Here is a 60948-nt window from a genome sequence, read left to right as displayed (position 1 = left end):
GCTACTTTAAAATGTTGGAAGCCCTCAATGGTAATGTTAATGTCAAAATTGATTTTATCCATCTAGAGTCCTCTATCTAACTCCATGAGATGAGACTGAACCAATAGCCAGGAATAGACCAGCAAACGCTGGCCCCTAATTGCAATGAGGTGTACCTGGAGACAAATAGATACACCTGGGTTAATTAATTAAGACATGTCACATAACATAAATACCAGGTGTATTGGGTCTACTTAGCATCAGTTGCATTTTCTCTGTTACTACCACTCCTGTACCCGGCATCATGCGCATGTTCAGACTGACGGTGATCACATGTGCGTATACAAAATCTGTATCTGATGCAGATTAGAATTTAAATATATATGACCAAATGTTTGTATTTGAGAGTAATGGAATTATGTGTCATGTATGACTTGCGGGACATTACATTTATATTGTTCAAAACAAAGTTGTCTAACAAACTGCCACATTGCATGCATGGAATAAGAGACCAAATTCTGAACTTGATGACTACAGTACACTTAGTATAACTCAAATGCTGGAGTATAGAGTCAAATGCTAAATTCTAGCTTCATGGTCCAAGTGCATATGATGTGGAATGTTGCTGTGTGATGTTGTTTCAGTGCTGGATGCAGCTTGCTGTACACTAACAGATGGAGGTACTGTATGTAGTGATGATGATGATACTACTTAACCAAGCTAATGTGAGTGGTGTGTAATTCCTGTTTATTTGTCCTGGCAGCAATCACCATCACGTGTTAACCTGTTAGGGCTAGGGGGCAGTATTTGCACGGCTGGATAAAAAAATGTACCTGATTTAATCTGGTTACTAATCCTACCCAGTAACTAGAATATGCATATACTTATTATATATGGATAGAAAACACCCTAAAGTTTCTAAAACTGTTTGAATGGTGTCTGTGAGTATAACAGAACTCATTTGGAAGGCAAAACCCTGAGACAGATTCTGACAGGAAGTGGATATCTGATGTGTTGTATTACCTTTAAACCTATGCCATTGAAAAACACAGGGGCTGAGGAATATTTTGGCACTTCCTATTGCTTCCACTAGATGTCACCAGCCTTTACAATGTGTTTTGAGTCTTCTGGAGGGAGATCTGACCGAACAAGAGCCATGGAACGATGATGGCCCATTAGACACCTGGCGCGCGAGTTCATGTTGGGTACCCTCGTTCCAATACGTTATAAAAGAGAATGCATTCGTCCACCTTGAATATTATTCATGTTCTGGTTAAAAAAGGCCCTAATGATTTATGCTATACAACGTTTGACATGTTTGAACGAACGTAAATATATTTTTTCCCCTCGTTCATGAAGTGAAGTCCGGCGTGCTTAGATCGTGCTAACAAGACGGAGATTTTTGGACATAAATGATGAGCTTTTTTGAACAAAACTACATTCGTTATGGACCTGTGATACCTGGAAGTGACATCTGATGAAGACAATCAAAGGTAATGGTTTATTTACATAGTGTTTTCGATTTTAGATCTCCCCAACATGGCGGCTAGTCTGTATCGCAACGCGTATTTTTCTGGGCGCAGTGCTCAGATTATTGCAAAGTGTGATTTCCCAGTAAGGTTATTTTTAAATCTGGCAAGTTGATTGCGTTCAAGAGATGTAAATCTATAATTCTTTAAATGACAATATAATATTTTACCAATGTTTTCTAATTTTAATTATTTAATTTGTGGTGCTGACTTGAATGCCGGTTATTGGAGGGAAACGATTTCCTGAACATCAACGCCACAGTAAAACGCTGTTTTTGGATATAAATATGAACTTGATAGAACTAAAAACGCTTGCGTCCCACCTAGCCCATAGAGGTTAAGGCTCTGATGCTTTACTGCAATGTGGTAAGCTAGTCACCGACCACCTATGATATTTTCTACTGTAGATTAGCGTCACTGGCCCACACCAGTCTTCGCTCTCCTTCGTCCCTCACCTTTCTCCTTTTCTTGATGTTTTCCCCCCATCTACCTCAGATGGAGGTCAGATTCAAATCAAGCGTGCCAACTATGGTCGTCGTAAACACGATGTGTGTTCCAATGGGCGCCCTTATAACCAACTCACCGACACCAACTACCTCAGCCAATCCTCCACCAGCAAGATGGCAGGAAGGTACTAGAACCTGTGGTGTTTACCTGTAGGAACTCCTGGCTGTAGTGGTAACAACCACCAGCAAGATGGTAAAAAGATACTAGAACCTGAAGTGTTTACCTGTGGGAACTCATGACCTCTACCTGTCTTTGACACAAACAGGTGCGGTGGGAAGAGCCAGTGTGTTGTCCCGGCATCCAATTTAGTTTTTGGAGACCCCTGTGTTGGGACTTACAAGTACCTGGACACCAAATACTCCTGTGTCCAACAGCACGAAACAAGTCAGTCTCTGAATGTGTGCTAATAATAGTTAGTGGTGGGCACCAATAGCCATAATTTAATTCAATGTAATATCGGTATGACTGTGGCATGTTGGGATATTGTTTAATACTCCTAGCCATTTTACTCTTTTGTAAAAGAGTGCACTCTGCTGATTGCTAGAAAAGGAATAGAATGGGTTGGTTCCCCTAGGGTACCAGCTTGCTAACTTTGTTTTAATAAATGCTGCCTTATGGCCACAACATGTTTCATACATGCATTTGTTTCTCCAAGTGTATACCACCCTCACCTGCTAACGAACACTAGCTGGCACACAAGCTGTGGTTACGGAACAATGTAGCCGGCAACAACTTTAGTTATCGTAGCCTGTAGGGAGGTCGGAGACCAGGCAGTGTGGTGCCAAGACGGACAAAGGAACTGATCGTGGACTACAGGAAACGGAGGGCCAAGCCCCTCCCTACCAGGAGGCTAAAAATATTTATCAGCCCTCCGATCCTCAATTCTACAGCTGCACCATTGAGAACTATTTGACTGGCTGCATCACCACTAGGTATGGCATCTGTCCGCAAGGTGCTACAGAGTAGTGCGTACATCACTGAGGCCGCGCTCCCTGCCATCAGGACCTCGACACGACGTGTGTCAGAAGGCCCTACATTGTCAATGCCTCAAGCCACCCAAGTCATACTGTCCTGTTGCTCCATGACAAATTGTACGGCTGCACCAAGTCTGGAACCAACAGGACCCTGAACGGCTTCTACTTCCCCCCCCAAGCCATAAAACTGCTGAGTGACTACCCCTGACTATCTGCATTGACTTTTTTTTAATTTTTTTTTGAAATTACTTTTTTGACATCTGCTGCTGCTGTTCCTTGTTATATGTACATATCGAGCTCAAGTAGCCAGCAAGATCATTGAAGGAAAGTGGCTGAAGCTTACTTGATGCTTGTGCACACTTAATCTGGTTTAAGACTGAATATGTATCAGTGAACGGTAACTAGCTAGCGCGACTCCCACAGATTTGTAGGGTATACAGCTAATATGGCACAGCATAGAAATACAGATTTGGTGTAGCGGGTCGACTTTATTTTTCACCAGTCTAGGTCTAGCCTGTTTGCTTAATGTTAGCCATTTGAGTCCTGCTCATAAGGAAGTGGAACTACAAGGTAACGGTGGAAGATGACGCGCTTAACTTTTTATACTTTAGTACATGCCGACAAGTTTAAGATGACTTAAAAAATTCACCTGAAATCAACATTCCCTGTTAGTGCCCATCCCTAACACTTCACCAGGCTAATGTGTCTTAATTTGTCTGGCCAGTGTGGTGTAACTCCTGTGTTGTCCTTGCAGCATCATATGTGAAGGCTCTGATTCCCAACTACTATGTGGTAAGCTGGTTAGCACTCCCGTACGGTATAATCATGTGGTGAAGTATATTAGTCACTAGCCCACACAAACACCAAGATTTGGCCATCCTTTTCTTCTTTCTCTTAGATCGGGGTGAGATCCATATTCAGCGTGCCAACTATGGTCGTCGTCAACACGATGTGTGTTCCATTAGGCACCCACAGGAACAACTCAAAAACACCAACTGCCTCAGCCAATCTAGCACCAGCACAATGGCAGAAAGGTAGTGAAACCTTTAGTGTGCATTTACCTGTAGGCACTCATTGGCTGTGGTGTTAACCTCTACCTGTTGACACACAGGTGTGACGGAGAGCGCCAGTGTATCGTCAAGGTATCCAACTCCGTGTTCGGCGACCCCTGTGTTGGAACTTATAAGTACTTGGATGTGGCTTACACCTGTGACTGAATGTGAGTTTTATATATGTGCATGCACACATGACTGGGAACTAGAATGCTGACGGTTTGTCTTGCAGAATATCTTCCTGTGGAACCTGAAGATGTACAAGGCTTCTGGGATATCTTCATCAGGTTGTGCTGTTTTCCTCCAACTGCCAAATCAACTTCAATGACCATTGTAAACCTGTCTATTTTGTGTGGAAGTGTTTCTGAACTGTGGTTGGTCTGAATTAAATGAAGTGTCAGAGACAAGACTGGTTGCCTCTTGTATATTACTAAATGTCACACCAATATTTCTGAACATGTGTCCTTTATTCTCGCCTTTCACCGGACTCATTTGTACCTGGCGCTAATGTGCCTTTGTCTTACTGTCTGTATTCTGTGCCCACCGTTAGGCAGTTGTTAAATGCTCTGGATGGTCAAACTATATTTAAATCAATTGTACCTGCCTCTCAAATCACTGACAAGTAGTACTTATGACATCAGCAGGCTTACTTGACCTAATCTGTATGCATCAACAGCTAATCTGGTGACAAAGCAGACCTGGACAGGTTATACAATGTGTAGACCCTACAAATGTACATCAGTAAGTGATTGGCTCAGATCATGAACCAAATGTTACTGTAACGTGTAAATTAATCTAGAGGCTGTTTCTTCTCTTAAACATACTTGCAGGGAAGCTGCCCAACTACATCACATTAGTCATCTATCAGCCTCTGATCCAGAGACACACACACACGCAAACAGGGTCAACGCCCTGCTAAAGGGCACATCGACAGATCTCCACAATGTCAAAAACGTAGTCCAACACAGTTCCAAGAGCAGCCCTTCAACCATCAGATTCCAGCCAGAGAATAAATAGAATTCCATTCCCTGCACCACAAACAAAACAACCATAAAAACATCCAGGACAATATAACAGCAAGGCCAATGTTTGAGTGCATGTATGGCACCATGTCCATCTTGGTGCATTTGAATGAGTGTATGCATTTGTACAAACACCTGCATGGCATCAGCCTCAACTATATCAACACAGCCCCTCAGTGTCAATGTATTTACCTTTTATATATAATTTAGATCTGTCATTCTATCCTTTGCCCAGCAACTCCTCCCACTTTGTCTCCAATTCCACATCACAGTCCTCAGCTTCCCTTAGCCCATCCCGCCTGTCTCTGCTGGCAACCCTTCGGATTTCTATGCAGCATATCTTTCAACGATACAGTTTATCTAATTGAATAGACTCTAGACTGAGTTAAACTTTTACTATGAGCGTTGGTAATTGACTGACAAGATCTCAAGTATTTCTAGGGTCCATTTTAGATCTATGCTATGCATTTTCAGCCATTCCTGACAGGCTGCTTGAAGACAATATCAAAATAAAAGGTCAATTCTGTATCCTCACAAAATCTGCAGAACTTTGATGATTGTATGCCCCAAATATTCAGCATTTTGTTGGCAAGAAATCTATAAAATTTTTGCTGAAAAGCACAAGTCTTGAATCAACTCGTACACCCCGTACCATGGAATCGGTAAATCAAAAATTTCTTCCCAACAATTTTGCAGTCTGTATGGCATAGATGTCAACATCCTGGTCCTCAAATGAAACTGGTATACATTCCTATTTATGCTATTTTTTTTCCTCTGCAAGTTTTGGTCCTTTATATTGGACAGACAGACCAGTTCCCTACCTCCTCCTGCTGCCACCTGTCTCCATTGTTGGGGTAATGTAATCAACTGGTTATAATCTTGGATTGAGCAGACCTTTCCATATAATTCTGATAACTCCATGAAAGACAATTCTACCATTCCAATTGACAATATCATTTAAAAACAAATAGCCTTTTCAAACTTTTTTTCCCATAAATATTGGTCTTTTATAAACCGTCACATTTGAGTAGTGCCATAATATTTGTAATATTTGTTCTATCCTTTCAGGGGGATGAAATTTAAATTGTAGCCAGTTCTGCAATGCTTGTTTGAAAAAGAGAAATACTTTGAAAAAAGTATCATTTGAAATTAATCAAAATGAGACATGGAAATCTGTACACAGGCCAAAAAGTCTATTTTAGACAATGGATTAGCTTTTTTTAGTAATCTACTTGAGGAACATTTAGGGTTCAAGTAGAACTTTTGAATAAGTGAAGCTTTTAGAGAGAAGTTTAGTGCTTTTATATTTAATAATCTCAACACACCCAATTCATATTCATTATATAGCGAGCTAGGCCTGCATACCACCCTGCATCTTACTGCTGCTTTGCTTCTTAAGGAGATGTTTATCTTTCAAAGGGTGTAAAATAGTTGTATGTTTGAAAAATTTGAATTTTGACATTTATTTGGATTCAAATTTGCCGCTCTTGAAATGCACCTGCTGTTGATGGAGTGCACCACGGGTGGGACGCCTGCGTCCCACCTAGCCCATAGAGGTTAAGCTAAGCAGGATTGGTCCTGGTCAGTCCCTGGATGGGAGAACAGATGCTTCTCAAAGTGGTGTTGGAGGGCCAGTAGGAGGCACCCTTCTGTCTTGTCTAAAAAATATCCCATTGACCCAGGGCAGTAGGGTGCCGTCTTTTGGATGGGACGTTAAATGGGTGTCCTGACTCTCTGTGATCACTAACGATCCCATGGCACTGATCGCAAGAGTAGGGGTGTTAACCCCAGTGTCCTGGCTAAATTCCCAAATTGTCCTTCTTACCATCATGGCCACCTAATCATCGCTGGTGTACAATTAGCTACTTCATCTCCCCTCCTCTCCCCTGTAACTATTCCCCAGGTTGTTGCTGTAAATGAGAATGTGTTCTCAGTCAACTTACCTGGTTAAATAAAATAAACACATTCATAAATATAGATAGGCACACTGTATCTTGTCTGGTTTAGCGTCCCAAATTAAGATAAATATTTTTTGCTCATATGAATTGAAAAACAAATCATCAGGAGTATGCAGCGCCATATGAAAGTAAGTAAACTGTGATATGACTAAGGAGTTAATCAGGGCAAATTTTCTATAAATAGACAGGAATTGACCTCTCCATGGTTGCAGGATCTTGTCTGTTTTCTATTGAAATTAATTTTGTAGGGCTCATGTAATATTTTTTTATATGAATACCAAGTATGTCTACTTCACCATCAGACAATTTTAAAGATAAACTGCATATTAATGTAAAAGTTGTATTTTTTAAAGATCCAATACCTAACATTGTACACAGGTTTTAGTCCAGAGAGTCCAGAAAACATATCTAGATCTTCAATGAGACATTGCAGGGATCTAGCTTGCGGACTTAATAAAAAACTTGAGTCATCGGCATACATGGACACCTTTGTTTTTAAACCTTGGATTTCTAATCCTCTAATGTTATTTGATCTGATTTTAGTAGCTAGCATTTCGATGGCCATAATGAATAGATATGGTGACAGCGGACACCCTTGTTTAAGTCCTCTTGACGATTCAAAACTCTCTGAAAAGTAGCCGCTATTTACTATTTTACACCTATACAGTACTTTTACCCATTTTAAAAGAGAATCACCAAAATTGTAAAAATCCAGGCATTTTATGAACAAATTTGTAGTCCGTAATTTCCTGTAGACCCTGCCACATACGTCTCGTGTCTTGGCCGTTGAATTGCAACTCCATTTTCTCCCTATACCGACATTCTGCTTGTTTGATTGCCTTGCGGAGGGAATAACTACACTGTTTATATTCAGCTATATTCCCCGACCTCTTTCCATGGTTGAATGCGGTGGTTCACGCATTCAGTTTTGCACGAGTTTTGCGATATATAAGTCAGGTGAACAAAAGGACTTGAGTTACTGTATGTTGATATTGTTACACCATGAGTCATTAATCATGAGGCATAAACCCCTACCCTTCCACTTACCAGAGAGATGTTTGATTCTGTCGGGCGCGACGCATGAAGAAACCCGATGGTTGTATGGACTTTGATAACATATGTCATGATCTGAGCCAATCACTTAATGATCAGGGTTTGTAGGGTCTACACATTGTAATGTCTTAACGGTCCAGGTCTGCTTTGTGTACACATTAGGTCAAGTAAGCCTGCTGATGTCATAAGTACTACTGGTCAGTGATTTGAGAGGCAAATACAATTGATTTAAAAATAGTTTGCCCGTCCAGAGCACAATGAATATTTTACAACTGCCTAAAGGTGGGCACAGAACATAGACAGCAAGACAAAGGCACGTTAGCGCCAGGTACAAATGAGTCCGGTGAAAGGCAAGAATAAAGGACACATGTTCAGAAATATTGGTGTGACATTTAGTAACATACAAGAGGCAACCAGTCTCGTCTTTGACACTTCGTTTAATTCAGACCAACCACAGTTCAGAAATGCTTCCACACAAAATACACAGGTTCACAATGGTCATTGAAGTTGATTTGGCAGAAAACAGCACAACCTGATGAAGATATCCCAGAAGCCTTGTACATCTTCATGTTCCACAGGAAGATATTCTGCAAGACAAAACGTCAGCACCAGCATTCTAGTTCCCAGTCATGCGTGCATGCACATATATAAAACTCACATTTAGTCACAGGTGTAAGCCACATCCAAGTACTTATAAGTTCCAACACAGGGGTCGCCGAACACGTAGTTGGATACCTTGACGATACACTGGCGCTCTCCGTCACACCTGTGTCAACAGGTAGAGGTTAACACCACAGCCAATGAGTGCCTACAGGTAAATGCACACTGAAGGTTTCAGTACCTTTCTGCCATTGTGCTGGTGGTGGATTGGTTGATGCAGTTGGTGTTTTTGAGTTGTTTGCGTGGGCGCCCAATGGAACACACATCGTGTTGACGACGACCATAGTTGGCACGCAGAATATGGATCTCACCCCGATCTGAGGAAGAGAAAGAAGAAAAGGATGGCCAAATCTGGGTGTTTGTGTGGGCTAGTGACTAATATATATCACCACATGATTATACCGTACGGGAGTGCTAACCAGCTTACCACATAGTAGTTGGGAATCAGAGCCTTCACATATGATGCTGCTTACTGCAAGGACAACACAGGAGTTACACCACACTGGCCAGACAAATTAAGACATACATTAGCCTGGTGAAGTGTTAGGGATGGGAACTAACAGGGAATGTTGATTTCAGGCTCATTTGTTTAAAGTCATTATAAAATGTGTTGGCGTGAACTAAAGTATAAACAGTTTGACACGTCATCTTCCACCGTTCCCTTGTAGTTCCACTTCCTTATGAGCAGTCCTCAAAATGCTAACATTTTAAGTAAACTGGCTGGCTAGATCTAAGCTGGTGAAAAATTAAGTCGACCCACTACACCACATCTGTATTTCTATGCCGTATACACTACAAATCTGTGGGAGTAGCGCTAGGTAGTTACCATTCAGTCTTAAAACCAGATTAAGTACGCACAAGCAAGCTTCAGCCACTTTCCTGCAATGTTCTTGCTTGCTAATTGAGCTAGATATGTACATATAACAAGGAACAGCATATGTCAAAAAAGTATTTGCAAAAAAAAAGCTATGCAGATAGTCAGGGGTAGTCATTCAGCAGTTATGGCTTGGGGGAAGTAGAAGCCGTTCAGGGTCCTGTTGGTTACTGACTTGGTGCAGCCGTACCATTTGTCATGGAGTAACAGGACAGTATGACTTGGGTGGCTTGAGGCATTGACAATGTAGGGCCTTCCGACACACGTGGTGTCGAGGTCCTGATGGCAGGGAGCGCGGCCTCAGTAATGTACTGGGCCGTACGCACTACTCTCTAGCACCTTGCGGACAGATGCCATACCTAGTGGTGATGCAGCCAGTCAAAAAGCGCTCAATGGTGCAGCTGTAGAATTGAGGATCGGAGGGCTGATAAATATTTTTAGCCTCCTGGTAGGGAGGGGCTTGGCCCTCCATTACCTGTAGTCCACAGTCAGTTCCTTTGTCCATCTTGGCACCACACTGCCAGGTCTCCGACCTCCCTACAGGCTACGCTAACTAAAGTTGTTGCCGGATACATTGCTCCATAAGCACAGCTTGTGTTAGTTAGCAGGTGAGGGTGGTTTACACTTGGAGAAACAAATGCATGTATGAAACACGTTGTGGCCATAAGCAGCATTTAATAAAACAAAATTAACAAGCTGGTACCATAGGGGAACCAACCCATTCTATTCCTTTTCTAGCTATCAGCAGAGTGCACGCTTTTACAAAAGAGTCAAATGGGTAGGAGTATTAAACAATATCCCAACATGCCACAGTCATACCGATAGTACATTGAATTAAATTATGGCTATTGGTGCCCACCACTAACTATTACTAGCACACATTCAGAGACTTACTTGTTTCGGGCTGTTGGACACAGGAGTATTTGGTGTCCAGGTACTTGTAAGTCCCAACACAGGGGTCCCCAAAAACCAAATTGGATGCCGGGACAACACACTGGCTCTTTCCATCGCACCTGGGTGTTTCAAAGACAGGTAGAGGTCATGAGTTCCCACAGGTAAACACTACAGGTTCTTGCTGCTGGTGGTTGTTAACACCACAGCCAAGGAGTTCCTACAGGTAAACACCACAGGTTCTAGTACCTTTCTGCCATCTTGCTGGTGGTGGATTGGCTGAGGCAGTTGGTGTCGGTGAGTTGGTTATCGGGGCGCCCAATGGAACACACATCGTGTTTACGACGACCATAGTTGGCACGCTTGATTTGAATCTTACCTCCATCTGAGGGAAGAGAGACAAAGAAAAGGAGAAAGGTGAGGGACGAAGGAGAGCGAAGACTGTGTGGGCCAGTGACGCTAATCTACAGTAGAAAATATCATAGGTGGTCGGTGACTAGCTTACCACATTGCAGTAAAGCATCAGAGCCTTCACACGTGATGCTGATTGCTGCCAGGACAAATAAACAGGAATTACACACCACTCACATTAGCTTGGTTAAGTAGTATCATCATCATTACTACATACAGTACCTCCATCTGTTAGTGTACAGCAAGCTGCAGCCAGCACTGAAACAACACACAGCTAATTCAGCAACATTCCACATCATATGCACTTGGACCATGAAGCTAGAATTTAGCATTTGACTATACTCCAGCATTTGAGTTATACTAAGTGTACTGTAGTCATCAAGTTCAGAATTGTCTCTTATTCCATGCATGCAATGTGACAGTTTGTTAGACAACTTTGTTTTGAACAATAGAAATGTAATGTCCCGCAAGTCATATGATATGTACTTCCATTACTCTCAAATACAAACATTTGGTCATATATATTTATATTCTAATCTGCATCAGATACAGATTTTGTATACTCACATGTGACCACCGTCAGTCTGAACATGCGCATGATGCCGGGTACAGGAGTGGCAGTAACAGAGAAAATGCAACTGATGCTAAGTAGACCCAATACACCTGGTATTTATGTTATGTGACATGTCTTAATTAACCCAGGTGTATCTATTTGTCTCCAGGTACACCTCATTGCAATTAGGGGCCAGCGTTTGCTGGTCTATTCCTGGCTATTGGTTCAGTCTCATCTCATGGAGTTAGATAGAGGACTCTAGATGGATAAAATACATTTTGCATTAACATTGCCATTGAGGTCTTCCAACATTTTAAAGTAGCCATCTAGGTGGGGCTTCTTCGTTAAGGAAGAATCACACGGGCCACGTTCAGTCGCAAAATCTTCAAGCATTGCAGATTTCCATTTAATGAATAGAGACAACGTATTTCCTTATTCTACTTGTCAAAGAGACATATTTGTTCAACATAGCATATGTTTCTTTCTGAAACTTCCAAAACGTTTCGTCCTGCTGAACGCTTCCATTATTCCTTCCGTGTCATCAAGATGGATCAGACAATTAATTATACTCTTGAGCAAACATTGCATAACTGTAGGTGGCAGTAAATTGCCAGCTTTGCCTTCAAATAGTACCTTTTCAAACAACACACTCTGTGGTGGTGTGCAGCCTTTTAGATTGTTTGCCAACTCATAGAAATTATAGAAGAAAATTGACTACTTTAATAAAATGAATATTGCCTCCAATTTGAATTCATTTTTTATTTTATTTGAATGGAGCTGTCCGTACACTCACAGACACCATAATGGGCACATATAAAGATGACATACTGTATCTATAATTCTCTATGGTCAGATCCCCATTATGTGTAGTTCCGGTGGCTGAGTGTGTGTCCTCTTCCTCTCTGGTGAAACCCAACTGTCGCTCCTCAGGGCTGCTGGACAGGTGCCTTGTCCATCACTGGGCAGGGTATTGCACATATCAGGCTCCGGAAAGGCCGGTCCGAGTGATTTTGTGCATTCATACTTTCTCAGTTGCCATTCCTGTAAGGGGAGACCGTTGCGCATTAAGTTAGTTTGGTGACCATAGAACCCACAGTACCCCAGTACAGGTACACTACTGTCAACATTATTAAAGTGACCCTTGTTGAATAACTATGTACACACGGCAGCAGTCTCTATGGTACAGGGTAGTGTACTGGGTGGTATCAGCTCAGGACCCTGCTTTTAACAGTACTAAGTTTGGCAGGGTACTGGGCGGAGGCCGGCTAACAGTCCGATGGCCTGGAGATAGAAGTTTCTATCTCCAGTTTCTCAGTCTCTTGGTCACAGCTTTGATGCACCTGTACTGTCACTGTCCATGGTACTGTACTGTCTATGGTAGCGGGGTGAACAGGCCATGGTTCGGGTTGCTGAGGTCCTTGATGATCTTCTTGCCCTTCCGGTGACACCTGGTGCTATAGAGGTCCTGGAAGGCAGGCAGTTTCCTCCGGTGTTGTTTTGGGCTGACCACCCCTGGGGAGCCCTGCTGTTGCAATGGCCGTGCCAGTCGGTGATACAGCCCTACAGGATGCACTAAATTTTGCCACATTTCTTCAGCCTCCTGATGTTGATGGGGCACTGTTGCGCCTTCACCACACTGTCTCTGTGAATGGACCATTTCAGATTGACAGTGCGGTTGTGAGGCCTGTTGGATATACTGCCAAATTCTCTATGTTGGGGGCGGCTAATGGTAGAGAAATGAACATTCCATTTTCTAGCAACAGCTCTGGTGGACGTTCCTGCAGTCAGCCTGCCAATTGCATGCCTCTTCAAAACTTGAGACATCAGTGGCATTGTGTTTTGTTTGACAAAACTGCACATTTTAGAGTGGCCTTTCATTGTCCCCAGCACAAGGTGCACTTGTGTAATGGTCATGCTGTTTAATCAGCTTGTTTAATCAGAATCCTGATTGTCCCCAGAGATCCAAGTTTCAGTCAATACCAGAATGTCTGGATCCGTCTGAAAAGGCCAGATCTGGATGTAATACACTAAGGAAGTAAGTAAGCTTCTATTGTTCAGATACATCAACCCAAATCCTTTACAATTTTTAAAGTTACCTGAATCTCCAACTCAAACAAGCTACGCTCAATAAGCTGATGCAGGCCTTGTCTGATGGTTGATATTGATATAGTTGGTATGGCTATAAGATTGCATAGAACTGCACCATTTACTATCTCCCTATTAGACTTAGGCTACAGCCAATGGCAATATGAGGAACATTCAGAGTAACCAACGATGGAATGTTATAGATATACAAGGGCTTTGGTTGATTCTATGAGATTTGAAAACCAAGGGTGTATTCAAGTTTATGGAATTCACATTTGAACTAAAAGCAATGGGGGAAATCATACAGCAGTATCATTAAAATGGATACAATGGTCAATGGAAAACAGCTCAAATTTGTTTAAGGGAATGTTAGCTCTCATTTCAGAGTTTGATGCGACTGGGTTGGCTTTTATTAGCCGTTGATTTCTAAACTTCCCATTACATGCTTGGGTAGGAATATAAGCCTCGAGGTTCAGATAGCTTCTATATAGAACCCTAAAGAGCCATTTTTCTCTGAGTGTAGATCACTTTCGTTCCCAGTTCTGATTCTGTTCCTCTAAAAATGTAATTATTTTATTGTTTTCTGTCCTGTTCCCTGAACCGTTTCCAACCCCTGCTTTGGACTAGGGCCCCCATCTCCAGGGTGTCTATGGAAGTAGAAGCTGAATACCTCATGTCATCTCTGAGCCTGAGTAGAGATTGGATGTGGGTTTTTTGTTTTTAACAGAAGAAATAGGATGTTTTTTGTTTAGTGTTTTATTTTTGTGTGTGTTGTTGCTAGTTTGTGTGGATTTTTTTCCCCCAAACCACACAATGTTTCTGTTTCGTAACATCTTTTTTATATTCATCCCACACAGAATGTGGTGGCAATACACCTTTTTGGGGTGTAGTCTACCAATAAACCAAGAAGAAGAAGAAGAAGAAGAAGAAGAAGTCTACAGATCCCCCATGATGTGAATATGAGACTGGTTACATTTTTCCAGTCCCATCTTTCAGCTTTTTACCATAACAGAAGGATCTTGACCTAATATGGCTAAATGATAGTACAAAATGATGCTTCCTATTCCACTAAATTGTTTAAATCATATCTTACTCCCATTACACAAGTTGGTCTTGACCTTGACACAATCAGGGCATCTTGTTATGAATGCATTTAGGAGGACTCTGATATTACATCCCAATAACAATAACAAAAGCACACACATTTGTTCTTGTTTTTACATACATGAGGACATTTTTCTTATGCCATTTTATTACAGTTTGATGCCACTTAACGAACACCACAATCAAAGGGGGGTTCTGACACGTTTTGCTTTCATAATGTAATCAAGCCGTGAGCCCTTCGTAATACAATGCTAATTTCCTTGTGTTTCATTCTCATCCTGTCTATCCTGCACATTTGCTTGTTCAAGTTGTAATTTTTGTAGAATCACTTCATATGAAACAAATTTCTTTGAAGAAATGATTGTGGTAGTGTTGTTAATTTACACACGACATCGACGGTCTAATGGATGTAAAAAGGACAATATGGAGACCATCAACAGGCACAGAGGAAAACAGAATAACATTGTATTCACCGCTGACTGTGATTTGATGGAAGTCCTGAACATTTTCTACACGAACACACCTACTTATCTGTCCTGTGCTGCTAGTGTGCTAGGTGAGGTGGGTTGTTGTAATGTGTTGGGACATTTCTTTTTTTAGTCTTCCCCTCAGTTTGCTCAGCAGGGAAACAAACAATATGGTCGTGCTCACTGCACATCCCTTTCAATTCCATTAACCCGCACAACCCAGGAGCTCTCTGCTACCTAAAGGTGTCAAGGACAGGAGTAATGCGATCAAGGCTAGAGCTCAACCCTAAATCAGGCATTTTCTTTCAACAGACGAACAGAACGACCATTCAAGATTGCATTCTCTCTCTCTCTCTCTCTCTCTCTCTCTCTCTCTCTCTCTCTCTCTCGCTCTCTCTCTCTCTCTCTGTCCATGTGCTAATATGTCCGAACTCAGAAAACAATTTGCTTCCCAAAAATAACATGTTCGCTGTGGTAGAACTTTATTTGATTGGATATTTTCGGCATTTACAAGGTAATGAAGGTGTCATCAAAGCAAAGGGTGGCTACTTTGAAGAATCAAAATATATTTTGATTTGTTTATAGGTTTTTAGTTACAACTTGATTTCATATGTGTTATTTCAAAGTGTTGATTTCTTCACTATTATTCTACAATGTAGAAAATAGTAAAAATTAAGAAAAACCCTTGAATGAGTAGGTGTGTCCAAACGTTTGACTCACTGTATATAAATGGCCTCATTGCCAAAATCCCAAATTATCACTCAAAGGCGCTTGCAGACAGTAAACTCAATTGAACAGCAAGAAAATCTGCCTACCGTGCGTAGGGACCAGCAGTCCTGGTTGTTGTCCATTGTTTGATTGCTTGATAAGATTAACTGCTCATTGGTCAACCGTGTGAGGCGGCCACACAAGATTTCAGCGAATTTAACCTAGTTAAATAAAATATAGTTGTTGAATTTGACATCAAACATCCTTTAAAGCATCTTTCAATTAAAATAAGAGGTCCCATTTTCTATGCTCTTCAATGTTAAATACTAATATTATCTTGATTGTGAAGTAAAACCTTCACCTTTTAACTTTCCAAAAGTTAAATCATACAGATGTAGAGCATTGCAGTCGTTTTGGCGGTGTCGGAGGTGGAACTGCTTAAGAGCTGTCATATCCAAAAGCGGCTCCTGGCATTATATCTAAAGGCGCTTACAGACAGGTAAGAAGTGAAGGTGTCATAGACTTCAATGGGAGTAGCACTCGCAAGCAGTTTTGCAAGCGGCGCGGTTCAAAATATTATTATTTAAAAAAATATATATATTTAACCTTTATTTAAATAGGCAAATCAGTTAAGAACAAGTTCTTATTTACAATGACGGCCTACCCCAGCCAAACCCTAACACAGACGACGCTGAGCAAATTGTGCGCCACCCGATTCGACTCCCAATCACGGTCGGTTGTGATACAGCCTGGAATCGAACCAGGGTCTGTAGTGATGCCTCTAGCACAGAGATGCAGTGCCTTTGACCACTGCACCACTCGGGAGCCTTTATACACATACATTTCTTCATTATTCTAATGAAATCTTAATTTTAAAAGGTGTATTTTGACCTTTTAAATGCCAAAGCCAAGCAAGAAATAACATTTTTAGAGATAACAAAAAAGTAAAACATTTTAATTTCTTAATATAAAACTAGCCTTTGAAAGAAAAATATGAATTATTTCTAAACTGTAGAAGTTGAAATGAAACAGAAACAAGCTATGACAACAACAACAACAACAAAAGATTAGTTATATTGTGCTAGTTCTTATGCAAAACTGGGTTGAATGGAAATGACTTGTGTCTGAACCCGGCACCTCTGTGAAACAGCATATTTGTGGACAACAGCAGTTCCAATATTTCGGACCACGACACTTTGATCTGATGTATCCCCATGCTCTGAATGCAAAGTAGGCCCCGGCATGTCTGTCAAGTGGAGCACAGATTCCCTGTTGGCTAGCTTGGCTAGTGCAGTGCAGAAAAACATGCAGCAATCCCGGAGAGAAAAATATACAGACAAATCCACTCATACTGTTTTATTAGAAGACATTGAAAGTTACATAGGCCTATGTCTCTGTCAGATAATATACTTCCAGCCTGTACATGAAATGTGTATAGATTTATGCATCAGACAAATTTAGCTAAAATAAATGGTGTAGTTAAGAGTGTTGTGTGTTTGTATAAAACACGAACACCCACAGTGTTCTCAATGTCATACCATCATGAAGTGGTAATATGATTATCTGGCAGTGTCACTCACCTGTATCCTCTTCTCACATCCCAACAGTACGCTAACATGGGACTCTCTCTTGTGGTTCTCCATATATCTGTGATTTTACGGCTGTTTCTCACTCCCGTCTGCCTTTCTTACAGTAAATGTTCAATTATGACCAGCTGTGGTGAGTGAACTGTGTTAGAGAGCGAGAGAGAGTGACACACACTTATCCTCCAGGATAAAGCATGTATACACTCTATTGGGGATATAACTGAGAGATAAAAGGTTCAGTGAGAGGGCTGTCCTGAGGCATGGTCTGTCAACCTGATATCTATATAGTGTGGTCTGTCAACCTGACATCTGCACAGTGATATGGTCTGTCAACCTGATATCTGCACAGTGATATGGTATGTCAGCCTGATATCTACAGTAGTATGGTATGTCAACCTGATATCTACAGTAGTATGGTATGTCAACCTGATATCTACAGTGAAATGGTCTGTCAACCTGATATCTACACAGTGATATGTTCTGTCAACCTGATATATACAGTAGTGTTGTCTGTCAACCTGATATCTACAGTAGTAAGCCTTTGGGTTGAAAAAGATGTCCCAAAGTAAGTAAGATTCTCAGTTCTTTCCTTTGCATGTTACATACAGATCAACTTCAGCAGCTGTAAAGCTTACAGAATTGATTTATTTAACATTATCTAACAAAGTAAGTTCACTGAGAACATATTCTCTTTAACAGCAACGATCTGGGGAAGGGTTATGGGGGGGAAGAGAGGGGATCAATGAGCCAATTGGAAGCATAAGAATAGAAGAATGTCGTATACATCATGACAGGACCATTTTCCAAAAGTCAGGGGTACTCTTCTCTCTGCTTTAGCCTAAAGGGACCCTTAAGCCCAATGACAGCAAGTGGAAACACTACCTGCAAAGGGTGCAGTCCTTGGGATGAGATGTTCAACCAAGGTCCTGACCTTCAGTGGTCAGTATATTTCACATTTTAGTCATATAGCAGACACTCTTATCCAGAGTGACTTACAGTTATTGCATTCATCTTAAGATGACCACATAGCACAGTCATAGTAAGTACATTTTTCCTCAATAAAGCAGCTATCAGCAAAGTCAGAGCTAGTTAGGTGGAAAAAGTAAAGTGTGAGTGTTAGTTCACTAAAGGTTAAAATGTGTTTTTATTTGGAGGGGGTGAATATTTAAGATACAATATGACAAGGTATTGTTTCAGATGTTTTTCAGAAGATGGGCAGGAACTCTGCTGTTCTGGTTTCAGAGGGCAGCTGATTCCACCAATGGGGTGCCAGGACAGAGAAGAGCTTGGACAGTAGACATCACATGGCACGTAGCAAAAGGAATGGTATTAACCCATTGGCTTCGCCAGTAGGGTCAAATGGCTATTTGAACGAGGCTTAAATCAGTGAAAAAGAGGGTGTGCTGTTAGACCACGTATCAAACTCCACGGAGGGCTGAGTGTTTGTGGGTTTTTGATCCTCCTTTGTACTTGGTTGATGAATTAAGGTCACTGATTAGTAAAGAACTCCTCTCACCTGGTTGTGTAGGTCTTCATTGAAAGGAAAAACCAAAAACCCGCAGACACTAGGCCCTCCATGGAATTAGTTTGACACCCCCTGTGTTAGACCTTAAACAAGGTCAGTTTCTGTCAGTGGCTAGATTACAATTTTTCCACAGTGGTTTCAGAGGTTGCAGGATACTGCAAACCTTGGATATGGAAATATTGGCTGCTGAAATTGAAAGGGTTTTGTGACAAGCAGAGGGCAGGCTGCATGAGACTTATCTAGCCCTGCTGTAGAACTTGGGATTCCATTACATTATACAGGCAGAAACTTTCTACTGTTCACCAGCAGTTTGGTTTGGCTCTTTGGAGCCAGCGTTGCCTGGGTCGTGTTCATAAGCATGCAACGGAAAACAGTTATTAGTGTTTCTTATTGCACAAGTCCCTCCCCTTTTTCAGTCTGTTTTCTTCTGTTTGATGCCTAGTGAATACTACCCTAGTATCCTCAATTATGGATAGACAAGTGTTCCCTTTCCTGTTGCATTTCCTTTGGTTCTGTTAATCGACACTAGCGTAACAGGTTGTATGATAAGCATACTGTAGAGATTTAGATGCAAATGTATGTTTAGCTTTAGGGGAAAACGTACAGTTCCGAATATAACTGCTGTTCCCTGAAGGAGGGAACGAGGTATTACATACTATGGGAGTCAATGACCAATCACCAGAAGAAAACTGAAGATGTGCAGTAGATTTGTGATTTGTCGCTTGCACGTCAATATCAGACTGGGCATTTCTAATTAAACATCACAACAATGACAACAATAGTACAATATATAATAAATTAAAGTACCTGATGATAGACACAAGGAAGAATATTAGATCAAATCAGGATTGGAGACAGGATTGTGTAGTGGCACTGCTCTGGGGAGGGTACCAATACATGTCTGCAGCATTGAAGGTCCCCAAGAACACAGTGGCCTCCATCTTTCTTAAATGGAAGAAGTTTGGAACCCTTCATTTGAAAAAATGTCTAAAAACCTATGTTTGCTTTGTCATTATGGGGTATTGTGTGTTGATTGATGATGAAAAAAACAATTTAATTAATTTTGGAATAAGGCTGTAATGTAACAAAATGTGGAAAAAGTCCAGGGGTCTGAATACTTTCTGAATGCACTGTACTTTTGAGTCTGAAATGCCAGACCTCATACAAGGAACTGCATGTCCAAAACAACAGAACATCTGTCATGACTTGGTAAAGCGAACATGAACGCTGCATAGCATCAATCAAAGTCGATGAACCATGGCATCCCAAGGCTCAAACCCACAGGGAACTGTAGTAACCCGGATAATTGCTCAATGTGCACGCTGCCTAACATCCACTCATGGACCCAGCCATAAGAACACTATGAGCCAGACTGGGCACAGTTACATCCAAGCGATAAAATCTCACAAAAGTATGTGGGAACCCCAACTCGTTGCACCAATTGTCAGGCCCCTGAACGACGCCCAAGAAGCCGCCACACCTCTAGTAAGCATGCACACCACTAGGCCACCCCTGGCCTTTGCTGCCAGGGAGATTAGCGAAATAGACAAAAAGAAAATGGTCACAAATGCCGATATCCTTGTTCCTATCCATATAAAGCACTGCAACCTCCATTGTTCGCTGGAAGCAAACGGTGGAGGCGAGAAAGGGAACAGCTTGAAAAACCAGGGACCTGTAAGACATAGGCATAATCTTTGGAGCATATGCTGCATTAGGACGTAACATTACTTTGGAGTCACCAGGCACAAACTCCAATCAGGAAGGGTGTACTGATAGCATGTGGAGATCCCCAACATGCTTGGCCGATTCTAAGGCCAGTTTTGTAGGAAAGGACCTTCAGGCCCACAGACTCCAATGGTTTCAAAAGGAGGCTCACACAGAGCGTCCAGGACCAAAGCCAGGTCCCAGGTTGGTACCATAGGCTTAGAGACTAGTCTGAGCCGATGCACGCCTGTCAGGAACCGCACCACCAGAGACCACAGGGTAAAGACGTCAATCCCTACATTACATGCTGAGATGGCTGCATATAAACCGTAAATGTGGAAAAAGAAAGGCCCCGCTAAAAAAATATCTTGCAAAGAAATCCACATTTTCATTAAAGAGCTCTGAAAATGAGAAATACCTTTAACCTGTTAGGGCTAGGGGGTAGTATTGACACGGCTGGATAAAAAACATACCCGATTTAATCTGGTTACCACTCCTACCCAGTAACTAGAATATGCATATACTTATTACATATGGATAGAAAACACCCTACATTTTCTAAAACTGTTTGAATGGTGTCTGTGAGTATAACAGAACTCAAATGGCAGGTCAAAACCTGAGAGATTCCTTTACAGGAAGTGGCCTGTCTGACCATTTCTTGAACTTCTTTTCCATCTCTATTATTTACTAAGGATCTCTGCTCTAACGTGACACTTCCCACGTCGTCCATAGGCGCTCAGAGCCCGGGAAAAAACCGAATGTCGTCATTCCAGCCCCAGGCTGAAACACATTATCGCCTTTCTCAAGTGGCCGATCAAGGGACACTGGGCTTATGCGCGTGACCCCGACCGCCCCCGCCTTTGGGATTTTTTCCTCTGTTTGCCGAAAAGGAGATTCCCTGTCGGAATATTAACGCTTTTCTACGAGAAAAATGTCGTAAAAATTGATTTTAAACAGCGGTTGACATGCTTCGAAGTACGGTAATGGAATATTTAGAATTTTATTGTCACGAATTGCGCCATGCGCGCGACACTTCTTTACTATTTCGGATAGTGTCTGGAACGCACGACCAAAACGCCGCTATTCGGATATAACGATGGATTATTTTGGACCAAACCAACATTTGTTATTGAAGTAGCAGTCGTGGGTGTGCATTCTGACGAAGACAACAAAAGGTAATCAAACTTTTATAATAGTAAATATGATTATGGTGAGTGCTAAACTTGCCGGGTGTCTAAATAGCGAGCCCGTGATGCCTGGGCTATGTACTTAGAATATTGCAAAATGTGCTTTCACCAAAAAGCTATTTTAAAATCGGACATATCGAGTGCATAGAGGAGGTCTGTATCTATAATTCTTAAAATAATTGTTATGCTTTTTGTGAACGTTTATCGTGAGTAATTTAGTAAAATGTTAGCGAATTCCCCGGAAGTTTGCGGGGGGTATGCTAGTTCTGAACGTCACATGCTAATGTAAAAAGCTGGTTTTTGATATAAATATGAACTTGATTGAACAAAACATGCATGTATTGTATAACATAATGTCCTACGGTTGTCATCTGATGAAGATCATCAAAGGTGAGTGCTGCATTTAGCTGTCTTCTGGGTTTTGGTGACATTATATGCTGGCTTGAAAAATGGGTGTCTGATTATTTCTGGCTTGGTACTCTGCTGACATAATCTAATGTTTTGCTTTCGTTGTAAAGCCTTTTTGAAATCGGACAGTGTGGTTGGATTAACAAGAGTCTTGTCTTTAAATGGCTGTAAAATAGTCATATGTTTGAGAAATTGAAGTAATAGGATTTTTAAGGTTTTGAAAATCGCGCCACAGGCTGGCAGTGGCTGTTACGTAGGTGGGACGCAAGCGTCCCACCTAGCCCATAGAGGTTAACCTGACACCAACCCTCAAACACACTGCACTTATATGTATGCAACCTTCTCGGAGACAGTGCACGTGCCGACCGTATAGTCGTAATTACGATTGTAGGTAAACCCCTAGCAATCCAATTCAACCTTTCAGGGGCCAAACCCACAGATCCCATATCTGCGGTCGTGGGTGCCAAACTCTCCCGTGTGCCTGCGACAATAGATCCCGATGACACGGAACCCTCCACCAGTCCTCGACCAACATGCAAATGATCTCCGGGAATCAGGGTTGTCTTGGCCAACGGGGAGCCACCAGAATCAACAACAGACCCTCCTGACGGACCCTCTCCACAGTGTCCTGAAACAGGTCCCTTGGAGGAAATGCTTAGTGCAGGGATCGAGGCCACTGATATGCCAAAGCATCCATTCTCAACAAATTGCCTAAATCCCTCATTGAGAATAACAGATGACAATGTGTGATTTCTCGCAATGCGTGAAGATCTACGTCGGCCTTGCCGAACCGGTCCCATATCTGGGCAACCACATCGGGGTGCAGTCTCCACTCTGTAGAGATAGGACCCTTCTTGGAAAGTAGATATGCACCAACGTTAAGAGATTCTGGAAGATATGTTGCCTTGAGCAACAGGAAATGCGAACTGCTCCTTACAAGCAGACAACAGGCCAGGTTAAGGAGAGAGATAGACTGTGTCCCCCCCTACCTGTTGATGTACGCCAACACCGTCCTGTTGTCGGACCTTACCAACACATGCTTGCCCTCCAACATTGAAAGGAATTGCCTCAGTGTTAGCAAAATAGTCAGTGGCTCTAGGTAATTGATATGCAGTGCCCTTTTGCGCTGTTGCCCCAATCCCTCTTATCCGAGTGGCCACACACAGAACTCCCAATCTCGGTAAGGATGCGTCTGTCGCGATCACCCTGCGAAACACTACCCGACAAATGAATAATCCCTGCAACAATAGTCACTGGTTCCTCGAAGGAGTCAACGCCCTGAGGCATGACAGGGATACCTTGAGCCGTGATGAGATGTGTCCAGACGCTAAGCAATCACCCAGCGCTGAAACAGATGCATCAACAGAAGTCCCAGAGGTACAACAGCTATCGTAGAGGCCATCAGACCCAATAACTGCAGGCACAAGCTAAAAAGCACAGAGTGCCCTAGCTGAAATCGTGCCAGACAGAGCCGGAATTCGACCCACCTCTATTGGGACAAAAACACATGATTCAGAACCAAGTCCAGAATGAGACCCAGAGACTTTTCTTGTTATTCACTAGGAACCCCAGAGACTGAATGTGGGAAACCAGCGTGGGAGTGTGGAGATCCACCTGTTCCCTCGACTCCGCTATGACCGGCAATCATCCAGATAGGCCAATACTCTGATCCTACTGCATTGGAGTCAAAGAAACGTTGAATGGCGATAGGGAGAGTATGAAAGGAAGGACCACACCGTCAAAATGAAACTTTCTGAAACTTTCTGTGGGGAGGATGTATAGCGACATTAAAATACGCATCCTTCAGATCTATGGCGTGAACTAATCGCTAGGACACACCGACTGCAATAGCCAGCAAAGTGTGAGCATTTTAAACTTCCAAACTTTGAGGTGCAAGTCAAGGATCTGACACAACGTTCCAGCGCTAATGGGAACTAAGAAGTATTGGCTGTACCAACCACTCTGTACTTCTGAAAAGGGGACCACCCTCTGCTTTTCAAGGAGAGAGGAAATAAGACAGGAGCTAGGACCTTGGAACCATTGATGTAATGACACAACGAAAAGGAGGAGGACACATAACGACCTGCAGACCGTACCGCCTCGTCACCGTCCCCATCACCCATAGTGAAACTGTGCATGCCCGCCACTGGACAGAGCATGTTGCCAGTCTCCCACACATTATCTCCTGAAGGGGCAGAGAGCCACCCTGAGGACTTAGATGATTCAGTTTTTTTTTGTCATGCTTGTTTTCATATCCACCACTCTTGACAACCCTATGTCTGAATGTGGGGAATGAACTGTGTTTGTTATACCGCACTCTCGATACCTGTGAACACAGAGGAACCTTGGGTAGAAACAATGTGCTTTTCATTCTGGAACTTGGGTACTTCAGCAACCAGTAACTTGAGACCATTGACTGAGCCACTTGGGAGCAGAGTTGCCACAGTAAATGCTTGGAGATGAGGGTGTCGAGAACACGCCCCCTCCCGAGGCCTCAAGCTAAGGTCGTGAGGTCTGCTTTGTCCTCAAGCTAAGGTTGTGAGGTCTGCTTTGCTGGCTATTCATCCCGCTATCCTTCGGCCGAGCATGGCGCCTGTGCCAAGACGTTCGTAGCTGCCCAGAATCACAAAGACGGTCAAAAACCGACCTCAAAGCTGCCCCCTTGCCCATGGCAACCGCCTCTGGCCTGGACCCTTTCCTTCATGCCTCAGCAACTGCTGAGCCTCCCCCACAAAGGATTTTCATGGGAAAAGGACGTGTAGAGCTGCGTCCTGTTTTTGTTTCTCCTCAAAACGGGCCTGTAAGTACTCCAAAGCTTAGCCAAACAACCTTTTTGGCGAAACTGGCCAATCTAAATACATTGGCTTGTCCCTCTCAGGAATCCGGGACATCGTCAACCAGAGGTGGCGCTGAGCCACAGCCAGGATAGTTCAGTGGAACAGACGCATCATAAAAATCAGCCGTCACATGGATTTGGTGGAGATTATCTGAAACCGGTTTCCCCGCCTCCAAGGTCCTATTCAGCTCCTGCAGCAAATATATATATAATACATCTGCAGCGTTGTGACCACATTAAATGATCGTGCAGCGACACCCTCAGCACGGTACACTGTGTCCAGTTGATCCTCCAAGAACCGGCATTGTTTACTTGGTAGCACAGTGCTAAGATTAGACTCATTTGTAACCTCTGGAGATAAGTAACTCGCCAGCTTTCCATTCACCAGTGTTGTGCAAACGAGCCCCTCTACCTCCATACTCTAAACATAAATGAATATCGCCAGTCTGAGGTGAATACCAGGGACAGGAGGTAAACACCTTCCCCCAAACCTGGAGGAACTGCGGGGCAAAAGACGGCCAATCAACAACCAGGGGATACGACACAGCTCCACCAACATACAGTGCCTTGTAAAAGTATTCATCACCCTTGGCGTTTTTCCTATTTTGTTGCATTACAACCTGTAATTTAAATAGATTTTATTTGGATTTAATGTAACGGACATACACAAAATAGTCCAAATTGGTGAAGTGAAATGAAAAAAATAACTTGTTTAAAAAATTAAACAAAAAAAAACCATAAAAGTGGTGCGTGCATATTTAAGCCCCTAAATAAGATCTGGTTACGTTATCCTACTTTATGCTACGTTATGCTACCCAATGCCACGTTATATTATGTTACATTATGCTACAGTATGCTACGTTACATTATGTTATGCTACGTTACGGTATGTTATGTTACGTTATGCTACGCTATGCTACGCTATGCTACGTAATGCTATGCTATGCTATGCTACGTTATGCTACATTACATTACACTATGCTACGTTATGTTATGTTACGCTATGCTACGTTACAGTGCCTTGCAAAAGTATTCATCCCCCTTTTCCTATTTTGTTGCATTACAACCTATAATTTAAATGGATTTTTATTTGGATTTCATTTAATGGACATACACAAAATAGTCCAAATTGGTGAAGTGAAATGAACAAAATGACTTGTTTAAAAAAAAAAAAATTACGGAAAAGTGGTGCGTGCATATGTATTCACCCCTTTGCTATGAAAATAAGATCTGGTGCAACCAACATTGAACATCCCACAGAGCACCATTAAATCCATTATTAAAAAATGGACAGAATATGGCACCACAACAAATCTGCCAAGAGAGGACCGCCCACCAAAACTCACGGACCTGGCAAGGACCTGGCAAATGAATCAGAGAGGCAACAAAGAGACCAATGATAATCCTGAAGGAGCTGCAAAGCTCCACACCAGAGATTGAAGTATTTGTCCATAGGTCCACTTTAAGCCATACACTCCACAGAGCTGGACTTTACAGAAGAGTGGCCAGAAAAAAGCCATTGCTTAAGGAAAAAAATAAGTGTTTGCCAGAAGGCACGTGGGAGACTCCCCAAACATATGGAAGTTTTCTCTGGTCAGATGAGACTAAAATTGAGCTTTTTGGCCATCAAGGGAAACATTATGTTTGGCACAAACCCAACACCTCTTATCACCTCTTATCACCCAGAGAATACCATCCCCACAGTGAAGCAGGGACTGGGAAACTGGTCAGAATTGAAGGAAACACAGGGAAATTCTTGAGGGAAACCTGTTTCAGTCTTCCAGAGATTTGAGACTGGGACGGAGGTTCACCTTCACGCAGGACAATGACCCTAAGGATACTGCTAAAGCAACACTCGAGCGGTTTAAGGGGAAACATTTAAATGTCTTGGAATGGCCTAGTCAAAGCCCAGACCTCAATCCAACTGAGAATCTGTGGTATGATTTAAAATTGCTGTACACCAGCGGAACCCTTCCAACATGAAGGTGCTGGAGCAGTTTTGCCTTGAAGAATGGGAAAAAATCCCAGTGGCTAGATGTGCCAAGCTTATAGAGACATACTACAAGAGACGTGCAGCTGTAATGGCTGCAAAAGGTGGCTCTACAAAGTATTGACTTTGGGGGGTGAATAGTTATGCACTCTCAAGTTTTCTGTTTTTTGACTTGTTTCTTGTTTGCTTCACAATAAAAATATTTTGCATCTTCAATGTGTTGTGTTATTCAAATGATACAAACCCCCCCAAAAAATCTAATTTAATTCCAGGTTGTAAGGCAACAAAATAGGAAAAATGCCAAGGGGGTGAATACTTTCGCAAGCCACTGTACATAACGGACACATATTACATTACTTATATTCCACACAACTAGTTATCTTCATGTATTCTCTATGGGTATGAGAAACAACTTATGTTCCCATAGATGTTGTAGCTAGCTGTGCCTGCCAGCAGCCAACCCCTCCTGTTGTTAGACAGTATGTCAACGTCAACCACGTGGGAAGAAGCACAGAGCAGGAAGCAGGAAGGAGGAGATGAGCCAGTAAAACACTCTATTAAACCCAGGAAATATATACTCTGTCTGTGTCCCAAATGGCAGTCTACTCCTTATGTAGTGAGCTACTTTTGACCAGGGCCCAAAAGGAATAGGCGGCCATTTGGGATGTACTCTCAGAGTGGATTTTTACTTCGGAGTGGATTCCTGCTGACACAGTGGGTTAAAAGCTTGGTCAGAAATGGAGGTGTCTGATGAAATCCCACCAGTGAATAGATGTGCAGATTAGCAGCAGACTAGGCTCCAACCCGCAAAGATGAAGGTTTGATTTATGGATTTTTATATCAAAGCAGATGAAAACAGTGGTTCAAAGACGTTAATGATAAACAAAAACCAATATTATCCAATCATCTTCCTATTGTTATTTGATTTTTTTTAAATCTGTTAAAGTTGAAGCCAGTATAGCAGTTCAAGTCAGATCAACATTACGGATCTGCTGGTTATGTGCTTTACAAATTATATTATTGTAATGAAAGTTCTGTACTTTCTTTGCATTATGAGAGGTGTTTTTAGGTCTCAATAAGGACTGCAATAAGGACGACCTGGAACGTGTCTATTCAGACCTGGCTAGGTGGGACTGGTAAATAGTGCAATGTCAGCCAAACCATTAATGGTTCTAAACCACTAATAATCCACAGTATACCACATATTGTTACAATCCACTTTTCTAGAATTTATTCAAACCTATCCAAACAGACATTTTTATACTTTAGTTTAGGGAGTGCTGAAGAGGACATTTTCTTTGTTTGTTTTTTTGTTTTTTCTCTGCCTTTCTTCTTCCTTCAGAAGTAGCTGACTGTGTGTGTGGGTTGTGAAGATAAATTGTTTGCTACATGTTCCTTTAAATCAAAGGCGAATGGAAGGCAGTGCTTTAATGGCAGTGCTTTAATCATATTTCACGCCGACCTCACTTATCTTGGTGGCCTGTTGCTTAAGACCTGTCACTGCTGCTATATCTGCCCTGATGCTACAGGCCCTCTCTCCAAAACACACATTCACACTCCAATGTTTGGTCCAAACGTGAAGAGCAGAACCGAGCTAAGGCACCCTTCATATTTAAAGTATTTTGAAATACCTATTATTGCTATGATCTAATTTAAAAACCCTTGCTTTAATATTTCGGCATTAGCCATTTCGGATTCTTTCGAAACTGCCATAGTAATATTTACGCAGTGCCTTTATTTACAATATTAATCTCGGGTCCACTTCTAATTCTGAAAAGATAAAGCATACTACCTGTGAGCGGGGGGTCACCCTGGAAGTACTGTAGGCTTTTATACGTTACCCGTGACCAGTCTGTGAGTTAATTTGACCATTGGAAAAATTGTTCCTGCATAAATACTGCAATGTGGGTTTGATTGAAATGAGCCCTTGGACTCGGATGGTGTTAACCTTGCTTTGAACAGAAACCATGTTGTGTGTTTTTCCATTTCTACCTGCCTCCCCTCTGGGCGATCCATCATAGATGTGATAGATGTGTTGTAGGTTACATTGTACTCTTGATGTGTGGTACATGCTGACAGGACTGTAAAAAGCTGATAGAGTGAAGTATTTTCATCTTTCCAATTCACATTTTAAGCGGCACAGCACTGAGGATGGAGTTGTTGGCTGGCTTCAAATTAGGGAGGCATGTAATGTATAGTTGATGGTTGAACTTTGCAGTGTGCTGACTTCAACAGTGCTGGGAAAAGTATACGATTTATCTCAGTTTGAAGTTTGGGAGAGCAGATGTTTTTTTTTGCAAAATAGAAACTATGGTGTTTAGAATCGCAAGAATGCCAGTGGCAATTCGTAGAAAGTTTAGATAAGAAAGTGAAGTTGAAAAATGTTATTTTAGGTGGAACAAAGTCCCCCCCCCAAAACCCCCCCCCCCGAAACTAAATCAAACAACCTCTCTATTAAAAAAGTCTTCACATGTAAAATCCTTAAGTTCCAAGAACTTTTCTACCACAGCCACAATAAAGTCTAGTTTCTTAGACCTCTTTGAGACTTGTGCCACTAAGTTTATAACTGTGACAATAAACGCCACATAATCAACCATTTTAACAAACAGGGTATCTTTTGACTGGCAGAAAACATTTACTACAGGCTGTGGTGCGTCCGCTACCATATCTTCACTTGACACACTTGTTTTCTCAATTAGTTTGATCGTCTCCGCATAGGAGCTTCCATTGACCGCTCTAACTTTTGCCACCTCAATCTCCTTCACCCTTACAGGGCACTCCAGGAACTCAGGATCATGATCCCAACCACAATTGCAAACACCGTTGTCCTTCTACACACAGTTTGTCAATATACTTTGTCCTTCTGCACACATTTGAAACACGGCCAAATCCTTTACAATTCTTTAACAGCAATGGTTTGGGGACGAAAGCTCTTAAAGCTTATCTTACATAACCAATCTTCACATGCATTGGTGTTTGCTCTTCATCAAAAAACAACAGGACCGACGGACTTTCTTAATTTCCTCCATTCACCCAGCGGGTCAGACATCGGGCACCAGCTACACCAGGAATTCTCCTCAGGTATTCAACCTGAACATCTGTCGTCACAAACTTTCTCACTCATAATTATTCACAATTCATTCAGGATTATCTGTAATCAAGGTAGCATCCACATTAATGTAGTGTTTAGAAACATATTCTATTCTTATTTACAATAAAAGGGACTTCAAAATGGCACGATACAATATTTAACATTCATTTCTACTGTGCACAAAATAATCTAAAACACAATCAAATCAAACAGCAAATACATTCAACAAATGTGAAGAGGTACAAGCTTGATGTGGTCATTGCGTGCTATGAATATGGGACCAAATCCTTATCTTTTTACTTCTTTAATGCATATACAAGTGAATTTGTCCCAATATTTTTATTATGTACAAAAGTGCTGTAATTTCTAAACGGCCATCCCGATATGATTGACAATACTTTCAAATTAAAACTGACAGTCTGCACTTAAACCTCATAGTCATTGTATCATTTCAAATACAAAGTTCTGGAGTACAGAGCCAAAAACAATACATTTGGAGGTCACTGTATATACCACTACTTTAAAAAAATTACGAATCACCACCCCATTCCACATTCCACGGCCTGGGAGGACAGGACTATTTCGTTCAACACACCTTGTTACTCTTATGCAGTGAAACCTCGTACACTCAAGTAATTTTCTGCAGCTGCCACCACAACATCTATTCTCTGTGATTGATGTTACATTTCTGCAGTACATTTGATAACCATGGCAATGAATGCTAAGAAGCCAACCTTACTGAAGCACAAATTCATATCACTCTGTATTGGCCTAGGCCTGGTACTCACCCTTTACCCATCATCCTCTACTCTTTTCACTGCCGCAGCATATGACACCTTCTGTTCTACCCTGACAACCTCAACCTGTCTCTCTTGCACTGGGCACTTCTTATCCCCAGCAACATGGGCACCCCCACACAATTGACACAGACAGTTTCTTCCACCTATACTACACATTCCTTTGTCCCATGCCCTCCTGCACACATCTCACATCTCGGAACCTCCTTCCTACGCATTGCTGCAACATAACCATAAACTTGGCATCTGAAACACCTTAATGGGTTCGGCACAAAAGCTCTCACTGGATAACTGACATATCCTAACATGACTTTAACAGGTAAATACTCTCAGTTCTCAGTTTCATCACGCTCGCCACCAGGTTTGCATCACCCCAAACGGCGGGCATCACAGACAAAGGGAATTTTCAATTTCAGTTGCTCCATCTCAACACTTAACAACACCCCAGTAATCACTCCTTTCAAAAGCACCCTGCTCTGGAGAGCAAAGCAAGTCTCAGGTCTTGTCCCGAGTCACGTGATGCAAAGTGCCTGCGCCCTCTGGACCGAAGATGAAGGCAGTCCACCTTCACCGATTTAACAGTAACCAACTTATTATCTACCCAGCCTGAGACTACATATGGATCAGCCAAAAGGCAGGGATCCACTTTCTCCAACAATGTCACACCCACTGGGCCCGTAACCATCATTTGCATGACCATTGGTGCGAAGCTCGGACTCGGAAGTCCTCACGACACCTGCCATCACAGGAAATACATCCTCACTCTCGTCAGGTTCAATTTCTGAGCCATCAGAGACAGCATACTACGGTTTGTACCTTGCACCATTCTTCCTCAACACACATGTCCCCATTTCGCTCGGCTCTCCTTCTCCTTGCTGTCCATAACAACGTCTGTCTGTTCACCAAGCACTTTCTGCGCATTCATCCGCTGTAATGCTTGCAGATCATGCACTAATGGCATTTCTCCAAAACCCAACTTCTGTTCGTTAGCCCAATTTACAAGTCTGGCTACCTCTGGCCTCTCCATGCTTCTCTTCTATTGTTACAAGTTCGGGGCTGCATGTCTCAGAGGAATATCTCTAACCATCAACCGCTATTTGTCTCACAAAAACACATGTGAAGCAAGCACTTGACTCCTAGTGCTGATTTTTCAATGAAGTGCTTGTTGTCATTCAACAAGAAAGAAGTAGTTTTCATGTACATTTGTTCACTTGAGAAATAATGCACCAAACATCTTAGATGTAAAATTGTGTGACTAAGACCTCCTTGGCAAAAACGTCAAACTTATTTACAGATTTCTTGAGTAATCTTAGATTATTTCTGACTATTTTGAGGAAGTGTATACTGGATACGGCGTCTCAAGAGGGACAAACAGTACGATTGGCGCTTTGTTTCTGTTTTTTTCAAGTGAGGTTCTTTTAAGGGAGTATGCAAGGCACAGACGTTCACTTCACCTAGCCGAGTTCTGCTACGAGCAAACCAAACCCAGTATGCAGACGCATTAATAAGACCCCACAGTCGAAAGGTGAGACTCTCACAAACACTTATATGTCAGTTGTTTTGCTCTAGGATGCTCACAAAACTCACCTGAAGATAGCCCGGTACCAGTATAAAAATTTTATGGAAGTGTATATGGAAGTAGTGGCAAAAACAAGGGGTAAATATGGGTTAAATAGGGGTTGGATATGGGTTTGATACGGGTTTAATAGGGATTAAATAGGGTTAGATAGGGGTTAAATATGGGTTAGATAGGGGTTAAATAGGGGTTAGATAGGGGTTGGATAGGGGTTAGCTATGGGTTAAATAGTGGTTAAATAGGGGTTAGCAATGGGTTAAATAGTGGTTAAATATGGGTTAAATAAGAGTTAAATAGGGGTTAGATATGGGTTAGATAGGGGTTGGATAGGGGTTAGCTATGGGTTAAATAGTGGTTAAATAGGGGTTAGCAATGGGTTAAATAGGGGTTTAATATGGGTTAAATAAGAGTTAAATAGGGGTTAGATATGGGTTAGATAGGGGTTGGATAGGGGTTGGATAGGGGTTAGCTATGGGTTAAATAGGGGTTAGCAATGGGTTAAATAGGGGTTAAATATGGGTTAAATAAGAGTTAAATAGGGGTTAGATATGGGTTAGATAGGGGTTGGATAGGGGTTGGATAGGGGTTAGCTATGGGTTAAATAGTGGTTAAATAGGGGTTAGCAATGGGTTAAATAGGGGTTAAATATGGGTTAAATATGGGTTAAATAAGAGTTAAATAGGGGTTAGATATGGGTTAGATAGGGGTTGGATAGGGGTTGGATAGGGGTTAGCTATGGGTTAAATAGTGGTTAAATAGGGGTTAGCAATGGGTTAAATAGGGGTTAAATATGGGTTAAATAAGAGTTAAATAGGGGTTAGATATGGGTTAGATAGGGGTTGGATAGGGGTTAGCTATGGGTTAAATAGTGGTTAAATAGGGGTTAGCAATGGGTTAAATAGGGGTTAAATATGGGTTAAATAAGAGTTAAATAGGGGTTAGATAGGGGTTGGATAGGGGTTAGCTATGGGTTAAATAGGGGTTAAATAGGGGTTAGCAATGGGTTAAATAGGGGTTAAATATGGGTTAAATAAGAGTTAAATAGGGGTTAGATAGGGGTTAGATAGGGGTTGGATAGGGGTTAGCTATGGGTTAAATAGGGGTTAGCAATGGGTTAAATAGGGGTTAGCAATGGGTTAAATAGGGGTTAAATATGGGTTAAATAAGAGTTAAATAGGGGTTAGATATGGGTAAGATAGGGGTTGGATAGGGGTTGGATAGGGGTTAGCTATGGGTTAAATAGTGGTTAAATAGGGGTTAGCAATGGGTTAAATAGGGGTTAAATATGGGTTAAATAAGAGTTAAATAGGGGTTAGATAGGGGTTGGATAGGGGTTAGCTATGGGTTAAATAGTGGTTAAATAGGGGTTAGCAATGGGTTAAATATGGGTTAAATAAGAGTTAAATAGGGGTTAGCATGTGTTAAATAGGGGTTAAATATGGGAGAAAAAAAATGTAGATCCTGATTTTATATCGCTCAGATATAGGACAAACTCATAGACTTTCTTTTGACAACAATTTTGACTATCTGTTTTGCCTTGTGTGAATATATTATTCAATTCGTTTCTATGGGCCAATAGCAGTAAGGCCAAGATTCATCAAATAATTTCTTTATCTTACAGAGGTCCTAAAATTCAAAATCTAATAGCTTAATGATCTTTGATATGACCATTTTAAAAAACTCTTAAGGATCGGACCCTTTTTTAGATTTTCGCCTAAAATGACATACCCAAATCTAACTGCCTGTAGCTCAGGACCTGAAGCAAGGATATGCATATTCTTGATACCATTTGAAAGGAAACACTTTGAAGTTTGTGAAAATGTGAAATTAATGTAGGAGAAAATAACACTTTAGATCTGGTAAAAGATTATAGAAATAAAAAAACATGCGTTACCTTCTGTCATCTTTGAAATGCAAGACAAAGGCCATACTTTCAGATAGGAGTCTAGATGTAATTTAGGTGTTGGCCACCAGATGGCAGCAGTGTGTGTGTAGAGTTTCAGACTGATCCAGGGAAGAGTTACATTACTGCACAATATTTTGTATCAAGTCTGCCAGGAGTTTGCCCAAATGTGCCAAATCGGTCAATTCATACATTTTGAAGTACATAACTATAGAGAACATACAAAAATGGTATGGTCATAAAAGTTGTAAGTTTACACACTCCCAGAAATGTCATACATGATGGATCATTAGCTTATACACTAACTTTCACACATCTAGATGGCGGGGTGGGTGTGGAGCCAGAGACAGAAGTAGGGTCAAACTGTAGACCCCAGTTCTTAAATTCGAACATAAAAATAGATTTTATAAAACAAAACTATGCTAAATTTGATCTCTGGCACATATTACATTTACGCAGAACACCATCCGACTCAAACAGTGGTTCCGCTTCCTTCATCTCCTCTACCCCCACCCGCTCGCCACACAAACAAGTTCAAAACTAAATACCTTTTTTTACCGGAGCTAAAAAAAAAATGTTTTGCTGCTGTGGATTCGGAACACTCTTAGTAAAGAGGTACACCACATATTAATCATCATGAGTAAGGAGCTATGACAATAGTTCAAATAAACCCTATGACCTAATCCATCTGGACAAGAGGAATACCTATGTAAGAATGCTGTTCATCGACTACAGCTCAGCATTTAACACCATAGTGCCCTCCAGACTCGTCATTAAGCTCGAGACCCTGGGTCTCGACCCCACCCTGTGCGACTGGGTCCTGGACTTTCTGACACGCCGCCCCCAGGTGGTGAGGGTAGGAAACAACATCTCCACCCGGCTGATCCTCAACACTGGGGCCCCACAAGGGTGCGTTGTCAGCCCTCTCCTGTACTCCCTGTTCACCCATGACTGCGTGGCCATGCACACCTCCAATTCATTTACATTTACATTTAAGTCATTTAGCAGACGCTCTTATCCAGAGCGACTTACAAATTGGTGCATTCACCTTATAATATCCAGTGGAACAACCACTTTACAATAGTGCATCTAAATCTTTTAAGGGGGGGGGGGGGGTTAGAAGGATTACTTTTTCCTATCCCAGGTATTCCTTAAAGAGGTGGGGTTTCAGGTGTCTCAATTCAATCATCAAGTTTGCACTACACTACAGTGGTAGGCTTGATTACCAACAATGACAAGACGGCCTACAGGGAGGAGGTGAGTGTGGTGTCAGGAACATAGTGTGGTGTCAGGAACATAACCTCACACTCAACGTCAACAAAACAAAAAGATGATCGTGGACTTCAGGAAACAGCAGAGGGAGCACCCCCCTATCCACATTGAGGGGACAGTAGTGGAGAAGGTGGAAAGTTTTAAGTTCCTCAGCGTACACATCACGGACAAACTGAAATGGTCCACCCACACAGACAGCATGGTGAAGAAGGCGCAACAGCGCCTCTTCAACCTCAGGAGGCTGAAGAAATGTGGCTTGTCACCAAAAACACTCACAAACTTTTACAGATGCACAATCGAGAGCATCCTGTCAGGCTGTATCACCGCCTGGTACGGCAACTGCTCCGCCCACAACCGTAAGGCTCTCCAGAGGGAAGTGAGGTCTGCACAACGCATCACCGGAGGCAAACTACCTGCCCTCCACGACACCTACACCACCCGATGTCACAGGAAGGCCAAAAAGATCATCAAGGACAACAACCACCCGAGCCACTGCCTGTTCACCCCGCTATCATCCAGAAGGCGAGGTCAGTACAGGTGCATCAAAGCTGGGACAAAGAGACTGAAAAACAGCTTCTATCTCAAGGCCATCAGACTGTTAAACAGCCATCACTAACATTGAGTGGCTGCTGCCAACATACTGACTCAAATCTCTAGCCACTTTAACAATAAAAAATTGGATGTAATAAATGTATCACTAGTCACTTTAAACAATGCCACTTTATATAATGTTTACATACCCTAAATTACTCATCTCATATGTAAATACTGTACTCTATGCCATCTACTGCATCTTGCCTATGTCGTTCGGCCATTGCTCACCCATATATTTATATGTACATATTCTTATTCACTGCTTTGCACTTGTGTGTATAAGGTATTTGTTGTGAAATTGTTAGATTACCTGTTAGATATTACTGCATGGTCGGAACTAGAAGCACAAGCATTTCGCTACAGTCGCATTAACATCTGCTAACCATGCGTATGTGACCAATAAAATTTGATTTGATTTATTTAATCTATAAAAAAAACGTCACAGAAAATAAATTATTTGCCGTATTTATCAGATGAGATTATGTCGTTATCACTAAATAAACGAATAGGAAAATTGTAGGTGTGCTGCATATTTTTTTTATCCCATCTTAGGTGTGCCATGGTTTAAAAAATGTTGGGAGTTCACCATAAAACCTGAGAGAAGAAGAACAACCGGTTTTAGCTAGAGACAAGCGGGTTTCTGCATTGTGAAGGTGCAACCACGAACACATTGCTATGTTATGTTGTTTATTTAGGCAGAGGCAGTGGTATAGATAAGCCTAATCAGACTTGCCTGTGCTCATGGTTCTCACAGGCAAAGTAAAATGATACAAATGACTTTGCTCATGATGCGCATCCCTCAAATTATACAAATGTGTCAACAGCCTGAGCACACTGGACTTGAAACAACCGTACAGAGATCCATAGAGATCTCATTAAATTACTAATTCCTAATTATATGGATGTAACTGATCAAAAACCACTGGCCTAGTGGAATGAGTCCCCTTCTCAATCCCTCTCCATGACAGACAAGCCCAATGGGCTGTTAGAATTAAATGGGCTGTTTAGAATGGTGGCTCATTGAGACCTTTACCCTGTTGTTCTCATCAAGAACATACGTGTGTGTGTGTGTGTGTCTCTGTGTGTGTGTGTGTGTGTGTGTGTGTGTGTGTATAATGTTGTGATGAAGTGTGTGTGTGTGTGTTGTTTATGCTTGTGTCAACTGCCAATGGGATTTCACCTCAGGCTTTATCCATGCAGTCAAAACACTCAGGCTTTATCCATGCAGTCGAAACACTCAGGCTTTATCCATGCAGTCGAAACACTCAGGCTTTATCCTTGCAGTCAAAACACTCAGGCTTTGTCCATGCAGTCAAAACACTCAGGCTTTGTCCATGCAGTCAAAACACTCAGGCTTTATCCATGCTGTCAAAACACTTACAGATCCGGGTTTCCTATAGCCTTTGCAGTGTAACGTTCACTGTTCAATCCCACATTTAGGTTGGTGTCCCTAATGGCACCCTATTCCCTATATAGTGCACTACTTTTGACCAAAGCCCTATGCACTATAAAGGGAATAGGGTGCCATTGAGGTGGTCTTCCAGGGGTATCGTTAGCATCTAGGCTGTTTCCCCACAGACATTCTTGTTATGTCCCAAACGACTGCCTATATTCCGTTCATACAGCTCCATGGACCCTAGTCAAAAGTAGTGCACTATTTAGGGAATAGGGTGCCATTTGATGGAGTTGTAATGCTGAACGTGATGATTCCATCAAAGTATTGTTAAATAACAACAAAGTGGAGGAGGTGAAAGAGGACATGACTGTCTTTGTTTTTTAATGAAAATTCAAGTGATATTTAAGCTATCAGACTTCAAGTTAATATTGATTGAGTGCAACATCGAAACACACAATGCTCAGATGGTGTTCTAGAGCGCTAGGGACATTTCCAACAAACAAACATTCTGATAAACAGATGTTTAGAACGGAACGAGTGGGAAAAGATTCAGGCTTTAGGGCATTTCCAGGGTTTGATAGCTAAATTAAAAAAAATAAGAAAAAAAAGAGTTTGTTTTTCTGCATCATAAATGGCACCTTATTCCCTATGTAGTGCACTGCGTTTGACAAGGGCAAATGGCACCCTATTCCCTATGTAGTGCATAGGGCTCTGGTTAAAAGTAGTGCACTATGTAGGAAATAAGGTGCCATTTGGGACTTAGCCCCTCTCTGTCTTTGGAAGTCTAGATGCCATGATGAAAGTGATTCTTTCAAACACAATATCTCCCCGACTATCTAGCCCAAGCCTATACTATCTTTTTCACTTCAATGAGATAAAACCACTGAGCCATCTAACCACTCATGCTCAGGCAAGTGTTAGACATCTATCGTTCTCTTTTGTGATGTTCTAATATGTTGGTGGCGAAAACAATGTTTTCACCATAATCACCCCGTACACCATTATCAGCTCGCACCCCATAATCACCACGCCACCCCATAATCACCCCACTCCCCATAATGACCCTGCAGCCCTAGAATATTTCTCTAACCTCTTAGGTGATGATATCACACTATGTTGTGTGACTGAACCCTGTTAGCGCATTGTAAAGCTATCATTCAGAAATGGAGTTCATGGGTAGATGGCTTCCAACAAAGCATTTTAGGGATTGAGGCACATCCCTCTTCCCAGTGCGATATGTTTGAAGAGGCATTTCCCGGCGGTGTTATGTGTTGAAAGAGGTTTGGTGAAAGCAGCGAGGAGTCTCTTTGGGTGTCTGATTCCACAAGAGACTGAGGAGATTAAATCTGTATCTTTGATCCTGTTGCTGTCTGTCCTCCTGTGGGTCTGAAGCACACTTAAGAAAGACACCTCCTTCTCGGCTCTGCAGCTCAGCAGCTCTGTAGGTCTGTAGTTCAGCAGCTCTGTAGTTTGTAGGTCTGCAGGTCTGTAGGTCTGTAGGTATGTCGGTCTGTCGGTTTGTAGGTCTACAGGTCTATAGGTCTGTAGGTCTGCAGGTTTGTAAGTCTGTAGGTCTGTAGGTCTGCACCTCTGTAGGTCTGTAGGTCTGTCGGTCTGTCGGTCTGTCGGTCTGTCGGTCTGCACCTCTGTAGGTCTGTAGGTCTGTAGGTATGTCGGTCTGTCGGTCTGTCGGTCTGTAGGTCTGCAGGTCTATAGGTCTGTAGGTCTACAGGTTTGTAGGTCTGTAGGTCTGTCGGTCTGTAGGTCTGCAGGTCTGTAGGTCTGCAACTCTGTAGGTGTGTAGCTCAGCAGCTCTGTAGGTCTGTAGCTCAGCAGTCACTGGAGTTAAACTCTCAGAAATGCATCCCAAATGGCACCCTATTCCCATCCCTACATAGTACACTATGATCCCTGGTCAAAAGAAGTGCACTATATAGGGAATAAGGATTGGGACGCAACCTCTATCCAACGGCTTGGATACACTCCAACCATTTTACACAAGGGGGGTTGGACTTGGAAATAAACCTTTTTCAAAGCTATCCCAGGGCTATTCCCAAACTGATATAGATGTTCTTTTTTGCAGTATGTAAAACTTCTTTCTATGAGAGAATAACACATTTGGCACTTGTATCTTAACCAGCTGGAAAAGGACTGCTTCCAACTGAGCCGGGTAAAGTGATGGTCTCTCCAGGAACATGAAAGTAGCAGCTATTTCACTAGGAGTAGTTCACTAGGAGTAGTTCACTAGGAGTTGTTCACTAGGAGTTGTTCACTAGGAGTAGTTCACTAGGAGTTGTTCACTAGGAGTAGTTCACTAGGAGTTGTTCACTAGGAGTAGTTCACTAGGAGTTGTTCACTAGGAGTAGTTCACTAGGAGTTGTTCACTAGGAGTTGTTCACTAGGAGTAGTTCACTAGGAGTTGTTCACTAGGAGTAGTTCACTAGGAGTTGTTCACTAGGAGTAGTTCACTAGGAGTTGTTCACTAGGAGTCGTTCACTAGGAGTAGTTCACTAGGAGTATTTCACTGGGAGTAGTTCACTAGGAGTTGTTCACTAAGAGTTGTTCACTAGGAGTTGTTCACTAGGAGTAGTTCACTGGGAGTAGTTCACTAGGAGTATTTCACTGGGAGTAGTTCACTAAGTGTTTTTCACTAGGACTATTTAAAACTTCTTTGGGATCGGTGTCCCTTCCACGGGACGGTTGAGCTAACGTAGGCTAATGCGATTAGCATGAGGTTCTAAGTAACAAAAGAATTCCCAGGACATACTTAGGCTGGGTTTCTGTACAGCACTTTGAGATATCAGCTGATGTACGAAGGGCTATATAAATACATTTGATTTGATGATTTGATTTGATTTGACATAAACATATCTGATATTGGCAGAAAGCTTAAATTCTTGTTAATCTAACTGCACTGAATACCATGCTATTGTTTGAGGAGAGTGCACAATTTTGAACATAAAAAGTTATTAATAAACAAATTAGGCACATTGGGGCAGTCCTGATACCACATTTTTAACAGAAATACATTGGTTCATTTGATCAGTCTGAAATAAAATAAAATCAAATGTATTTATATAGCCCTTCTTACATCAAAACCTTGCACATACGCTGCTGCCATCTAGTCGCCAAGATCTAAATTGCACCTGGGCTGGCAAAATACATTATGGCCTTTCTCTTGCATTTCAAAGATGATGGTACAAAAAAAATACAAAAGAATGGTTGGTTTTGTCTTTGTATTATCTTTTACCAGATCTGTTGTATTCTAATACATTCCTTTCACATTTCCATAAACTTCAACGTGTTTCCTTTAAAATGGTACCAAGAATATGCATATCCTTGCTTCAGGGCCTGAGCTACAGGCAGATAGGTGTAGTTCACTAGGACTAGTTCACAGGTGAGGATGACAAAACAAGACAGTGTCAGTTAAGGAGGGAGGATGGGGATGCTGACAGTAAAGTGTATCATTAATGAGAACATCCAATGAGCCACAATTAAAAACCACACTTGTTGCCAAGAAACCTAGGATATATCCCAATTGGCACCCTATTCCGTACGTAGTGCGCTACTTCAACCAGGGCCCATTTAATGAAAGTACTAAAATCCATGTCAAGGCCGTTTGAAGTCAGTTTAACCTTGTTTCGTTGGCTGACAATTAATCAATGTTGTTTATTAGACAGCAGGATTGTTTCAAACATGTGGGCACAAGGGTCGACGGATTGAAGCCGTGCTACATGGACGGAGAATCCCATATTGCACCCTATTCCCTTTATAGTGCACTACTTTTGACCAGAGCTCATAAGGCTCTGGTCAAAAGTAGTGCACTATAAAGGGAAAAGGGTGCCATTTGAGGTGCAGGCGGAGTGGATCTAGCAGGATCTGGCATACAGAATTGCTCAGAAGTATAAAACCCCATTAACCCTTAGCCTACAATCGAATTAACATAATAATACAAATTCCCCATCAAAATCCGTCTGTTTAAACTAGAGATATCTGTTTTTTTGTATGGGCTGCGTCTCAATCGACCGCGTCCGCCGATATCGCCCTTCCCCATCTGTGGTGAAAGGTGGGATAGCTAGAAAGATGGTCTGTCAGACCACGATACATCCTGAAAATCCGTGTTCTCACAAAAATGTTTGTAGTGTCCGAACGGTTTGGCCTACAAAGTATTATGACTACTCTGACGAACACAATGGCGTTCTCCGTTTTGCTCTAGGACGGCCACAAGCGTCACAAAACTCATCTGAAGTCAGTACTGCCTCTTCTGCAGACAGCACAGCCTCCCCCTGTTATACAGAGACCTACACAGCATCTCAATATCTTTCATTTAAAAAATGTTTTTACCTTTATTTAACTAGGCAAGTCAATTAAGAACAAATTATTTTTTTTCAATGATGGCCAAGGAACAGTGGGTTAACTGCCTTGTTCAGGGGCAGAATGACAGATTTCTACCTTGTCAGCTCAGGGATTCGATCTTGCAACCTTTCGGTTACTAGTCCACCGCTCTAACCACTAGGCTACCTGTCGCCTCCATTCCAGTATACAGGGAAAGAAAAATGAAATAATCAAAAACTCTTACGGGGTGTCAAGACTATAGAGCGTTAACTTGACACGTGCCGCTTTGGCCTCCCAGATTGGTTCGCTTGTGGGCGTGCTGGCAACGTATAGCAGCACATTCGGTTGTGCATCAAAGAATTTAGCATAGCAAGTTTGTATGAAGGTCTGGTTATTAAAGGGGTAAATAATTTAATCCATTGTCCGTTTCGTTCATTTGTTAGTAAAATGCTCTAAACCACTCTGGTGACAAACAAACTTTGTTCCCCTGTCTCCAATCATCCACATTGCTCCGAGAACACATTCAAGTAAGTAAATACATGTAAGAAAAATAAATAAAATGTAACGATGTATTATTACCTAGCTAGCTAGCTACAGTAGTCTGCAGGCTAACTCAAATGAGCTGCTAACGTAGCTAGATAGCCATCTAGCCGACTTTACATACTGTATTGTTAGCTAGCTAAGATAATTAAATATCACCAGCTCTCTAACTTCATATTAGCTAGCTATCTTGATGTATTTATCATTGTAAATTAAAAGCACAAACTCCAAAAGCATTTGTAGGTTGCTAGCTAGCAAACAGCCATGGAAGAGTGTGATAGGATTAGCAGCTCCAGTTCAAATCAAAGCATATCAAATCAAAGTTTATTTGTCACATGCGCCGAAGACAACCGGTCTAGACCTTACAGTGAAATGCTTACTTACAGGCTCTAACCAACAGTGCAAAAAAAGGTATTAGGGGAACAATAGGTAAGTAAAGAAATAAAACAACAGTAAAAAGACAGTGAAAAATAACAGTAGCGAGGCTATATACAGTTGCGAGTCTATAACAGTAGCGAGGCTACATACAGACACCGGTTAGTCGGGCTGATTGAGGAAGTATGTACATGTAGATATGGTTAAAGTGACTATGCATATATGATAAACAGAGAGTAGCAGTAGCATAAAAGAGGGGTTGGCGGGTGGTGGGTAGCGGGACACAATGCAGATAGCCCGGTTAGCCAATGTGCGGGGGTGCTGGTTGGTCGGGCCAATTGAGGTAGTATGTACATGAATGTATAGTTAAAGTGACTAGGCATATATGATAAACAGAGAGAGTAGCAGCAGTGTAAAAGAGGGGTTGGGGTTGGGGGCACACAATGCAAATGGTCCAGATAGCCAATTGTCAAGAAAGTGAGAGAGTAGGGTACTCTGAATAGGGCAGGTACTTTGCTGTAGTTTTAGTCCCTATAGAGAAAAATTGAGACCGAGATAATAACAACATAATATTCAGTGCTGTCTAATTTGAGTACAATGAATCCTGTTTCTTTGTGATGTTTTCTGTCATAAGACAGAGAGTCGTGAAACCCTGTCTACAGCGGAAAAGGTCACAAGCAATGTTCCATGAGCAATAGTTTTTGTTTTTGCCTTAGCGCTACACAGATTAAAATGATCAACTCATCATCAAGCTACAAGTGTGTATTTATGTATTAATTTGTGATGCTATCTACGATCCTGCTGTTGTCACATGCTACACATGCACACGTGTGTGCACATGCACCTACAGTATCAGACCCATGTCTTTGTTGGAGACGGGGCCTTTCCTCTCCAGAGAAAAGGAATGCGGCTCTGTCCCTGGAGCGAACCTCACCAGGAGGAACTGGATCCTCAACTACCGCCTCTTCCCAGCCAAGTTGACCGCCGAGTGCACCTTCTGCGTTCTTATGTCCCAGTGGCAGATGTAACGGCGAGTCATCGGGGTCCACCCTGCTAATGCAGAGGCTTATGGGAAGGCTACCTGTGTCCTGCATAACTTCATGAGGATAGACTCGAGGACCAGTAGAGGGCCATCAGCTCTCCACCGTGGGCCAGAAGTCTGCTGCTCTGCAGGATGTTGTCAGGATGGGGGCAATCTGTGTGCGGGAGATCGTCACCTCCTACTTCTTTGAGGAGGGTGCTGTTCCCTGGCAACACCTTGTGCCATAGACTACAATATGCACAACCAAAGGCTCCATTTTAAGAACCACCCACATTTCAGTAAAAGAGCATTCTTCCATTTGCGTAGCTACTGTATGTCATCTGCAGTTATTCAATTCCTAGTTTCTCTCCCTTTGATTTCTACTTCTCAGGTGAGGTTGCTGTTCAGGTAAGGGTAATGTCTGCACAAAAAAAAGGCTCTTTCAAGAGGCTCAGGTGTATAACTGTGTGGGCTGTGGCTCCTTCCACATTCAAAGAATAGACAAGAGGACCAACCATGTAGAATAGTAAGACACTCCATTATTTATATTCATGTAACTATGCTATATTGTTGGTGTTCTTATGTGAGTGTGTGTGTTTGTGTGCATGTTTTTCAGTATAAAGTACTCTGCAGCCACTAAGTGTGGACACTGTGGACACCAGGTGAGGCAACAGACTCACAGATTATTGTTGAATACTGCCTCTTTAACTACCTTATTTTCTCAATATGTCTCCCTCCCTGACTTCATCTCTCTCCGCCCTTCTCCCTAAATCCTCCACGTTACATCAGCTGTGTCAGTGAACACCTCCCCCTATCTGAAGTGCCTGACACATAGAGGGCACAGCATGGTCTGAAGTGAGAGATCACTTGGTCAGTCAACAGGAAGTATTATTAAAGAGATGTTTTACATTGAAATGCAGATAGAGATGTAGTAGTCCCAGGGTTAATGATCCAAGGTCAGTTTAGCATTTCTTGATGATTATGATGACTGACATAGTGTTAGAATTAAAAGGGCTTAATCATGCCATCTCTCTCATTATCTGTCTCTCGTTTGCAGTTATGTTTTGATGTGAGAAGTATGCCAACCCCTAGTCCCGTCATTACCACCTCACATGCTCTAAGATAACCCTCAGGCCAACTGGAGGCCCAAGCAGTGTTGCCATGTTCGTGGCTTTCCAGAAAATTGGGCTACTTTGAAAACGATGTTGGGGGGTGAAAATGTATTGGTCACGGGTGGCGGGATTTTGGGCTACTTCTAAATTTCACCCTGGCCACCATGGCATTTCTCTTCAAAAAATATAGATCTATTTCACTGTGACCTGCTGATGCTTACTATTATTTAGTGAGGAGGCTGTTACTGAGGTGAGTGAGTGAGTGAGTGAGTGAGTGAGTGAGTGAGTGAGTGAGTGAGTGAGTGAGTGAGTGAGTGAGTGAGTGAGTGAGTGAGTGAGTGAGTGAGTGAGTGAGTGAGTGTGTCACGCCCTGATCTGTTTCACCTGTCTTTGTGCTTGTCTCCACCCCACTCCAGGTGTCTCCCATATTCCCCATTATCCCCTGTGTATTTATACCTGTGTTCTCTGTTTGTCTGTTGCCAGTTCGTTTTGTCCGTTCAAACCAACCAGCAGGTTTCCCTTGCTCTTGTCTTTGCTATAGTCCCTGTTTTCTAGTATCCTGGTGTTTACCTTTTCTGCCCGCCCTGACCCTGAGCCTGCCTGCCGTCCTGTACCTTTGCCCCACTACTCTGGATTATCAACCCCTGCCTGCCTAGACCTGCCGTTTTCCTGCCCCTGTTGCTGTAATAAACATTATTACTTCAACACAGTCTGCAATTGGGGCTTACCTGAAACGTGATAGAATGAATGAATGAATGAATGAATGAATGAATGAATGAATGAATGAATGAATGAATGAATGAATGAGTGAGTGAGTGAGTGAGTGAGTGAGTGAGTGAGTGAGTGAGTGAGTGAGTGAGTGAGTGAGTGAGTGAGTGAGTGAGTGAGTGAGTGAGTGAGTGAGTGAGTGAGTGGTGGAGAGGGGGAGGGCCAGAGAGGTGTGTGTGCATTGAGAGCACTGGTTGAGCGAGTGCTGCAGCTGAGTCATGGAGACAGAGCAGCACGCGCACACGTCATGGCCATTTTTTTTGTAGGTAGGCTATTTAGATTGGTCATTATGGAGATACCTACTTCCAACCCTTTTTCCATAAAACATATTAACATGCTAGAAGCGATAAGTACGGCGACAAAGCATTTGAAAACGACTTTAGTCCCGTAGAGCCCTTTATATAAATTCGCTCAGAGCTTGATTAAAGTAAACTGCGTTCTAATTGCAAATGTTCTTATGGATAACAGTATCAAGCGAAGGGTTTACACATGCTCGGTTCTAGGGGCTGGGGCTGCTCTGTTCTAGGGGCTGGGGCTGCTCTGTTCTAGGGGCTGGGGCTGCTCTGTTCTAGGGGCTGGGGCTGCTCTGTTCTAGGGTCTGGGGCTGCTCTGTTCTTGGGTCTGGGGCTGCTCTGTTCTAAGGGCTGGGGCTGCTCTGTTCTAGGGTCTGGGGCTGCTCTGTTCTTGGGTCTGGGGCTGCTCTGTTCTTGGGTCTGGGGCTGCACAGTTCTAGGGTATGGGGCTGCTCGGTTCTAGGGGCTGGGGCTGCACAGTTCTAGGGTCTGGGGCTGCTCGGTTCTAGGGGCTGGGGCTGCACAGTTCTAGGGTCTGGGGCTGCTCGGTTCTAGGGACTGGGGCTGCACAGTTCTAGGGTATGGGGCTGCTCGGTTCTACGGGCTGGGGCTGCACAGTTCTAGGGTCTGGGGCTGCTCAGTTCTAGGGTATGGGGCTGCTCAGTTCTAGGGTCTGGAGCGCTGCACAATTGAAGTTATGGAACTCCCTCGCGTGGTTGTGTTAAGTCCACAATGAAAATTACATTAAATGTGAATGATAGGCTACATTTGTATCTGTTGGCCATGAAGTAGGCTATTCATTTCTATGCCATTGCAGGCTACTGTAGCCTACCAATTTATACAATAAATATACAGTGTATTGAAATGACGATATCACTGGAGTCATTGCAAATCAATTATGTCACTTGTGTAGCGTACCTGGAGCTGGCAAGCGGATTTAAAAAATAGCCTATAACTTCAGTTTGTTGTTGTAGCTGTCACGCCCTGATCTGTTTCACCTATCCCTGTGATTGTCTCCACCCCTCCACTTATTTTCCCCAGTGTATTTATCCCTGTGTTTCCTGTCTCTCTGTGCCAGTTCGTCTTGTGTCTTTAGTCAAGTCAACCAGCGTGTTTTTTGCCCCGTACTCCTTTTCTATTCTCTTTTGCTAGTCTTTCTGGTTTTGACCACTGCCTGACTCTGGACTACTTTCCCGCCTGCCTGATCATCCTGCCTGCCCTGACCTTGAATCTGCCTGCCCTTCGGTACCTATTGGACTCTGAACTGGTTTTGACTTTTTGCCTGTACACGACCATTCACTTGTCTAACGCCTTTTTGGATTAATAAACATTGTAAGACTTCAACCATCTGCCTCCTGTGTCTGCATCTGGGTCTGGCCTTGTGCCTTGATTGTAGCCTTGTGCCTTGATTGTAGCCTTGTGCTGTTATGCCATTATTAATGACCATGTTTCGTTAATTAAATTGGAAGTTATCATTTGTGATCATGGTCACAGCTCTATCGCGAATGTGTCCATCTCCACATTTAATGTCAGTTTCATTGTGGACTTTTCCCTGAAATTAGATGTTGGCCTATCAGGGGCTAAAGTCTATTTAGATCTACTGTAGTTCAGAAAACCATGGCAAAGTTGAATTGCAAATATAAACCCAGATTTTAACAGTAGCCTATGCCTATTGAAATAACAAGTCAAATAGGCAAAAGACAGTCAAAAGACACACCTACAGTGGCTTGAGAAAGTATTCATCCCCACTGGTATTTTTCCTATTTTATTGCCTTAAAACCTATAATTAAAATAGACTTTTGGGGGGGTTTGTATCATTTGATTTTCACAACATGCCTACCACTTTGAAGACACAAAATATTTTTATTATGAAACAAACAAGAAGTAACACAAAAACAGAACTTGAGCATGCATAACTATTCACCCACCCAAAGTCAATACTTTTTAGAGCCAACTTTTGCAGCAATTACAGCTGCAAGTCTCTGGGGTATGTCTCTATAAGCTTGGCACATCAAGCCACTGGGATTTTTGCCCATTCTTCAAAACTGCAAAACTGCTTCAGCTCCTTCAAGTTGGATGGGTTCCGCTGGTGCAAAGAAAGTTTCAAGTCATACCACAGATTCTTAATTGGATTGAGGTCTGGGCTTTGACTAGGCCATTCCAAGACATTTAAATGTTTCCCCTTGCCAAAGCAACCACTCGAGTGTTGCTTTGGCAGAATGCTTAGTCATTGTCCTGCCGGAAGGTGATTCTCTGTCCCAGTCTCAAATCTCTGGAAGACTGAAACAGGTTTCCCAAGAATGTCCCTGTATTTAGCACCATCCATCATTCCTTCAATTCTGCCCAGTTTCCCAGTCACTGCCGATGAAAAATGAAAAACATCCCCACTGTATGATGCTGCCACAACCATGCTTCACTGTCGGGATGGTGTTCTCGGGGTGATGAGAGGTGTTGGGTTTGCGCCAGACATAGCATTTCCCTTGATGGCCAAAAAGCTACACTTAAGTCTCATCTGACCAGAGGACCTCATCTGACCAGAGACCTTTGGGGAGTCTCTCACATTCCTTTTGGCGAACACCAAATGTGTTTGCTTTTGGCGAACACCAAATGGCTTTTTTCTGGAAACTCTTCCGTAAAGCCCAGCTCTGTGGAGAGTACGGCTTTAAGTGGTCCTATGGACAGATACTCCAATCTCCAGTGTGGAGCTTTGCAGCTCCTTCAGGGTTATCTTTGTACTCTTTGTTGCCTCTGATTAATGCCCTCATTGCTTGGTCCGTGAGTTTGGTGGGTGGTCCTCTGTTGGCAGGTTTGTTGTGGTGCCATATTCTTTCCATTTTTAAAAATATTCAAATTTTCGGATATTTTTTTATAACCCAACCCTGATCTGTTCTTCTCCACAACTTTGTCCCTGACCTGTTTGGAGAGCTCCTTGGTCTTCATGATGCCTCTTGCTTGGTGATGCCCCTTGCTAAGTGGTGTTGCAGACTCTGGGGCCTTTTGGAAAAGGTGTATAAATACTGAGATCATGTGACACTTAGATTGCACACAGGTGGACTTCATTTAACTCATTTTGTGACTTCTGAAGGTAGTTGGTTGCACCAGATCTTATTTAGGGGCTTCATAGCAAAAGGGGTGAATACATATGCACGCACCACTTTTCAATAACATATTTTTTTATTATTATTATTTTGTGTATGTCCATTACATGAAATCGAAATAAAAATCTATATAAATTACGGGTTGCAATGCAACAAAGTAGGAAAGACGCCAAGGAGGATTAATATTTTGCAAGGAACTGTACACATTCTAGGGTTTTTCTTTATTTTATACTATTTTCTACATTGTAGAATAATAGTAAAGACATCAAAACTATGAAATAACACATATGGAATCATATAATAAACCCCCAAAAATATGTTATATTTGAGATTCTTCAAAGTAGCAACCCTTTGCCTTGCTGACAGCTTTGCACACTCTTGGCATTCTCTCAACCAGCTTCATGAGGTAGTCACCTGGAATGCATTTCAATTAACAGGTGTGCCCTGTTAAAAGTTAATTAGTGGAATGTATTTCCTTCTTACTGCATTAGAGCATATCAGTTGTGTTGTGACAAGGTAGGGGTTGTATGCAGAAGATAGCCCTATTTGGTAAAACATCAAGTCCATATTAAGGCAAGAACAGCTCAAATAAGCAAAGAGAAATGACAGTCCATCATTACTTTCAGACATGAAGGCCAGTCATGAAAGTTTCTTCAAGTGCTGTCACAAAAAAACATGAAGCGCTAGGATCCAACTGGCTCTCATTAGGACCACCACAGGTGAGTGGATGATCTCCGCATGTGTGGTTCCCACCGTGAAGCATGGAGGAGGTGTGATGGTGTGCTTTGCTGATGACTCTTTTAGTGATTTATTTACAATTCAAGGCACACTTAAACAGCATGGCTACTACAGCATTTTGCAGCAATACGCCATCCCATCCGGTTTGTGCTTTATCATTTGTTTTTCATCAGGACAATGACCCAAAACACTCCTCCAGTCTATTTAAGGACAATTTGACCTCAACCCAATTGAGATGGTTTAGGATGAGTTTGTATTTGTATAGTGTGTATGTTATCGTTTGTGTGTGTGTGTATGCATGTGTCTGTGCCTATGTTTGTGTTTCTTTACATTCCCCGCTGTTCCATAAGGTGTATTTTTATCTGTTTATTGAAACAAATTTTACTGGTTGCAACAGTTACTTGATGTGGAATAGAGTTCAATTTATTCACGGCTCAATGTAGTACTGTGTGCCTCCCATAGTCTGTTCTGGACTTGGGGACTGTGAAGAGACCTGGTGGCATGTCTTGTGGGGTATGCATGAGTGTCTGAGCTGTGTGCTAGTAGTTCAAACAGACAGCTCGGAGCATTTAACATGTCAATACATCTCATAAATACAAGTAGTGATGAAGTCAATCTCTCCTCCACCTTGAGCCAGGAGAGATTGACATGCATATTATTAATATTTGCTCTCCCTGTACATCCAAGGGCCAGCCGTGCTGTCCTGTTCTGAGCCAATTGCAATTTTCGTAAGTCCCTTCATGTGGCACCTGACCACATGACTGAACAGTCACCTCGACTTGCTCAATATCCACAATATTTATTTGGTTGAGGTTTAGTATTCAGTGAATGATTGGACCAAATACAATGCTTTTATTTTTTTAAATATTTAAGACTAACTTATTCCTTGCCACCCACTCTGAAACTAACTGCAACCCTTTGTTAAGTGTTGCAGTCATTTCAGTCGCTGTAGTAGCTGACATGTATAGTGTTGAGCCATCCGCATACATAGACACACTGGCTTTGGCATTTCATTAGTAAATATTGAAAAAGTAATGGGCCTAGACAGCTGCCCTGGGGAATTCCTGATTCGACCTGGATTATGTTGGAGAGGCTTCCAATAAAGAACACCCTCTGTGTTCTGTAAGACAGTTAACTCTTTATCCCCAATATAGCAGGGTGTGTAAAGCCATAACACATACGTTTTTCCAGCAGCAGACTATGATCGATAATGTCAGCAGCTGCACTGAAGTCTAACAAAACAGCTCCCACAATCTGTTTATCATCAATTTCTCTCCTCCAATCATCAGTAATTTGTGTAAGTGCTGTGCTTGTTGAATGTACTTCCCTGTAAGTATGCTGAAAGATTGTTGTCAATTTGTTTACTGTAAAATAGCATTGTATCAGGTCAAACACCATTTTTTCAAAAGTTTACTAAGTGTTAGTAACATGCTAATTGATCGGCTATTTGAGCCAGTAAAGGGGGCTTTACTATTCTTAGGTAGCAGAATGACTTTTGCTTCCCTCCAAGCCTGGGGGCACACATTTTCTAGTATACTTAAATTTAAAATATGGCAAATAGGAGTGGCAATATCGTCCGCTATCATACTCAGTAATTTTCCATCCAAGTTGTCAGACCCCAGTGGCTTGTCATTGTTGATAAATACAAATCACCTCTTCCACACTCAATTTACAGAATACAAAATATCAATGCTTGTCTTTCATAATTTGGTCAGATATACATAGATGCGTAATGTCAGCATTTGTTGCTGGCATGTCATGCCTAAATCTGCTAATCTTGAAAAAAATCAAAAAAATAATTGGACCGCAGAGTGAAGGAAAGACTGTTGGAAAAGCATTCCTCATGAAGCTGGTTGAGAGAATGCCAAGAGTGTGCAAAGCTGTCATCAAGGCAAATGACTGATGGCCTGATGACTCCTTGCTGTCCCCAGTCCACCTGGCCGTGCTGCTGATCCAGTTTCAACTGTTCTGCCTGCGGCTATGGAACCCTGACCTGTTCACCGGATGTGCTACCTGTCCCAGCCCTGCTGTTTACAACTCTCTAGAGACAGCAGGAGCGATAGAGATACTCTGAATGATCGTCTATGAAAAGCCAACTGACATTTACTCTTGAGGTGCTGACCTGTTGCACCCTCGACAACCACTGTGATTATTATTATTTGACCCTGCTGGTCATCTATGAACATCTGAACATCTTGGCCATGTTTTGTTATAATCTCCACCCAGCACAGCCAGAAGAGGACTGGCCACCCCTCACAGCCTGGTTCCTCTCTATGTTTCTTCCTAGGTTCTGGCCTTTCTAGGGAGTTTTTCCTAGCCACCGTGATTCTACACCTGCATTGCTTGCTGTTTGGGGTTTTAGGCTGGGTTTCTGTACAGCACTTTGAGATATCAGCTAATGTAAGAAGGGCTTTATAAATAAATTTGAAATAAATTAGAAATTTGATTTTGATCAAGGCAAATGGTGGCTACTTTGCCTTGGCACCTCAGGAGTTTCTGCTATATGGCCAATTTACCATGGCTAAGGGCTGATCTTTGTGATATATGGCCAATATACCACAGCTAAGGGCTATGTCCTAAGAACAGCCATTAGCCGTGGTACATTGACCATATACCACACCTCCTCAGGCCTTATTGCTTAATCATAACAGTCAAAACAAGTTAAATGGACATCCATTAAAGGAAAATGATCTGGAGAGTTTAATAAGGTGATTTATATTTTCTCTTGCAACATATTCTTAAAATCACAATCATTATTATTTTCATGGAAAACCTAGTTTTGCTTCTTAGCCTACATCGTTAAAATTTACATCAAAGTTCCTTCTTAATTAGCTCTATAGCGTTATTGACAAAGTATTTATTGGATAAATGTAGCAACTCCTCTCTCTCGCTGCAAAAAAATTGATGGGCTAGTATTCAGGCCTTGTGGGCGGGTTTTCAGAGGTCATTATGCTAAGGGTGGTTAGGAGACACCGCGAGAGACACTATTATGTAATTGTGATGACCTGAGAGAATATGAAGTTTAGTAACACTGTGATTCATTAGTCATATGCTGTCTTCCCTGCTCCTCTGTTCTTACCTCTTTCCCTTTGTCTGTCACCCTGAAGATGGCACAGTGATGCCGAAACGTTGGTGATTTACCCAGAGTGTGCAACTCTCTTTATTTTTAGAGCTTCTAGTTTATCCACCGTCAGTCAGCATCTCTACATAAAATAATTTTCTCTGGGTGTGGACCAAGTTATGTTTTTTATTCCACCTTTATCTGTCTTTCTCCCTGTCTCCACTTTCTTCCTCTGTTTTTTATAATACACACCTAATGTGCATTGAAGTACAGGTTGAACTTGCATTGATAATATACAATCGAATGTATAACATTCTTTTTTATCTTTATTTAACTAGGCAAGTCAGTTAAGAAGAAATTCTTATTTTCAATGACAGCTTAGGAACAATGAGTTAACTGCCATGTTCAGGGGAAGAACAACATATTTTTACCTTGTCAGCTCGGGGATTTGCAACCTTTCAGTTACAAGTCCAACACTCTAACCATTAGGCTACCTGCATGTATTTATAAAACTTGGATAATTAACTTATTTCAATAGAGCTTTTCACATTCCCTACTGGAATTGGTTCACATTATCTTCTGGTTGAAATTAAGTCTGTCATTACATCAAATACTACACCTATTCTGTGTCAGTGCAGATGAAGGAAATGACACGGTGAGATTGACCATTTTAGAGTATTTACAGGATACATTGGAAGTGTAGTCTACTCTTTTTTTTAAACATTTTATTCTGGTCCCGTATATATGAGTTACAAATCAACCATTAACTAGTTAAATCATGTGTTCCAAGTCTACTGCAGAGTTACAATGTGTAACCCTTGATTCCCCAAGACCAGGATTGGTTAACACTGTTAAAGTGTATAATTGTAATACATACATGCAGACACAGCATCATTCAAAGACTGGAATTTTATACTCCTAGTATTGGATACGACTGAGAGAGAATGTCTCACAGACATTACATTTACATTTTCATTTTAGTCATTTAGCAGACGCTCTTATCCAGAATGGCTTAAAGTTAGTGCATTCATCTTACGATAGCTAGGTGGGACGACCACAGATCACATTAATAGTAAGTACATTTTTCATCAATAATGGCAGAGCTAGCAAGGGGGAAAGCGTCAAGTGCCAGTGCCAGTTCACGAAAGGGTTATTTTTTTGGAGCTCCTTCCTTTTGCTGCAGAAACTGATCAAATTAAGATCTGACATATAGGCTACAGTAAACTTAAACTGTCACATTATGCATGAACACTTTATGTATAGGGCTGTATTTATAGGGCTGTATGTACAGGGTTGTATGTAGAGGGCTGTATGTATAAGGCTGTATGTATAAGGCTGTATGTATAAGGCCGTATGTATAGGGCCGTATGTATAGGGCTGTATGTATAGGGAAGTATGTACAGGGCAGTATGTAAAGGCCTGTATGTATAGGGCTGTATGTATAGGGCTGTATGTAAAGGGCTGTATTTGTAGGGCAGTAGGTATAGGGCTGTATGTATAGGGCTGTTTTTATAGTGCTGTATGTATAGGGCAGTATGACAAGGGCAGTATGACAAGGGCAGTATGTACAGGGCCGTATGTACAGGGCCGTAAGTACAGGCATGTATGTGCTAACCGATCGCTGCAGCTGTACATAGTCCATCTGTAAATTGCACACCCAATCTACCTACCTCATCCCCATACTGTTTTTATTTTATGTACTTTTCTGCTCTTTTGCACACCAGTATTTCTACTTGCACATCATCATATGCTCGTTTATCACTCCAGTGTTAATCTGCTAAATTGTAATTAGTCGCTCCTATGGCCTGTTTATTGCCTACCTCCTCATGCCTTTTTCACACACTGTATATAGACTTTCTTTTTTTCTACTGTGTCATTGACTTGTTTATTGTGTCATTGACTTGTTTATTGTGTTTTGGCTTGTTTATTGTTTACTCCATGTGTAACTCTATGTTGTTGTCTGTGTCACACTGCTTTGCTTTATCTTGGCCAGGTCGCAGTTGTAAATGAGAACTTGTTCTCAACTAGCCTACCTGGTTAAATAAAGGTGAAATAAAAATAAAATAAAATGTACAAGGCAGTAGGTATAGGACTGTATGTATAGGGCAGTATTTATAGGGCTGTATGTATAGGGCTGTATGTATAGGGTTGTATGTATAGGGCTGTATGTATAGGGTTGTATGTATAGGGATGTACGTATAAGGCTGTATGTATAGGGCTGTATGTATAGGGCCGTATGTATAGGGCCATACTTATAGGGAAGTATGTACAGGGAAATATGTAAAGGCCTGTATTTATAGGGCTGTATGTATAGGGATGGATGTAAAGGGCTGTATTTATAGTGCTGTATGTATAGGGCAGTATGTACAGGGCAGTATTTATAGGGCTGTATGTATAGGGCAGTATGACAAGGGCAGTATGTACAGAGCCGTATGTACAGGTCTGTATGTACAGGGCAGTATGTGCAGGGCAGTATGTGCAGGGAAGTATGTACAGGGCTGTATGTACAGGGCAGTATTTACAGGGCTGTATGTATAGGGCAGTATTTATAGGGCTGTATGTACAGGGCAGTAATTATAGGGCAGTATATATATGGTTGAATGTATAGGTCTGTATGTATAGAGCTGTATGTACAGGGAAGTATTTGTAGGGCTGTATGTGTAGGGCAGTATGTATAGGGCAGTATGTATTGGTCAGTATGTATAGGGCAGAATGTATAGGGCTGTACGTATAGGGCTGTACGTATAGAGCTCTATGTAGAGGGCGGTATGTAGAGGGCAGTATTTATAGGGCAGTATGTATAGGGCTGTATGTATGGGGCCGTATGTATAGGACAGTATGTATAGGGCAGAATGTATAGGGCTGTATGTATGAGGCAGTATGTATAGGGCAGTATTTATAGGGCAGTATGTATAGTCTCACATTAGTAAGATTAGTGTTAGTACATCTCACATTATTCACAGCTTTTAAAGCTATTTTTTGGTATGTCTTTTCCAAACTCCAATTAAGTCTTTCTGCGTTAATACGCTCTGACAGTCTGCTGGCATTTCTCTAAATAACCTGGATAATTACAGCCTTGAGAAGGAAACCCCACATTTACTGGAAAGGTGACAGACTGATTTGGACTCTGCTCCAAGACACATGCAGTACCAGTCAAAAGTTTGGACAAACCAACTCATTTAAGAGTTATTCTTTATTTTTATGATTTTCAACATTGTATAATAGTGAAGACATCAGAACTATGAAATAACACATATGGATTCATATAGTAACCAAAAAGTTTTAAACAAATACATTCTTCAATGTAGCCACCCTTTGCCTTGATGACAGCTTTGCACACTCTTGACATTCTCTCAACCAGCTTCATGAGGAATGCTTTTTTAACAGTCTTGAAGGATTTCCCACATATGCTGAGCACTTGTTGGCTGCTTTTCCTTCACTCTGTGGTCCAACTCATCCCAAACCATCTCAACTTGTTTGAGGTCAGGTGATTGTGGAGGCCAAGTCACTTGATGCAACACTCCATCACTCTCCTTCTTGGTCAAATAGCCCTTAAACAGCCTGGAGGTGTGTTTTGGGTCATTGTCATGTTGAAAAACCAATGGTAGTCCCACTAAGCGCAAACCAGATGGGATGGCGTATCACTGCAGAATGATGTGGTAGCCATGCTGGTCAAGTGTGCATTGAACTATAAATATATCACAGACATTGTCACCAGCAAAGCACTCCCACACCATTTCACATCCTCCTCCATGCTTCATGGTGGGAGCCACACATGCAGAGATCATTCGTTCACCTACTCTGCTTCTCACAAAGACATGGCAGTTGGAACCAAAAATCTCAAATTTAGACTCCTCAGCCCAAAGGACAGATTTCCACCGGTCTAATGTCCATTGCTCATGTTTCTTGGCCCAAGCAAGTCTCTTCTTCTTATTGGTGTCCTTTAGTATTGGTTTCTTTGCAGCAATTTGACCATAAAAGCCTGTCTCCTCTGAAAAGTTGATGTTGAAATGTGTCTGTTACTTGAACTCTGTGAAGTGTTTATTTGGGCATTTATTTTAACTTATCCTCTGCAGCAGAGGTAACTCTAATGAACTTATCCTCTGCAGCAGAGGTAACTCTAATGAACTTATCCTCTGCAGCAGAGGTTACTCTGGGTCTTCCTTTCCTGTGGCGGTCCTCATGAGAGAATTTCATCATAGCACTTGATGGTTTTTGTGACTGCCCTTGAAGAAAGTTCTTGAACCTTTCCGCATTGACTGACCTTCATGTCTTAAGTTAATTATGGACTGTCATTTCATTTTGCTTATTTGAGCTGTTCTTGCCATAATGTGGACTTGGTCTTTTACAAAATATGGCTATCTTCTGTATACTACCCCTATCTTGTCACAACACAACTGATTGGCTCAAATGCATTGAGAAGGGAAGAAATTCCACAAATGTACTTTAAACAAGGCACACCTGTTAATTGAAATGAATTCCAGGTGACTACCTCATGAAGCTGGTTGAGAGAATGCCAAGAGTGTGCAAAGCTGTCATCAATATATTTTGATTTGTCACTTTTTTGTTTACTACATGATTCCATGTGTGTTATTTCATAGTTTTGATGTCTTCACTATTATTCTACAATGTAGAAAATAGTAAAAATAAAGAAAAACCCTTGAATGAGTAGGAGTGTCCAAACTTTTGACTGGTACTGTTTATCCATTTTAGAGCTCCTCTGACATAAATATTTTATGAGTAAGAAACCACATTCACGATGAAGATGAGAGACTAGATATATACTCTGCTCCAAAACATGATTTCTGAATCATAAATGGTCTGTGAGTCAGAAATTACATTCACTGGAAAGGTGAAAGACTGATATCTACTCTGCTCCAAAACATGATTCCTGAAAAATAAATTGTCTGTGATTCAGAAACTACATTCACTGAAAAAGTGACAGACCGACTGGGAATCTGGTCCAAGACACAATTCTGTTTTAGAGTTCCAACAATACAAGTCTCTGAGCTGAGGCACTCTTATCATCATGTCCCCCCCCAAAAAAGAGTTAAGGTCTCTTTCACATGACGCTCCTCAACACACCTAAACATTACCTGTCAATGATTTCAGAAGGCATAGTTTTTGTTATCCCCTATCCCTAGAAATGTCCTGTCAATCAAAACATTGACTGTGTGTCCACTCAAAGACACATGATTCCATTTTTGCTGTTCTTGAGACATGCTGAGATAACTGCCTGGGTGTGGTAACTGTCTGGGTGTGGTAACTGCCTGGGTGTGGTAACTGTCTGGGTGTGGTAACTGTCTGGGTGTGGTAACTGTCTGGGTGTAGTAACTGTCTGGGTGTGGTAACTGTCTGGGTGTGGTAACTGTATGGGTGTGGTAACTGTATGGGTGTGGTAACTGTCTGGGTGTAGTAACTGTCTGGGTGTGGTAACTGTCTGGGTGTGGTAACTGTCTGGGTGTGGTAACTGTCTGGGTGTGGTAACTGCCTGGGTGTGGTAACTGTCTGGGTGTGGTAACTGTCTGGGTGTGGTAACTGTCTGGGTGTAGTAACTGTCTGGGTGTGGTAACTGTCTGGGTGTGGTAACTGTATGGGTGTGGTAACTGTATGGGTGTGGTAACTGTCTGGGTGTGGTAACTGTCTGGGTGTGGTAACTGTCTGGGTGTGGTAACTGTCTGGGAGTGGTAACTGTCTGGATGTGGTAACTGTCTGGGTGTGGTAACTGCCTGGGTGTGGTAACTGTCTGGGTGTGGTAACTGCCTGGGTGTGGTAACTGTCTGGGTGTGGTAACTGTCTGGGTGTGGTAACTGTCTGGGTGTAGTAACTGTCTGGGTGTGGTAACTGTCTGGGTGTGGTAACTGTATGGGTGTGGTAACTGTATGGGTGTGGTAACTGTCTGGGTGTGGTAACTGTCTGGGTGTGGTAACTGTCTGGGTGTGGTAACTGTCTGGGAGTGGTAACTGTCTGGATGTGGTAACTGTCTGGGTGTGGTAACTGTCTGGGTGTGGTAACTGTCTAGGTGTGGTAACTGTCTGGGTGTGGTAACTGGCTGGGTGTGGTAATTGTCTGGGTGTGGTAATTATCTGGGTGTGGTAACTGGCTGGGTGTGGTAATTGTCTGGGTGTGGTAATTATCTGGGTGTGGTAACTGGCTGGGGTGGTAACTGTCTGGTGTGGTAACTGTCTGGGTGTGGTAATTATCTGGGTGTGGTAACTGTCTGGGTGTGGTAACTGTCTGGGTGTGGTAATTGTCTGGGTGTGGTAACTGTCTGGGTGTGGTCCTTCGAGCCAGATAACACAAATCTGTTTAATTCCAAAATCCAAAGGAGTAAGGCATTTTGCAGACATGCCCTGACATATCCTGTCAATGATAGCAGAGTGGATTGTTTTAGTTGCCCCCCGTAACCCTACAGAGTATAACATATCAAGTCCCTGAATCAAAATATCCGGAGTGAACAGACTATTGTCTGGGTTTTCTCCATACTGCACCCAATTGCAGTTAAACAGATTTTATTTTGTGATTTTACTATTTTACAAATAGAAACATTGCAAAGTAGACCATTATTGAAGCATCTCATTCAGCTGTGTAAAAAAATCTAAGCTGTAACAATCTAACAAAGCTTTGAGTCGTCTACGAGCAGCAGCAGCATGTCATTTCACCCCTCACTGACTCATGGATTACTTCAGTTCATTAGCAGGAGCTCTGTCCTCATAATTAGTGTCTGTTGGTGTGGGGCCACGAGGCTAGCAGGAGCTCTGTCATCATAATTAGTATCTGTTAGTGTGGGGTTACAAGGACAGCAGGAGCTCTGTCCTCATAATTAGTATCTGTTGGTGTGGGGGTTACAAGGATAGCAGGAGCTCTGTCCTCATGGTTAGTGTCTGTTGGTGTGGGGTCATGAGGCTAGCAGATTTGGCCTCTTCCTAAATGTTTTTTTAATCACTATAGTTCAAGAGGCCCTCTTAATGACTGCTGTGTTTACCGTTGTACTGGCAGGGCTAATCTGGGTGTAGCCAACAGCTAATCTGGGTGTAGCCAACAGCTAATCTGGGTGTAGCCAACAGCTAATCTGGGTGTAGCTAAAGGCTAATCTGGGTGTAGCTAAGGGCTAATCTGGGTGTCGCCAAGAGCTAATCTGGGTGTCACCAAGAGCTAATTTGGGTGTAGCTAAGGGCTAATCTGGGTGTCGCCAAGAGATAATCTGGGTGTAGCTAAGGGCTAATCTGGGTGTCGCCAAGAGCTAATCTGGGTGTCGCCAAGAGATAATCTGGGTGTAGCTAAGGGCTAATCTGGGTGTCGCCAAGAGCTAATCTGGGTGTAGCTAAGGGCTAATCTGGGTGTAGCTAAGGACTAATCTGGGTGTAGCTAAGAGCTAATCTGGGTGTAACTAAAAGCTAATCCTGTTGTCGCCAAGAGCAAGAACCAACTTCAACCACTTATTTTCCTTTCCTCCAGATGTTTTATCGTAACATTTCAAGAGAAGCAACAGTAAATAATGCCAAGCCAGTACAGAAAGGGAATCCGAGTGCCCGCCTCAATTGATTTATCAGCTGAGATTGCACCAATCAGATGCTAGTAACAATCACGCCTACCTTATTTGGCGATCTATTTAAGATATCTTGTGCTGCTCACACTTCCTGCTGCTGATTTCTGCTACTGCTAGTATGTGTTTGCTAATGTTGCTGCATTGTTACTCGCTATACTGCTGTGTTCTGATATAATATTTTCTTTGTGAATGCTCACTAGCTATGCTTGAACCTCTCCTTCATCATTCAATATGCTCTTGAGGCATGTTTGGCTGCTGAGGGGATGTCATTGACTGCGAGGATCAATCCACATCGCTGCTCTACTGTTGTCAGTCAACAACAGCTACAACTAGCTAGCTACAGTAGATTCGTCTGGGGAGTATTGT

The 60948-nt window shown here is 42.2% G+C and overlaps 2 protein-coding genes across 2 annotated transcripts; one reads left to right on the top strand and one right to left on the bottom strand.

Annotated features, from left to right (window-relative positions):
* Positions 1-283: 283 nt before the first annotated feature.
* On the top strand, positions 284-4432 carry LOC106600247 (L-rhamnose-binding lectin CSL3-like). The gene is made up of 7 exons (XM_045705320.1): positions 284-314; positions 2004-2131; positions 2281-2399; positions 3744-3781; positions 3888-4023; positions 4101-4131; positions 4274-4432. Exons 1-7 carry the CDS (start codon positions 284-286, stop codon positions 4367-4369), a joined length of 579 nt encoding a protein of 192 aa, XP_045561276.1. The 3' UTR covers positions 4370-4432.
* Positions 4433-8491: 4059 nt separating this feature from the next.
* Positions 8492-11554, bottom strand: LOC106583761 (L-rhamnose-binding lectin CSL3). Its single transcript, XM_045705497.1, has 9 exons — positions 11478-11554; positions 11133-11168; positions 11005-11049; positions 10749-10884; positions 10503-10621; positions 9162-9206; positions 8916-9051; positions 8733-8840; positions 8492-8661 (listed from the first exon to the last, which is right to left on the bottom strand). Exons 1-8 carry the CDS (start codon positions 11506-11508, stop codon positions 8735-8737), a joined length of 654 nt encoding a protein of 217 aa, XP_045561453.1. The 5' UTR covers positions 11509-11554; the 3' UTR covers positions 8492-8661; positions 8733-8734.
* Positions 11555-60948: the final 49394 nt, after the last annotated feature.

The sequence above is a fragment of the Salmo salar genome, chromosome ssa22, assembly GCF_905237065.1.
Source record: "Salmo salar chromosome ssa22, Ssal_v3.1, whole genome shotgun sequence".
NCBI classification, from domain to species: domain Eukaryota; kingdom Metazoa; phylum Chordata; class Actinopteri; order Salmoniformes; family Salmonidae; genus Salmo; species Salmo salar.
Note: the sequence above shows the minus strand (reverse complement) of the source record. Positions and strands in the feature narration are given on the sequence as shown.

Excerpts from the sequence above, each read along its gene's own strand:
- LOC106600247 (XM_045705320.1), top strand. The coding sequence starts at position 284 with ATGCGCATGTTCAGACTGACGGTGATCACAT. Across the intron at positions 4,024-4,100 it reads ACCAGCACAATGGCAGAAAG|GTGTGACGGAGAGCGCCAGT; the intron begins GTAGTGAAACCT and ends GTTGACACACAG. Across the intron at positions 4,132-4,273 it reads AGCGCCAGTGTATCGTCAAG|AATATCTTCCTGTGGAACCT; the intron begins GTATCCAACTCC and ends TTTGTCTTGCAG.
- LOC106583761 (XM_045705497.1), bottom strand. The coding sequence starts at position 11,508 with ATGCGCATGTTCAGACTGACGGTGGTCACAT. Across the intron at positions 10,622-10,748 it reads ACCAGCAAGATGGCAGAAAG|GTGCGATGGAAAGAGCCAGT; the intron begins GTACTAGAACCT and ends TGAAACACCCAG. Across the intron at positions 9,052-9,161 it reads TGATTCCCAACTACTATGTG|ATCGGGGTGAGATCCATATT; the intron begins GTAAGCTGGTTA and ends TCTCTTCCTCAG.